At 42.9% G+C, this 72089-nt stretch overlaps 2 protein-coding genes across 2 annotated transcripts in view; both read left to right on the forward strand.

The window, feature by feature from the left end:
• Positions 1–6045, forward strand: part of tbata (thymus, brain and testes associated) — a gene marked incomplete at both ends in the record, with an annotated part of 10814 nt that extends 4769 nt beyond the window's left edge. Inside the window, 5 exons of the mRNA XM_083787470.1 lie at positions 1–2; positions 499–654; positions 4241–4322; positions 4665–4830; positions 5982–6045. The exon at positions 1–2 is cut by the window's left edge and continues 84 nt beyond it. Coding sequence (XP_083643596.1) covers positions 1–2; positions 499–654; positions 4241–4322; positions 4665–4830; positions 5982–6045 — 470 coding nt within the window. The remainder of the gene's footprint in view (positions 3–498; positions 655–4240; positions 4323–4664; positions 4831–5981) is intronic.
• Positions 6046–23256: 17211 nt separating this feature from the next.
• star2 (steroidogenic acute regulatory protein 2) lies at positions 23257–36236 on the forward strand (the record flags this gene model as incomplete). The annotated part of the gene is made up of 7 exons (XM_083787471.1): positions 23257–23320; positions 25107–25250; positions 25737–25873; positions 26534–26704; positions 28748–28932; positions 33946–34039; positions 36129–36236. The coding sequence occupies 7 exons, from the start codon at positions 23257–23259 to the stop codon at positions 36234–36236; spliced, it is 903 nt and encodes a 300-aa protein (XP_083643597.1).
• Between the last annotated feature and the right edge of the window lie 35853 nt (positions 36237–72089).

Consider the following 72089-nt stretch of genomic DNA (forward strand, 5'->3'; position numbering starts at 1 on the left):
AATGTGTAAGTGAAGTCAAGATTCTCTAGGCACCCTTTTCTATTCTTTATTTAGATATATTTAGACAAAAACTAAGTTTGGAGGGAAGCTGACATAAATCGTACCGGAATGAACATAATGACACAACATAACTCTCCTACGAGAATTGAACCTGTGTCCTGTGATTACAGTGGTTGACACACAGCTCCATTTAAAAAAATCTTCACTTATTTATCCGTTTTCCAAAAACTGCACAAAATAATGTGCGTTTAGCAAAAGATCCACATATGTGTTGCCTGGGCCTTTATAGTCTTAATACCGGTAGTCTCAATATGTTGAGAGTACTTTCATATTTTTCCATCACACAGTAGAATTGAAGTTCTGTTTTCAACAAATAATTATTCTTTCATTTCCCACAAACTCACTTTGTGCACTGAGTGAGCATGCACTGTTACTATAGGCCATATACGGTAATATGAGTTGTGAAGTGTGTACATCTCTGTGCGTGCTGTTGCCCAGGAGGAGCAGCCAGAGGAAGGACTTGGTGGTCAGAGAAAGACCCAGTACTCTACTCAGACTGGACGGATCCTCCCTCCGTCTACCAAGGCTTACCAGAGACGCTCTCATTCTCAGCGCCTGGGTTACCCACAGCCCCTCTACGACCAAGAACTCATGGTAAAATATACTCAATGGCTCTTTACCACAACTTAAAGTTGCTATAAGCAATAATATGTCAAAATTGTAATGAACTTTTTTTTTTTTTGGTATTCAGACAGCCAACAATGGGTAAAACGCTTCCCAAAATGTTTTGTCTCTGTGACACATCTAGTGGCCGCAATTTGATTTTCCTAGAAGCTTTGTCATTGGTCAATTTGCCTGTCTATTTCCTGATTGGTTAGTCATTTCCACCGGGTTTTTTTAGGGATGTGCCGAAAGGGAAATTATTGGCCGAAACCAAATACCGAATATAGGAAACAGTGGGCCGAAAACCGAATACCGAATATCCGAACATGATTAATATTATATATCACTATTATGGGTCCATAAGACATTTATTCAGCTCTTTTGAATACATTAATTGCATACACTATTCGGTGATATATTTTCTGCCTATTCGGGCCGAAACGAATAGGCTGAAAATGCATTTTTAGCCATTTTCTGCCGAATATTTTCTGGCCGAATATTCAGTGCATCACTAGTTTTTTTCAACCAATGACAAAGCTGCTATACTAGGAACATCTTTGAATGCAGATTGTGGATCCTAGATTTGTCACAGAGACTACATTTATTTGGGAGAGTTTTACTCATTGCTGGCTGTCTGAATACCAAAAAATTTTTAAAGTCATAATTTTTTTGACATATTATTGCTTATAGCAGCTAAGTGAACCTTGATGTGCCATCTAACGTATTGTAAAAGTTCTGGATTTATTTCCATATACGCTATGGCTACGCTTCAAATAGAGGGGGTTCTTGGAACCCAGAATTCAGACCTTTTACTTTCTAACAGTTTCAAAAATAGGGCAACAAAATAGCTGATCTACAAGGTCATGAGAGATTGTAGATCAGCAATTTTTTCACTTGTTTCATATACATCCCTGTTTCTGGTTGTAATGTAAACATAAACGACAACAAAACAAATGGGAAAAGTGTCAGGTTATGGAAGGTGTCAAAAATATCTATTAGATTCCCTTTCCTCTTCAGTCCTTTTTGAAAGATAGACAAGTCTATAATGTTTCCATGTTAATTCAGGGTTGAAACATTCCCAGGTGAAGTCAAGTACGTCTCTTGCAAATTATTCAAAATGCATTTTTCGGCCTGGGCTGTGGCTCAGCGGTCCAGGCACGGTAATCCAGTCTGGCAGTGTGTCGACTCCCAATCCCGACGGCCTTTACTGCATGTCACCCCCCATCTCTCTCCACTTTTCCTGTCAGCCTACTGTCTATCCCTCTATAAAAAATATAAAATAAAGGCGAAAGCCACAGAAAAACATAAAAAATAAATAAATGCTTTTCTCGAAATACATTTACCACATGGTGGAATATCAAATAGAGATCTCCAACGACTAGATGATTGAGTTAATTAAAGTAATGCAAGGCACTTTTGAACAAAGTAATGGATGTCTTTTTAATACATGGAGGTCCCTGAATACATCAATAGAAGCAGTCACCATGGCCAGCAGATTCTTTTGAAGCGGAGGAACAGCTCGAAAGATGGATAGAGCACTTCAAAGAGGTTTTGAACAGGCCACCACCACCAGCAGAACAGCCAGATATCCCTAAGGCCAGGATACCACTACAAATCAATTGTCACATACCAACAAAAACTGAAATAAAAGCTGCAATCAAGTAACAGAAAACCGGCAAGGCTGCTGGCCCTGACAATGTTCCACCTGAAGCCCTTAAAGTGGACATAAACACATCCACTGACATGCTCCACAGCCTCTTTAGGATAATTTGGGATGAGGAAAATACACCCACAGAATGGACGGAGGGTAACATAGTGAAACTGCCAAAGAAGGGTGACCTAAGGAAATGTAACAACTACAGAGGGATCACCTTACCCGTGCCCAGTAAGATCTTCAATCGGATCATCCTTAACCGTCTCCAGGAAGCTGTGGACAAGAGGCTCCGGGACCAGCAAGTAGGTTTCAGGAAAGATCGCTCATGCACAGACCAAATAGCAACACTACGCATCACCATCGTTCAAAGAACATCTCCATCAACACCAAAATGCGCATCTTCAACTCCAGTGTGAAACAGGTGCTGCTGTATGGAGCCGAGACAACAACACTTACAACACACAGGCTGCAGACATTTACAAACACATGCCTTAGGAGAATCGGCATGTAACGATATATCGTATATCGATATATATCGATATTATATTCCGACGATGTGTATTGATTTATTAAAAATGTATATTGATAAAAAAATTATAATAATAACTTTTATTTTTTTAGGGGGCTAGTGTGTGATATGAAATGTGAGCTAATCATATTCCATCATATTCATGTGCTTTTGGAGAGAAATGAGACAGACTCCATTCAGTAGTAGAGGCCTGCAGAGGGGAGCTGTATGTGTCTGTGACACAGGTGATGGTCGTTATTGATGCTCATTAATACATCAAGGAAGGCAATTATGTTTCTGCACTGTCAAATAGGTCTACATCTATCCTAAGATGCCATCAAAGAAAAGAAGAAATGTTAACTAGGTTTAAACATGAAAGCATGTTTACAGTTGTTGCACAGAAATTAAGTAATTTTACATGAAAAGTAATGCTACTTTTGCAATGTAGTTAAATAAAAATTGTGAAAAAAGCTTGGGGGGAAGATAAATCATTTGTCTGGAAAATAATTGTGTTGAAAATATCGTGGAAAATCGTATCGTGAACCTCATATCGTGATACATATCGTATCGTATCGTGAGTTGAGTGTATCGTTACATGCCTAAGCAATGTGGACCTGTGGAAAAGAACAAGCCAGGATCCCATTGACTTACAGATCCGAAAGAAAGTTGGAGTTGGATTGGCCACACCCTCAGAAAACCTGCGATAAACATCACCAGACAAGCCCTGAAATGCAACCCCCAAGGTAAAAGGAAACGAGGTCGCCCCAGGAACAGCTGGAGAAGAAGTATCGAGGCAGAAATGGCAGAGTGGGCTCAACTGGAGAGATCTCGAAAGAACGGCTAAAAGCAGAGTGAAATGGAGGACATTTGTCAACGGCCTACAGTATATGCACCCTAGAGGAGCAAAGGGCTTAAGTCAAGTATGTCGAAGCGGATAATTATGCAATATCTGAAATTGGAGAGCAATTCTCTTCAAGGATCCATAATGACATTGCATATAATTATCTGGCAGCCTTTCCTTACATTTGTGGAAAATATGGAAGCCGGTAATGTAATCCCATGGCTTAGTGAGGGTGTAACGATATATTGTATTAGCGATACGATATGCAGCAGCATCACAATACATGATGATACGATACATGGATGAAATTGGTTCATTCATGGTGGCACAATACAATTAAATGAATTAAAATCGATACAGTAACTATTTAGCAAATCAATTATATCTGTGTGAAAAATAATGCGGATGGTGCAGGTTTTTTAAGGGAAACATTTAAAGTATACATGGGTCCCTGGCATACCCGCTTCAAATGGGGGTCCACTGGCTGATAAGTGTCATTTTGGGGGTCCTTGACATGAAAATGTTACTTCATCACGGTTCACATTATGGTTCCACTCCTTTCCTCTCCCGTCAGGTCCTAGAGCTGCTGTGTCAGATCCTGCAGACAGACTCTTTGTCTTTGGTCCAGCGGTGGCTTCTACTTTCAGGTCCAAGAGGTAAAATAAATACTACACCCACCCCCCAAACAAATACATCAACCAAAGCATGTTTCAAAAACAAATGCAGTATACAGTACAACATGAAAATATTCTATATTTTACTAGTTTGGAAATGCCACTACAAGTCACGGTCACTCTCACATGTCTACACCATGCTACATGCCATGCTATATGTCATGCCCCATGCTATATGCCATGCTGTTATATGCCATGCCCCATGCTACATGCCATGACACATGCCATGCTACAATACATGCCATGCCATATAGACATGCTACATGACAGACTGAATTATAGAAACCTTCACAAGATGAATTCTCCTCACGATGTCGTCCGTAGAGAAAGAACTGGTGATGGGGATGATTCGACAGGCCTTGGAGGACATCAAGGCCTCTGGCGGCCACGATGAGGAGCGGGACTTCCACCATCTGCAGGTTCTTCAAGATCCATGCACATCATCTCTGCACGCACAGGGACCGCCAGGGAGGAAACCACAGAGCACAAGGTTAGAGTGGACCAGCGGCACGGTTGTGATTTTTGACAGACGATTTTGATTTAGTTTAATAGTCACCGTTTTTTTAATGTAATTCCGTTTAGTTTTAGTCTAAATATCATAAGATTAGAGGTGACTAAAATGTATTTTGGCCGACAGTGATGGCGTTGAAAACTTGAAATGCCTGACAGCTGTGTGCTGAAAAATAGCACCACTACAAGCTCTGCGCTCTGACTCATTGTGAGCTTGTAGATCACAATCATGACACCTGCACACAACCAAACATAAAATGACTTCTCTTTTAGTTCTACTGAATCTCTTACTTCTCCACTAGTCCCTCCCTAACATTGGTCTACCAGTAGTTTTTTTTTTTTGGTAAACTTTATTTTTACATTTCTTCGTTATTAAATTTTTACATTAGTCATTTTTACATTACACATGTATGTAAGAAAAGACACAAAACACACAAACATATACGACCCCCCCCTCCCCCTCCCCCCTAGGCTAAAACAAAAAAACAAAGTGGTGGGACAAAGCAGCGGACAATCATAGATAAAAAAGGGGTCAAGACAGGGACATAGTCGGGCACAGTCGGACACAGTACGGATTACAGTTCACTGAAATGAAAAGTCTTCAACAAACTCCACAAAGGCACTCCAAGCTAGGACAAAGTTTTTTTGGGCTCTGTCTACGTTTTTCCAGAGGCAGGAATGATAGAACTTCTTTCAGCCATTGTTGAAAGGAAGGTGCCTTATCGGACTTCCAATTAAGGAGGATTAGTCTACGGGCTAATAGGGATGCAAATGCCAAAGCATTTGCTTGTGGAGATGTGAGTGTACAGTTTGGGGGAATTATGCCAAAAATGGCGGTGTGAAAAGAAGGGGTCACCACTGTTCCACACATATGAGAGAATACGTCAAATATTCACTTCCAGTCGGTAGTGAGGGAAGGACACGCCCAAAACATGTGGCCTAACGAGGCTGGGGTCTGGCCACATCTTGGGCATCCGCAGGGTCCGGCATGTTAAAGAGCCTGGCCAGCTTATCCCCTGAATAGTGGAGTCGATGTACGTACATGTAGTATCTTAAATTGAATTAAACCATGGCGTATGCACATTGAAGAGGTGTGAATACGTAGTAGACTGTCCTCCCACATCTCCTCAGGGAGCTCCACACCCAGATCTCTCTCCCAGGCAGCTTTTGTCTTATCCCAGGTTACTGGTTTTAGGTCCCGTATCAAATCGTAAATCACAGACAAACGTTTTTTTCGCAGCGGGGCTAAATTCCAATATAATGTCCAATTGATTTTTGGGTGGTAAGTAGGGGTATGAAGGAAGCTTTTTCTGAGTAAAACTGCGAATTTGAAGAAACCTAAAGAAATGAGATCTGGGTATATTATGATCTGCAGTAAGTGTCTACCAGTAGTTTTTATTTGTTGATGAAATTGTCAGTATATTTAGCCATAGTTTTAGTCTTAAGGCCTATTCATACTCCAGTTTTAGGTAAAAACTACAACATGACATCAACAGCGGGGTGGCAGCAACTCACCGCTCACAAAAACACATCGCTCTGTTTCGCTAATAGCTCCTCCTATGTCCAGCTTTGAGGGTTTGTGTAAAGACAAACATTGAAGACGCAAATTGGGATTGGCCGGAATGAGATGATGTATGGTGCATTTATATAGCGCCTTTATCCAAGGCGCTTTATAGAGATTGTGCATTACATTCACCCATTCACACATGGCGGTGGAAACCATGCAAGGCACCAACCAGCACATCAGGAGCAATTAGGGGTTCAGTGTCTTGCTCAAGGACACTTCGACACTAACTCTGGGGGAGCCCGGGTTCGAGCTGGCGACCTTGCGGTTACCATCCGGCCACTCTACCCCTGAGCCACCGCCGCTGCTTATCATCATATGTATGATGATAAGAGCGCCCCTCACTTCACACGGGTGTGATTTTTACTAACCACCAGGTGGTCACTGGTCACCTTATCACCTAAAACTGGAATATGAATAGGCCTTTCTTCTGTGAAAAAAAAAAGTAGCCGACGACCGTTTTTCGTCATAGTAGTCGACGAAATTGACATTGACCAGCGGTTGCCTCTTCTGGATCACGGCCCTCTTGAACATCTGGAAAGCGCTTGCCGCCCACCCATCATCTACCCATCATCTGACCTCTTAACACGATTACATTTCCCCCTGAACAAGTAGTCAGCTCAATGGTGAAAGTTTCAGTAATTGTGCAGGAAACCGGGTTCAAAGCCGGGCTAGAAGAAAAAAGTTACATAATGCAGCTTTAGTGTTATATTATCATTGTGTTTTGACAATTATTTGGGGGCCCAGGCCACTTGCAACACCCTCACGGCCCACCAGTGGGCCCACAGATTGCAGGGAATTGTGGGAGTACAAATTTCTTCTAAATCATGACAGTTTTCAGAAAAACCTATGATTCTATATCAGTGGTTCCCAAACTATATTTCATGTCAAGGACCCCCAGAATAATATGTAATTGGCCACAGACGCCAATGTCAAAATATGTTGTTCCAGGGACACCCCAGAAGCAAAGATTTGAGTTAATAGCGTTCACTGGGAAAGAATATAATATTGAAAGATTTGCACACGTTTTCACGATTCTTCAAAAATAGCAGATCTACAAGCTCGTAGCGTGGTGAGTGCCACACTACGAGCTTGTAGCTTGTAAAACTGCTATTTTTCAACAGCAAATGTTTAAAATAATGGTTAAAAGTGGTTAATTGTTCACAATCAAATTCCTAACCACGCTTTGCTTGCCTTGTTATTACAGCTCTGGCAGAACGCTCAAGTCAAGTTCCTGTCTAGACAAACCAGGTAATGAAATTATCTATGCTTGTTGCACACGTTAATTAAATTTTAGTTTTGTTTATATAAGTTATTTTGTTCAAGTTCCATTCGGCTTTCGATGTATGCTCATTAGTCTTTAATTAAGCCCAGGCAGGCAGGCAGGTGGCGCTATTGGACATCAAAGACTCCCCCTGTTTTCTTTCAACTCTCTATTAAATGCAGTGGTTCTCAAACGTTTTAATTCTAACGACCCACAGAGCTGAGAATGTCCAAATGGACCCTTACAGATCCATTACAGTTACATTTTGGTCCTAGATCTTTACTGTACATAATGGGCCTTGAAATGAAAGGGTTGAAAACCACTGCTATAGACAAATCCATGGGGCGGTACCCTGTAGGCCAGCTGTAGGCAATCAATGCTGAGGTGTCATGCTGCACCCCCACCTATGACTGCGCCCAGGGCACCCCTCCATGGATTCGTCTGTAGCATTTCTTATTTTATTTATGGTGGTTTGTTCCATTTCAGCTTTTACAGGAAAATCTGCATAATGTCGTCATGAGTTTCTGCTTCTGATCTGACCCGGCACGAATCTGAAACTGTGCCTGCCTGTCTAAATAAAAGCATTTACCTGGAACACAAAAAACATTAAAATAATATAGCTGTAATCAAAATAATTTGTCCCTGCATGGACCCTGCACTTCGAGAGGCACCAGTGAGGTAATCGTTCTTTGTCTGGTCATTGTGTCCTCACTCTCGTCTCAGTCTCACAAGAGCCTTTTGTTAAACGATAAAGGACACTCAGATCAAATCGTCTTGCTCTTGAGAATCAGACTGGGGATGTTCTCTGAAAGGAAGGAACGTCATAGTTCATGTTTTGAGAACAAGAAAACGATACATGTCCTCTCTTTCACCTCACTTAGAAAAGCGATCTTTATTTTTTTTTCTGCTGCTTTTCTGGGTGAGGCAAATAAATCAATGAAAGGATCGACATTATTAACTCACGTTTTCCCTCTTGACTGTTGGTGCATGATGCGTGCCTGACGGGTTCATAGTGTTTTACTATGAAGACTGACAGAAAAAGACTGTCTGTTGAGTTGTACACAGGATGAGTGGTTCATTTTCAACCTTTTTCATGCCAAGGTCCATTATTACTTGCGCAAGCAGAGCGCGCAAGTAATGTTTTCGCCCGGTCTCTTCCGCCGTGACAGCTGTCCCGCCATTCGATGTTTATGCAGAAAAACATCAAATCTGTGCCTGTTTTGCTGGGACCAAATGACCACAAATGACCATATTTCTTACGTCATCATTTAGAGCTAGTCATACGTATACTACTGTATATACATAATCAGTAAAAATAAAATAGCAAATTGTGCCTGATCTGCTTGGACCAGAGTACGTGGTGTGTATATGTATGACTAGCTCTTAATGATGACGTAAGAAATATGGTCATTTGTGGTCATTTGGTCCCAGCAAACCAGGCACAGATTTGCTGTTTTCTTGCATAAACATCAAATGGCGGGACAGCTGTCACGGTTTTTGGCGCAAAGTAACCACAGTATACCGCTAATCAACTTACAACTACACACTTTATACAGTATAGAGTATAGAGTATATATGTATACGTATATAGTATATGCCTATATACTATATATATACTATATATATTTCTTACGTCATCATTTAGAGCTAGTCATACGTATACTATACATAATCAGTAAAAATAAAATAGCAAATTGTGCCTGATCTGCTGGGACCAGAGTACGTGGTGTGTATATGTATGACTAGCTCTTAATGATGACGTAAGAAATATGGTCATTTGTGGTCGTTTGGTCCCAGCAAACCAGGCACAGATTTGCTGTTTTCTTGCATAAACATCAAATGGCGGGACAGCTGTCACGGTTTTTGGCGCAAAGTAACCACAGTATACCGCTAATCAACTTACAACTACACACTCTATATAGTATATATGTATACGTATATAGTATATGCCTATATACTATATATATATACTATATATAGTATATGCCTATATAGTATATGCCTGCTTTGCTGGGACCAAACAACCACAAATTACCATATCTCTTACGTCATCATTTAGAGCTAGTCATACGTATACTATATACATAATCAGTAAAAATAAAATAGCAAGTTGTGCCTGATCTGCTGGGACAAGAGTACGTGGTGTGTATATGTATGACTAGCTCTTCACCCAAACTTATATAGATAGAAACTTGAATCATACTTAATAATACTAGGTGTTTATATGCATAAAGTAGGTAGGTAGCAAATAGTTACATCTAAAAATTATACATTTCAAACGTTCCTTCACAGAGATACTGAGATTCGACAGTTTACAGCGGTCGAAAGGACTTGTGCGCTCTGCTTGCGCACTAGTTGGCCATTTATGGCCTACTAGTGTGCAACAAGCAAGTATGCACTCGACAGAGTGCAGTTCTAGTTTATCCTGCATTTGAGCCACGGACCACTTTGGTGACATTTAGCCTCTCCGACCCAAAACTTTTAATATTTTGTAATCGTTGGATAAGATTTTGTCCACAATTCCATGCTGTATTGATTGATGTGGTACCATGGTAGGAGAGATGACAGGCAAACACTGATCAAAATAACATTTCTTCTATATTCTATATTATATAAGGGTCCATTTGGTTAACAACTCTCCATCATTTAGCTGTGGGCCACCTGGAACCCCCCCCCCCCCCCCCCCAATGACCATTGGTTGAAAACCACTGCTGTAGATGGTTAGATGGATAGCCATGTATTGATCCGGAGGGAAATTCACTACCACCACCGCACTATATGCATTTCTTTTCCGTTCACCCAACTACCCTATAACTACTCTACTCTAGGGGGACAAATAATAGGAAGAGTTGTTATCAGAACTCTTTGCGTGAGTGTGTTAGCCGGAGCACTCTTGGTGTTCTGCGTACTATGCTATCTATGCACTTCTTCTGACGCCAGCGTTCTCTTGCAGAGAGGATTGGAGAGGCTGAAGTCCTCAGAGTCCATCACCGAGCTCCTCAAGAAGTTACACTCCAGCGGGATGAGAATTCTTAGGCCTCCTTATCGCCATGCTGCTGCAGTGTTGCCCCTAGTGTACGTGCACACTTCAGCTGGTGGAATCCCACACGTGCACGCTTTTACTTCAAACGTTTGTTTTTGTATAGCTGTTGATCGACATAACAGATCTGGCATCAGGTAATCTACAAGGTTTTTGTCATTATTTGTACTTAAAGGAACACTTCACCCCTTTTGCAAAAAATATCTTATTTTAATGATGTTTGGGAGACAAGAAAGACTTTCTTGGGGTTGTTATGTGGGTACTGTTTTTAGATATTTTAGTTAGTGTATAGTATAGTGTCCCAGTGTGTCCATGATGTCATAGACACTACTTACTTCCTGGACTACATGTTGTCTCAGTAAGACAGCCCTCCCCCTATCCACAAGGAGGAGCAGTGCACCAAAGCATTATTGGAATTGTAGTCCAGGAAGGAAGTGAGCCCAGTGTTCATGACATCATGGACACTCTCTGAAATACTAATATATCTAAAAACACATATTACTTATTATCTTGTCTCCCAAACATGATTAATATAAGATCTGGTTGCAAAAGGGGTGAGGTGTCCCTTTAATGTAGAGTGTACATGTATATATTTAGTGTGTCACTACAAGAGAGCAGAGGTACTCATTGTTTTGAAACCAAGACAAGCAAAGCAGCAATATGCCAGCCAAGGTCAAAAGTAGTGTTGATTAAACTCAGAGGAAACATGAATACCAGACTTTTACTTGTAGTATTGATACGTTTACTCCAGTAAAAATGTGAGTAGCTTACTTCTTCCTAACCTTGCATCACAACTATTATTATACATTTATTGTTATAGTTACTGAACTCTGCTGTGCAATGTACTGAAAACATCCGTTTTGTGGTTTCCAGTTGTTTTTTTTTGGCGTCGCTTTGTTTTAGCCCCCCCCCCCCATGTTTGGGGGGGCTCGTTGCCAGTCGCTACGATTTGGAATAAAGATGGATATACCAAACAAACCATTACTTGAAGAAACGGATGTACACCAAGGCTTTTATTTATTGGGTAGGCCCTAAAATTATGATGGAATGGAATTTTGTGTAATTCAGATTCCGGTTTGGGAGTTCGCCTGATGACTACAAACCGAAACCGACAACATGAAGTAAGTTACAATCCGCTCACGACCAGATCACAAACCCAAAAATGGTATACATCCCAGACTACTTTTTAAGATTTGTTTTTGGCTTTATTGATAGTCATTAGTGAAGACAGACAGGAAAGTGGGAGAGAGAGAAGGGGAGAGACACGCAGTAAAGTTTGTGATGAACGGGACTTGAACATGCAACACGCTGTCAGGCCAGAGCCCATATGTGGCATACGCCTGGACCACTAGGCCAGCGGGCGCCCCCATCCCAGACTACTTCTTCCATCACTGGCTGTCATCATAACCCTGGATGTCACCCAGATGATTGGGGACACCTGGAGAAACTGTGCCAGAACCGTGATGCCTGGAGAGCTGACCTTGATTCCTGTGTGAGACAAACCAGGTACTGAAATTCTCTATGGTGGTTTATTTCATTCAAGTTATATTCTACTTTGATGCACGCTTATTTATTATACACTCTCTTGTGTAGTGCCTTTCAAACGTTTAAGGACCCCCCAGAAGTGTTTGAGAGTGTAATGCAGGGGTGCCCACACTTTTTTGACCTGCGAGCTACTTTCAAAATGACCAGCTCAACAAGATCTATACCCACAAAAAAAAGGTATTATCGCTTTGCTGAAAATAGTAAAAAAATGTACCTAGAAGGCACACTTGGGATGGGAAATAGAGAGGAGGAAATGGAATTGGTATGGTCTTTTATATAACTTTAAAATGCTACTTCTGCTACTTAAAACGTCTTGTCAGCACTCTTTTTCTTTTTTTTTACTCTTTATTTTAGGATTTTCGAATATGCAAGACAGACAAAAAAGACAAACAAGACATACAATAGGACAGAAACATCAACAGTAAAAAAAAAAAAAAAAGAGTAAAAACAAAAAGACAAAAAAAACCAAGAGGTCATGGGATGCACAACAGCAGCAATACATATTACAGGTTTTTGGGTTCGTTACATTCAATGACAACCGGAAGGACACCACCCATATTCACTCCACATCCACCCCCCCAGCTAAGTACTCTGTCCATTTCTCCCATCTTCTTTCACCCAGCTCTTTTTGCAGTCTTAACGAATAGGTCATCTGTTCTAGGTGATGCAGTTGTTTCACAATGTTGATAAATAGGCAGTAGGACAGTTCTTTTGTAACCAATTTCTTGTAATAGCTTTTTTGCTTGCTACAAGTAGAATCTTAAGTAAGTAGGAGTCATCCCGATTTAACCCGTCTGGGAGTTGTCCTAGGTACAAAGATGTGAATGTATCATCTATTCTAAAACCCATAATGTTTGAGATAAGTGTTGTCACTTCCTTCCAAAATGGTTGAATTACAGGACAAGACCAGAAGACATGTGCATGATCAACCACTGTATCTCCACATTCTCGCCAACAGTCCATATGGTCTGTTTGGACTTCTGTTTTGGAGTAATAAAGAAGCGAATCTGGTTTTTCCAACAAAAGTCTCTCCAAGTCAAGGAATTAGTGGTCGTTGATTGCGTTTCCCATATATTCATCCATACTTCATCACTTATATCAATGCCCAACTCTTTTTCCCATCGCTCTTTCACATATATTGTAGAGTCCTTTTTCAACGACATAAGTCCATTATATAGTTTACTTACAAGACCCCTGTTGCTTCCTGAGCCATAAGCATTTGTAAATACAGTGATTGGGCTTGTTTTAATACCTGGAGTAGACCCTTTTACTAAAATAATCCCTTACCTGCAAGTATCTGAAAAAGTCCTGGTTAGCCAACCCATATTTCTGCTTTAGGTTTTCAAAACTGTCAATATTTCCATTTTTAATCATAGTACATATAGAAGTGATGCCATTGTGGTGCCATTGCTTATACCTATTGTCTAATACTGCTGGTATGAAGTCAGGGTCATATGCTGGCCAACTTAAAAGTTTTGCCTCCCTCTGAAGCTGGAAGCGTTTAACAACTTCTAGCCATATTTTGAACGATAAATTTACCCACTGACTCCTTGTCTGAAACATTCCTTTCTCTCTGTCAGTGCAACCTTTGTCAGCACTCTTGAAAACAAAGTATTGCATTGTGGGTTTGAGCTGACAGGTCCTTTTTTATGTCAATCAATCAATCAATCAATCAAGGAGGAAAGAATAGAGTCCGCAACACTGGTAAGGATACTCAACTGGTTTATTAAGTGGATTCAAGAATCTTAATAAACTAGTGGAGCTGAGCATCCTTACCAGATCGCTATCTACCTTTTGGGCACCCCTGCTGTATGCAAAGTAAAGTAAGTATTGATATATACGTCGTTGTGGTGGTTGAGCAAAGCAGCGCTTGCACAGTTTTGTCTTACAGCACATGTCGCAAGCAACAGCTAGATATTCCAGGGTCCGAGGACCACCAGTGGTCCTTGAGGGGTTCCAGGTGCATGGTCCTCAGCTAAATGATGGAGAGTTGGTGACCGAATGGACACTTATTAGATCTTTAACTGTCGAGAGCGTAAAATGAAACCTAATGGACCCATAAGGGTCCATTTGGTTTCATTTTACGCTCAATAGTTAAATTATTCTTAAACATCTGTATTACTCAATTTACAAGAAGTACACCACTAGAGAATGTAATCAGGGCGTAATCAGGGCGTTATTTGGAAAAGAGTGGCCTTCCCTGAATAAAGAAAAAGAAAAAGGCATGGTCAACAGCAGGTGAAGATGCCCTTAACCTCTGGATCCTTCCGAGGCCACCTGTTGCTTCATGTTGATAAGAGGCTAGTTGTTGGCCTGTACTCAGCCGGCGGGCTGCTAGCTGAGCAGTGCGCTGGGAGGCGGAGGAGGCACGGACTGCTGTCAGATCTATAAAATAAATAAATGATGTGGTGAGCCTGCATGTGGCATGCTGCCCCCCTACGCTATGGAATGGCTTTCCCCTTATTTTGTTATATAAATCATTTATTAAGACTCCTTGGTCTGTCTGTGTGCATATCTGTGGCTCTTAGTAACTTTTTTTTTTTTTTTTTTTCACTTTTAATAGCACGTACTTGGGTCGACCAGGGTCGTTTTAAACGTGCTCTACAAATAAAAGTTTGGGAGTTGAGTCTGATTCACAGACACGACTGCCTACGCTCCTATAATTCTCTCTCACTGTACTGTTAGCTTCACCGCGGCGATTGGTAAAGCTGATTGATCATTATGATGATGACTGTACTGTACCTCAAATCAAATAGAAAAGAGATATGGGGTGGCTTATCTAATCATGCAGTATATCTGTAGTCGACGTATTTCAATGAGATTGTAAAGTGGAATTCCATACTGTGTAATGTACTGCAGCAGGACGTACTGTAGTACTCGTTCATTTTTGTTGTAAAACTTCTGAAAGAAATATTTCCACTGGAAACTTCCGCCAAAATCCTGCTACTTCCGCCAGCGTGGTTATCGCCAATGTCACAGGGCAGCGGATTGGCCCCCAAGATTGCATAATGTACACTTATCATTTCCTTGACCAGGGTCCCTCTAGGCTCTGTACTTGGCCCCTCATTTCTTCCCTCTACACCAGTGGTTCTCCAAAACCTGTGGGGTGTTTACTATTACAATTTAGGCTCTTAATCCAGAGAGACTTAAGCAGTGTTGGAAAAAGTACTCAAAGTTTTTAAGATTCAATTTAGCCTATCTCTTTGAGGTTAGGGTTAGGCATAGTGTTTGTAAGGGAATTATGATTCATTTTAGGCATGTTTATGAGGTTAATGTTAGGTTTAGGCATAGTTCTTAAGTTAAAAGTTAGGTTTTAAGCACAAACTGGGCAACACGCCAGTGAAAGAGAGTCCCGAACATGCACATGGAGGGAAAGCTTGAAAACCACTCACTGCTCTACACGTCAATTTGCCCAAAAAATACTAGATCTACAAGCTCACAACAATGTATCTAAGATATGCATTGTGAGCTTTGTAGATCTGCTATAGAAAAATTCATCACAAATGCCATGGCCAGACTAAGGGACACCTGGGTAGTTAAGTACAGAATCGAGCAAGAGGATACCTAGCTGTAGTAGCTGACATTCATTATGATTGACCTTTAAAGATATTGACGGCTAATTATGGCTTCGCTTACCTACTGTGGGGTTGTGAAAAGAACGTCGATTTTGTCTTCTAAACTCTGCAGTGGTGGAAAAGGTACGCAGTTTCTTTCTTTTCCTTTTATTTTTATTGTGGGTAGAGTGAGTAGCTAGAGTCGATGATATAATTCATAATTTTTTAATTGGGAGAGCTCATTATGGCTTCGCTTAGCCTACTGTGGGGTTGTGAAAAGAACGTCGATTTTGTCTTCTAAACTCTGCAGTGGTGGAAAAAGTATGCAATTCCTTTTCAATTCTTTTCCTAGCACAGGTCGGAGAAACACTAGTTGTAGGCCTAATGACCCAAGGCACTGTATTTTGTCTTTGTAATTATTTGCATGCAAAATGTGGGTTTTTTTGGTTTTGAGTTCAGTGTGTGGCTGAGAGCCTGGGGGTTTCCTTGATTGGTTATTGCACTCACCTGCAGGCTGCTCAGAATCAGATGGAAATGTTTGAGGCAAGCAGCAGCAACAGTTTTATCTTAGCACCCAGCTAGAACAAGGTAATGTGTTTGATGTGTTTTATGTTTCTGTGCAATTATTTTGGATATGTTTATATTAACACAGAGGTGTTGCTGTCATGTAAATGTTGTGAATCGATTATTCATAATTATGTTTTGTGTGTTTTAAAGGCCAATTCTGTATGTTATTGTTTATATGACCTGGTTTGTAATGTTTGTATGTTGTAAGAGCTCATTTTATCTGTTTATCTGTCCTATAGTTCTTACAGTGTCTGTCCAGAAAAAAGGCTATAAGGCTGAGCATAAATAAAACCTTCTGGAAACATCAGTACGCTTCACCATTCTCTGGCTTGGGTTCGCTACACTAGTAAACCATCTAATGTATGCAGATGACCTGGTGGTCCGGGGAACTACCCATAGATCCGAAGTCCCGTTAGTCCGAACATGCACTGCTCCCGTGCTTGCGGTTAGGTTTAGGTTTGCTCCCGTGCTTGCGGTTAGGTTTAGGTTAGGGTTAAAGATAGGGATAGTAATTTTGGAACAACAACCTTCTGACTAATGACACGGCACCGGTGGTCCTCAGTCCCAGTAGTGCTGGTCTACAACAGCTCCTTGATATTTGTTCTAAATATGGTGTACAACATGATATAAAATGTAATGCCAGCAAAAGCGCTGTTCTAAATGTAGAACTAAAGAGGACAAACGCCTTAACTTTCCTATGTTTAAACTATCAGACAATAGTCTTGAGGTTTGGAATAAGTTAATTAAATATCTTGGCCATTTTATTATGGATCAAATGACTGATGATGATATATACAGACCATGTCGGAAGCTGTATGCTCAAGCAAACACTATTGCCCGAAAGTTCTGTCATTGTTCCACCAAAGTGAAAGTGTCCTTGTTCAAGGCATATTGCACACCGCTTTATACTGCACACCTGTGGTCATGTTAAAGTCTAGCATGCACAGGTTGCAAGTTGCATAATGATGCCATGAGAATACTCCTTAAACAACCCAGAGGGGGCAGTGCTAGCCAGATGTTTGTCACTGCTGGAGTGAGGACTTTTAAAGCACTAAGAAATCTAATGTTTAAGTTTATGAAAAGGCTGGATGTGTCAACAAACTGTATCGGTGTAGCGCTTTCAAGCCACTCAGTGAGCTGTTCACGTTATAGAGGACAACGCAAGAGGACAACACAAGGTAATACATCAAATGCATAGAATATAGTTATCTAGGATCATAAGTAAACCAAGAACCTATCAGTCTAACGGCAGAATATCCAAAGAAAATCAATAAACACATTTACACATTGAAGGATGCCGGGTCAATTAATGATCTGGCATCTGTCTACATAACGTTCAAGATGTGCATTCGTTCCATTATGCTCTGCTGGCAGAAGTCGTTGAGGTGCACTTGGCACGTGAGTGGCATGATAATTCACCATGTGATGAATCCGTGCTACACACCCACATGCTTCTCCAATATAATAACTGTACATTATCTCCACATGGCTTATCTCTATCTGTGCTCTAGAGAGAACCTGCGTAAATATTTTGCTGCCTTGTGGTGTACAGTATATAGCAGAGTGGCTCACAGCCTGCAGTCTGATGGCCTCAAAAATCTTAATATCTCCCCCGAGTCATAGGGCAATACCTTTGGCTTAGTGGTTAAGATGTAGGCTCTCCATGCTTCTTCTTCTTTCGTATAACATGGTTATCTCTGGTCCCAGGGTGAAGAGGCTGGCCCTCCGTCCGAGGGTGGTCTGTACTAAGGGTCTGGTGTTGATGATATGGTCAGTGGGCGGCTCTCCACGCGGGAGATCCGGTTTCGGCCAGAGGCAGCACAGCATGCAGTCAAGGATCAGGTACAGAAGGATAGAGGGGGAGAGAAATATGTCATAGGAAGAGTAAACAACACGTTACACAATTGGCACCATAGGCAGTATTGTGTGCAGACAATACCGCGTGCACACACACAGCAATAAGGACATTATACGTATAGAGGCGGTAGTAATAATCTTAATGGATGTGGTTATAAAGATGTAATTTCTCTTGGAAAAGTGTATTGTATGGATACCTGAATGATCGACACCCGATGTTCTAAGCTGTATGTGCATGCCCATCAGTCCATACAGCTGATGAGCTACATATAGACATCATGCGGTGTGTGATGTGCGTGCTTGTGAAAGAGAGGGCTTTTCATTTCATATTTTTATTTCATTTCATTTATGGTTTTACATGATTATATACATTTTTCCTTATACTTTTTAACATTCCATAAAAAAAGGAGCAGGAAGGAGATAAATCATATTAATACCTACCTGCTCCTCGATCTCTATAATTAAAAATCTAATAATTGATGCTCTGCTACCAGCCATTATTTTACTTCACCATGATTACATCAATCATATATAATAGGCATGTAGCTTTTTCCAAGGATTTGGAAAGTATAGAGCTGATTACTATGAAGATGCCATTTTTCTTTGTGCTGAAACCTTTAACGTGAATGATTACATTACACTGACATGCATAATATTATTATAATGAGCTGCTATATTTAGCTGGTATCTTTATTCCAGCTCAGTGGCCTTGTGGTTAGACTAGTGTCCACTCTGAGACTGGGAGGTTGGGGTTCGATCCCCAAAGAGACTCATGCAGTGTGCAATGTATGTGCTTATTCTAAACTTTTGTGTCGTGTTTCTTTTCCCCGTAAATGAATGTGCGCCACTTGATCATTCCACAGCGACACACAAAAGCTTAGAAAGTAGCAGCGTAGCTTGTATGTAGATGTACTACTTTTGAATTGGAATCCTAAAAAGTAATAGTTTTGGACATACAGGGTTTCCATCCGACAGAGACGATATTATGCAAGTGCATGGAAAGTCACTTTGTTGCTTTTGTTCCATGTTCTCCCACAGAGAGGATTAGATTGGCAGAAGACCTTGAAGTCCACTTGGCAAAGAAGTCGTCTGACAATTCACTTGTTTGACGAATCCATGCAATATTGTGCTCAATTTAATGATCTTCCAGTCTGTGCATGGGTCAGTATTATAAAACATTCTGTGAATTAAAGAAAAAGATTGGTGATGCAAACTATGCAATCGCTCCAGGCTGACTGTACATTATCTCCAGTGGTGTAAAGTAAGCACATGTACTGTACTCAAGTGCTGCACAAGTTTACAACTTTGAGGTATTTATTTTTATGTATTTTACATTTTATGTACTTTACAGAGGCAATATTGTACTTTTTTTTACTCCACTATAAGTATTTGAAAACTTTAGTCACTAAAGTTTGACATATTATTGCTTATAGCAGCTTTAACTACATTTTGATACCAATACTTTTGTACTTTTAATCAAGTAAACTCTTTATTACAGACTTTTATTTGTAACAGTATGTGAGTATGGTTTCCACCACTGATTTATCTCCACTTGGCTTATCTCTGTCAGGGTGAGGGAGAAAACTGGCGTCGTCTTTCGCTGCGCCTCATGGTCACATTTCAGGGTTCTGTCGACCAATCAGGTTAGAAATGGCCAGAAATTTGAGGAATGCCCTCGTGTGTGCGCGTGTGTGTGTGAGAGAGAGAATGCGAGGCGGGCAGTGAGGCCGGACGAACTATGATAAAAAGCATGTTGATTGTTAATATGGCTTGCGTCAATTATGTTTGTTATCAAGGCCAGACAAACACAAATCAGGCAGAGGAATGTAGGCTAAATGACAATGTCACAAAGTCATACGTGTCTAGCCAAATAAACAATAATTTAAAAATGATAATATTAAAGTAGTTGGAGGCAGTGCAGACAAAGCATAGCAAATATCTGATCAGGCCTGCATCTTTGTACCAAATAAAAATAATAATACATAATAATAATATTAAAGTAGTTGGAGCAGTCAGACAAAGCATAGCAACCTATCTGATCAGGCCTGCATCTCTGTACCAAATAATAATAATAATAATAAATAATAATAATATAGTATAGTTGGAGCAGTCAATATGCAATGCGGTCCTATGGAGTGAGTGTGGAAATATAGTGGCTCTCTCTCTCAATTGTCAAAGTTTCCCACCCTGATCTAATACCTGTTAGATAAGACCTGTTATGGTAGCCTACGGGGGTGCCAAAGGGATCCTCACAGGTTCGCACCCTCAGTTGCAAATTCTGCCCCCTAAGCTTTTATATGTACATGATTGTTTTACTAGGCTATATAAAATTAATGTGTGCTCCTCCCCTCGCCATTTTCAAACTCAGTCATTTCATCCTGGAGCCGAGTCTGCATCCAGAGGGTTGTCAGCCTTGAAGAGGGAAGAAACGTACGCTTCATGCTTCCACTCAACAGGTATGTTCTGAGAGGTTAAGGAAAGGATGGAAACGGGGCCGTGCAGAGAGCACTGGGGGGGCAGGGGCTCAAACTCCAGAAAATGGCACATGTGTCCTTCCCTTGTGCTATTTCATGTCATTGGACAGTCAAATAAGCAATGTTCTCATTATTCTGAAACTAAAACTGACTGATGGCAGATTAAAAGATAATTGATTATGATAAGTGGAATTTATCATTACTTGTTCGTCTTGAAGGGCCAATGGCACTTATTGGCCCCCCACACAAGCCCTTATTGGTCCCCCACACAAGCCCTTATTGCCCCCCACATAAGCCCTTATTGTCCCCCCCACACAAGCCCTTATTTGCCCCCCCACACAAGTCCTTATTGGTCCCCCACACAAGCCCTTATTGCCCCCCACATAAGCCCTTATTTGCCCCCACATAAGCCCTTATTTGCCCCCCTCACACAAGCCCTTATTTGCCCCCCACATAAGCCCTTATTTGCCCCCACAAGCCCTTATTTGCCCCCCCCCCCCCCCCCACACACACAAGCCCTTATTGGCCCCCCCACATAAGCCCTTATTGTCCCTTTTGGAGAAAGGGCACTTTCTGCAAAAGGGCAGGTGCTCAAGCCCCCCCCAAGCAACTCCCCTCTGCTGGAGAGATTTAACTGCTTTTCAAAAATTGATTTATTGAATGATTACTGGAAGTATCAGAGGATGAGAGATACATACTACTCTGCTTTTTTGTGAGAACACTTATTTCTGAGGATACGAAAAAGAAGCCAATCATCACTTTTCCACCGGGACACGCCCCCCCCCCCTACCTTCCTCCCTCATCTAGACTGAGTGGCAAAACATTGCGCAGCTTTGGAGTTTGAAATCACTCAATCAATCACTTCTTACCCTAACCCATGTACCACCTGTTTCTAAATTGCACGTAACGCAGGAGGCAGCAGGACATTGCGTTATTGAAAAAGAGCACTTCCAAACTCTGACACAATGAAAAATAATCACCTGCACAGATTTTCTTGACAGAAAGTACCGGTGGACATTCTGAATTGAAGCTGTCCGTACAGCTGCAATGTTGGTGAGTTTAACGTTGTTTAATACAATCAGATAGGACTTTTCTGTTTGGATGTATGGTCTGCCAAGGCCAAAAAGTAGTTTTTTGGTACTCAGTAAAGTCAGTATAGGCGTGAATGAGAATTATAGGCCTACCTATTGTTTTTAGTTGCAGGGGCCTCTAAACCGTTGGCCAGAAGGCAAGAATTGATATTCCAGTTTTAGGAGGTGAAAGCTGTGTGCTCTAATAGAGTACACTTTCTTGAGCACCTGCTCATAACACAGACAGCTGAATCATACCCCCACAATGTACAATCTTGCTAGCCCCCTTAACAACACCATTAAGGGCATTTTTCTGTTTACGCCAAGGTTTCCATACCAACAAATGGACACAGTGCAGAACATACTCTCCCCATGCCTTCGGCTGGTGGAGACAATGAACAGACTCTATGGAAGCCCTGTAGGGTTGTGTAAGCCATTACACAGGCTGGTGTACATGCTCGGCTTCACAGTAGAATGCCCTGGCCCTATACATGTCCCCTGTGTATACATGTTCACTTCAGCTATTGTTTATGACCATAATGTATACAGTGAAGAGGATGATTGCCTGGAAACCAGACGGAGATTGAGATTTAGATGGTAAAACCTGCTACCTCGCTTTCAGAGTATAAAGACATCAATACTTGTCTATGGCAACAGTTTTGAACATGAGACGGAATGGTCCGCAGCGGGGAGACACAGGGCGCCTCGCCTTGCAGTCTCTGCTCAGTCAAATGTTGCCGTTGGCTTTGCTGTTGTGCCCATAGGAGGCAACCTCTGGCATTAGTCCGTGGAAGCTGGTGCTCTGTTAGTCTGTTCCACACACAGTCATAGTTGCTCTGACAGAAATAATGGGGTCAGATATAAAGTCATAAGAATACAAGAACTGTCCTACTTAGCGGTCGGCAGAAAACCATTAGGGCGAGCATGTTATAAGGCAGGCCTTCTGTTTACCAACCAAATGGACTCTTGCAGGACTGTAACTCTGAGAGTGTACAAATGGAACCAAATGGACCCTTACATGACCGTAAATCTGAGTGTACAAAAGGAACCAAATGGACCCTTACAGGACTTTAACTCTGCAAGACTGTCACCTTTTATACACTCATGTGTGTAAAAGGATCCAAGTGCTGAGAGTTTACAAAAGGAACCAAGTGGATCCTAAGTTACAGGACTGTAACACTGAAAGCACACAAAAGGAACCAAACAGTCCATTTGTAAACGGTAACGTCCTTGGGGGGGGCGGGGGGGGGGGGGGTGGGGGGGGGAGGTTTGACAACCACTGTTTTATGTGATGCTTTACAAGCGTGCGTGCGTGCATGGCCCTGAGGGGTAAAAGAATTCAGAATAGATGGTATCTTTTCCGCAGGCTCTTATCTTTAAGGACGTCCTTCACACAGGCTTTATAAAGCCCAGCGCTGCGCTCTGAGAGGCTGCTGCTGCTGTCGTGTGTGTGCCAAGACGGACAATAACCATGCTGCCTGCTGTCGTGAAGCTCTGCTGTGGAATAGCCTACCCACACCTGAGGACCATGACAGGTAAATGAAGAGCACTGTAGAGCCCTGGTTCCAAAACACTGGGTCGGGACTCCATTTGTGTCGCGGACACATTTTTATGGGTCCTCTTATACTTTGTTTCCTACATTTGGATTTTAAATTATTATTTCAAAACACCCCCCCCCCCCCCCCAAAAAAAAAGTCTGAAAAATGCTAAACTTTTCATGAATTAAAAACAAAATTCAATGACGTTTTTATTCAGTAACTTCAATAACAATCTAAGAAATTTCATAAATTGGAAAATATTTAAGAAGTAGCAGATCTACAAGCTCACAACGCGTCGGCTTCGCACCGCGTTGTGAGCTTGCAGATCTGCTATATTTTCACTAGTTTGGGTCCCGGGAGAATGTCTAATTTCTGTTTTGGGACACGTACAGTCTAAAAGGTTTGGGAACCATTGCTATAGAGGAGGGAATGGCTCTGTTGTCCCACATTGTGCTGCTATGCACTGCCGGGGTTATTGGAAGCGGTTGAAAGAAACTTTAGTACATTTACTCAGGTACTTTGCAAGTACAATTTAGCGTTTACTGGGGGGGGGGGGGGGGGGGGGGGTTTAGGCAAATATTGCACTTTTTACTACACTATTATTTGGCAGTTACTTTGCAGATATATGGGTTACTAATACAAAACATGTATTATTATTGTTGTTGTTATTATTGTTATTTTTAATAATAATTCGGGTATTCGGCTATTCGAAAATAGCTGATGTACAAGTTCACATCACAATGAGACACATCGTGAACTTGTAGACCATTTCTTTTGAAAGAGCTGGACCAATTATGACTTTTCTATTTTGATGCCAATACTTGTGTACTTTACTTAAGTCAGACTTTAAATGCTATGTATTATATTGTACTATTGCTACTTTAACTTACGTAACTTTCCTCCTGCGCAAGTGCTGTCATTTTTACCTCTGAGTCTCTGCATGCCAGCTGGCTCTGGGGAGGAATACAAGTTTGACCATCAGGTCCAAATGTGTGTCTAAACCAGAAAAAGGATTGTGTCAAAGGTTGTATCTAACCTAGTGGCTAGTAGGATCTAAAAGGTCTCAATAAAAGAACAGGGATACCAAATATAAACATGCACGCACACGCACACGTGCGAGCACACATGCGCGCACACATGTCGGCAGATATGTGTGACAATTTCATTTACCTGGGGGCAATCTCTAATTGTGATGTTAATATAATGGAATTATCCATGCATTGCTATAGACATGCATTTCTGTTATGACAGCAGTTCTGTTATCCTCGCTGTGAAACTGTAATGAAGTAGACCACCTCCACACTTTTAACATGACATACAGACACTTACATGATACGGTTTACTTTTAATTAAAAACAAAAGTACTTTTTGGTTCTTTACACTACCAATGAGCGATGATTAACCTCTACTTTGGAGGCGGACATGATCTCTCGTCCCATTTTAGATTGCACTGTAGGAGTTATCTTAGGACATCGTGGCTGTTGGGCTAGAAACCTCAGATCTCCATGTTTCAAATTCTCGTATGTTCTTTTTAATAACCCCACAATTTCATCTTACAAGAGCGTCGCACAAAAAGGAGTGCGTTGTGAGCTTGTAGATCGGCTATTTTCACTTTTTTATAATATATTTTAAAAAGGAATGGTTTTGGACATACAGTACAAGGTTTCCACCCGACTGTGACGGCATGTTATCAGGTTTGGGTAAAGATATGGGGACTCATTAAAAGGTGACTCATGGGGCGGATCGTCATTTGAAGTTCTTTGTGTTTCGTTCCCACACACAGGACTGCAGCGCACAGCCGTGGTTGTGATTGGCCAGAAGATATCGTCGCGCCGCAGGCATCACCCCGCATGGTCTCGCATCCAGCTTTCAGCGGAGTGGATACAGAGCTATATGGGACTGGTTCAGCCTGCTTCAAATTCTACTGGTAAAACAAATATTTTCTATATTCTCACACGGTATTCATTTCAAGGATGGACCCCCAGTTTGGCATGCAAAAAGGCCACGGACCCTCCATAACTCAGAGGTCCCTTTTTCTACCAAAATAACTTTGATTCTAGAACTGGTTCTGTTCATGATTCTTGGAACCTTTTGGTGCTTTCACGGAACCGGCACAGTCTGGCAGCCATGTTTTGGTTACAGTTCCGAACCAAGTTTCAGGGTTCTGAACCAATTCACTCTAGACTGGTTCAGCATTGGCAGGAAAAATAGAACCGAACTGGTTGAAGTTGAACACTGGTAGAAAAGGGGCCTGTGAGTGTGCAAATGGACCTGTAAGGGTCCACTGGGGATTACCGGGAACCCTGCGACTTGACTTTGAAAACCACTGTCTTTTAATATACATTTTATTGAGAGTTTGATTATTGAACGATTCAAATATAAAATAAATTTGTATGTATAATTGCTGATGCAGAAGCCAGAAAGGAGGATTCAACGGCTGTTCCTCTGGAGGACAAAGACCTGTTCTACGTAAACCAAGGCCAGGAAGCGCTGAGGAGAGCACTGGATATCTTGAGCGACCAAAACGGATGGAAGACTGAAATTGTAGAGGTAACTGTCTTGTGATTAATCACAGCGCTTAAAGTAGTTGGCCTGCATGGCTCCAGCCCCTGAATTGCTATAGAGCGTCGCAGTCCCGCCCATTTCAACGAACGATGGATGCTGGGGTTCCATTCTCCATTCATTTTCTCCATAGGCTTTTCAAAAATCGTGACAAATCATGACAACAAACACAATATTTTGTGCCGATCAAATAATTTGAAAGAAGAAAATAAAGGCAGGATACAACACTATTTGTTTTGTTTTTCTTACTAATTATTTGATCGGCCCAAAACATTGTAATTATTGTCATGATTTGTCACGATCCGAGTTGGCTTTGTCCGCGGCATAACAGTCTTTAAATAAATACTTTTTGAAAAGCCTATGGAGAAAATTAATGGAGAATAATTTCCTGGGCCACTCGTCGTTCTGAAAGGGGGCGGGACTGCGACGCTCTATAGTCACGGCCATTAAAAAATATGTTATGGGCGGTTCAGGTTCTGGTGACTCTATGTAGCCTTCGTTGGCTACGGCCAATCAGCGCATTTTCAACTCGTCAAACAACAAACATGGCTGCCCCCACTGTGGTAACCTGCGACCATATTGATCTGTTTAAATTAGTTTTTTTGCTGCAAGCCCAACCTCTTGTTTTAATTCCATCCCGTCTTCCAGGACAACGGTGACGTGGTCCGTAGCAAAACCATGCCAGGAGGAGGAGGAAGCTCCAAGAAGGTCTTCCGGCTGGAGGGCGTGCTTGACGCCAGTCCGGAGGAGCTCTACGGCGCCCTCTTCCTCAGAGTGGAGGACATGCACACGTGGAACCCCAGCATCCATCGCATCAAAGTAAGACACACATCAGAGTGGTGTAGTGTGTAGGACAGTGGTTCCCAAACCTTTTCATGTCAAGGACCCCCACATTGACACTAATTAGCCCCGCATACCCAAAAGATATGCCAGGGACCCCCATAAGAGAAGATGTGTATGGTTCTAGCAGTGATTCTCGACACGTTTAATTTCAAGGACCCCCCAGTTTGACATGTATTAGTCTACGGCCCCTCATTTAATGGCATTTCATGGGACCCCCAATTTATATTGTAAAATCAATGTTAATTTAACAGAGTGTACAAATGGACAAGTTAGAGTCCATTTGTACACTCTGAGTTACAGACCCATAATGCTCCATTTGGTTCCTAACTATCATTTAGCTGGGGATCCCCTGGAACTCCCTCAAGGACCCCTGGGGGTCCCCGGACCCCATTTTGGGAAAAGTTCAGAATCACATTTTATTGTTCGATCAGTGACAAAAAGAAAAAAAAAGAAAAGTGCAAGAAGCTCCATCTTGCTGCAGGGCACATGGTGGATGAACTCCAATGCATTCACACTTTTTGATTGATTTTTATTGATGAAGTTAAGTCAGAAATGTAAACGGCACAGTCGGATATTAATGTACAGTAGGCTATAAAACGATAACACAAAACAAGACCTCAGGACTATTGTTTCCATTGTGGTCCTATGTATTCAATGCATCAACACATGGCATACAAATAACACAAAAATACATATCATCGACAAATGAGTACTGTAGATCTGCTGCTGTTTTTGAAGAAAATATTAGAATCTGCCTCGCGTCTTATAATATAATGAACGCTGCTTGCATTACTTTTACACACTCGAAGAGAGATGAGGAGGCATCTCAAAGGGCTTATCCTTTAAATAAATGTCAAATAAATGTAAAGCAGCGCTATGCCTCTATAGGCCTGGATGCTGCTGGTTGGTTGGGCTTTTCCACATCTTGCTATATCAATATTGTGTGTTCAAGTTATTGATCTTGCTCGTTGCAGTCAGCCGTATAATAAGTATAGTACCACTCCAGGGCTTTTGTTTCAGTCCTGCTTTAACCTGGGCTTACCCAGGGTTTATCTCCCAATAATGACCTCACGGTGTGTTATCTATCCCCATGTGGCATAAGTCCCACATGAGGAGAGCCATGACCAAAACGATGAATTATATATTTTTTTAAACAAATGTGTAAGTGGGCCTGCTCTCTCTAATCCATTAAGACCTGAGGCAGATTCTACAAACATTGAGAACTGCTGTTGGCCTCCGAGTGGAGTCATTTGCGGAAAGGAGGATTATGGACATTATGCTGGCAAATCCCTCTCTCTACGTTGTCCTCAGACGAACCCTCCATCGGCGTAACCCTCGCACCCTTTTTATGTTTTACTGCAGGATAGAGTGAGCACCTTCAGTCGAAGGCTGTACCTTCCCTCCCGAGAATGCATACGGAGCGGTACAGACTCTCTTTCATGCCAACTGCCATCAGACTCTATAGAGTGCCACAGTCCCGCCCCCGAAATAATTCCCTGTTCATTATCCCCATAGACTTTTCTAAAAGTATTTTTTTACAGATGTGTATGCCGCGGACAAAGCCAAATCCTGTTATGACAATATACAGAGAAGGAGAAGTCCGCACACAGTCTTTGCTCCAACAGTGTTTATTTTTGTTAAAACGCTGACATTATTCAGGCCGTGAGCGGCCTTTATCAGATGACAGGTGTCACCTGATGAAGGCCGCTCAACTTAGCTTCAATATATTTTTGACCAGCTCCTGTAGAATGTCTGGAGATGTGCGTGCTTCCTGTTGGATCCTATGTTGCTATGTATAATATATAATATATATTATATAATATCACATACCCGTAACCTGTATCAGAATCCACTCTACAGTACCTGAACAGAATACAACTAACGCTGCAAATCCCAACACGTGCAGATGCATTAAACATATTATGCCATATGCGCCAACATTGCTGCAGCTCCAATGATACATGCCTCAGACTCTCAGCGGCACTAAATGGGACGTTGCCTTTGGTGTTTTCCTCGCAGGTCCTCAAGCACGTCGGGCCCGAGACCGTCGTCACGCACGAGGTGTCCGCGGAGACGGCGGGCAATCTGATTGGCCAGCGGGACTTCTTGAGCGTCCGGCACAGCTGGAGGCACGAGTCCTGCATCTACCTCGGAGGAGCGCCGACGCAGCTGGAATCCTTCCCACTTCAGAAAGGCTTTGTTAGGTGAGGAAGGACCTCCCTCATGATGTATGATATGATATGATATGATATGATATAGGGATGCACCGAATGGGAAGTTCTTGGCCGAAACTGAAAATACAGTAGGAAACAGTTGGCCGAAAACCGAATACCGCATAGCCGAATGATTACTATTACGGTATATAATATATTTAATTATTTATATATATTTTTTTATTACCATTAGTATACTAATTAGTAATAAGTAGTGCCATTGCTATCATAGCCATACGAAAGGTAACCGAGGTTCTTTGACTATTCCGTTTCAGCTCTAAAATCATCCGAACCGAATACCGGATATGCATTATTTTTGCCACTATTCGGCCGAATTGTTTCGGTGGCCAAATATTCGGTGCATCCCTGATATGATATGATATGACAGTGGTTCTCAACCAGTGGTCCGGGGACCACCAGTGGTCCTTGAGGGGGTTCCAGGTGGTCCCCAGCTGAATGATGGAGAGTTGGTAACCAAACGGACCCTTTAGACAAAAGGTATCCTTCCTCCAAGTAGTACTGCTTGTCAAAATGTTTTGTGAAAAATTAAATAGTTTATTTGAAGATGAGCAAGGCAAATAAATAACAGGACCAACGCGTTTCGACCAAAAGGTCTTCGTCAGGGTCTATCTGCCAGCTTGGCTGATTAGTCACCCTTAAATACAGCCAGGTGGTGGGTGTGATCCAATCATATCATTACATCGTTATTATTTCATTGTCATATAAATTATTTCATTTTAGTTACATTATTGTGTTGTGTATATATATATCATGTTGATTATACATCAAAAGATGTTCAATAAATCAAAAAATAACAAAACACCCAAAGTGACCAGCACCAAGTGAAAAGAGGAAAGGCAGGAAATCAACTTGATCATTAAGGCCAGGAAACGTTGTGGCTTTTAGAGTAACTATCCAATATGTTTCTCTTTGGAGCAGTTTAAGTCTGTCACCACCTCTGATGTCTCTTTGAATAGCTTCTATTGCTGTAGCTTTCAGAGAGGAGGGGCTCCCGTGCCCTTTTTCGTGATAGTGGACAGCCATCGGGTAGTTTGGGTTGTTTGTGCGAATAGCCGTTTTATGTTCTCCCAGCCTGTCTTTGAATCTGCGTTTGGTTCTGCCTATATAGAAACGACCACAGGGACATTCGAGGCGATAAACAATGAAGGTTGTGTTACAATTTGCAAAATGATTGATTTTGTATATATGGTTAGTGTACACATCAATGAATGTATTTGTTTTGGGAATATTGTCACAGTGGGTACAGTGACCACATGGAAAATTGCCGACAGGTTTCTGAAGCCAACTAGATTTAGAGTTTGTGCTTGAAATGTACTGTAATTCTACAAACTGTTAATAAATATTTCAATCAATCAATCAAAAGGTGGTAAATGACTGCGCATTAGCTTATTCTGTAGCGTGGGCGCCCTCTTGTTGATGAAGGTGGGTGGTGCAGAGAAGATCTCCTTCATACCTGGGTCCAAACGGACCCTTATTAGATCTTTTAGCTCTTGAGAGCGTAAAATGAAACCAAATGAACCCTTATGGTTTCATTTAAAATTATTGTTAAACATCTACATTACAAGAAGTCTACACATTTAGAGATTGTAGAATGATTGTTATTTTGATCAGTGTTTGCCTGTCTCTCCTATGGTGTCAACATCAGTACAGCATGGAAATGTGGACAAAAACCAAGAGAGGCTAAATCTCATCATGGTTCGTGGCTCAAATGCTGAATAATGTATGGCTCATTAAGGTATCAAAAGGGTTGAAAACCACTGTGATATATGATATACTGTATGTGACTATGTGCTATGATATGATAATGATATAATATAGTACTTTATTGTCAGTTCGCACTGAAATTTGTTTTGCAACCCAGCGGCCTTGTATGCAACACTCACATACTCACATTTGACACAATACAGAGGACAGAAAAGCGAACAAATTGACACACCTGTGTATATAAAAAAATCACACCCGTGTGAACTGAGTGGTGCAATCCCCCCTCCCCCCCACACACCTCTCTCTCTCTCTCTCTCTGTCATTAGCAGGCAGCAGGCACATCACTATCTCTCTCTCTCTCTGTGTTTCTGGCGCCCCCTACTGGTACTAATAACTCACATACTCGTGCTCATGACTGATACATAGATGCATACGCACGGACATTGCTGGTTGTAGGAGTGGTTGCACTCAAAAATAAAGACAAGAGCAATTAATGTCCACAGCTCAGTCTAGTCCTGGCCAAAACTCCTGATTGAGCCTCAAAGTCGACGGATGGACAAATAAGGACCTTCAGTCTGACCTTATTGTATGCTGCAACACCACATCTCAGGCAGCAACCTATGGCAGATTGAAAGACGTTTACGCCGCGGACAAAGCCAACTCTTGTCGTGACAAATCATGACAATAAACACAATGTTTTGGGCCAAACAAAGAATTAGAAAGTAGAAATAAACGGCAGGTTACAACACTTTTGTTGTTGTTTTTCTTCGTTGTAATTATTTGTTTGGTCCAAAATATTGTGTTTGTTGTCATGATTTGTCACGACAAGAGTTGGCTTTGTACGACGCTTATAAGGTCTTTAAATACATATGTTTCGAAATGTCTATGGGAAAAATGCATTGGGAACTATTTCCTGGGCCTGGCGTCGTCATGAAAGGGGGCGGGACTGCGACGCTCTATAGTGTTTGAGGTGATATTCCTTGTTAACCATAGGATGCTATTATCATACGTGGATTTTTAGGGTGGTTAAGTGGTTCAGGTGAGGTTAAAAACAATGTAATCTTTGTGGGTCTTGAGGAATTGACATGCATTTAAACTATCACATTATGACACACGGCGAGTGTGATATCAGTCATACAAAGCACGTCTCTGGATATTCTCTTCAGGGAGCTCCACATGAAAGGGCTTATACTGGCCGCCTCCTGAAGCTATCTGATATTCATTCTCTTTTGTGCCATTTGCATACATATAAACTACACTATAAAATCCTAACTCTGAGAGTGTACGAATGGAACCAATGGTTCCATTCGTACGCTCTCAGAGTTACTGCTGCTACTAATGAAGGGTCTGTTCCATTCTGGTCAAACAGAGTCAGGGTGCTGCTATTGTGCATGTTGGCTAGATTGTGCATTACATTCACCCATTCATACACCGATAGCAGCGGAAACCATGCAAGGCACCAACCAGCACATTGTGCATGTTGGCTCACTGGAAATACCCTGCTACACCAGAGGGGCTCAAAGTGTCCTTGAGTGGTAAATGGTGCATTTATATAGGGCCTTTATCCAAGGCGCTTTACATTTTCCCGGTGGGCCGCGACCGTAGGGGGCCGCCATGATTTTTTTTTTGACAGGCAGGCAGGCCAATAGGCGGCAGGCCACCAGGAAAGGTCCGGGCGTGCTGCCATTCTGCCAGTGCCTGAGTGCCATCATAATAATTTCACTGTACCTGTATCAGTGAGTGACAAATAAACCCTCTACAAAGGGTTGTGTAGTTGTCTTTTGGTTTGTATCATTTAGGCCTATGTTGTTCTGTAAAAGTGGTGGTATTAGGGCCGCGACGGAGTGGGCGGTAGAGTTTCTGCTATCTGCGCGCTGGTTGTGGTGGGCCGGTCTGGGCCAAATTCACGCGAAAATGCCCGGGCCGAATTTTAGTGACAAAAAAAAAAAAAAGTGCAAGAAGCTCCATCTTGCTGCAGGGCACTTGCTGCACATGGTGCATCAACTCCAATGCATTCACACTTTTTGATTGATTTTTTTGATTAAGTTACGGCACAGTCGGATATAATGTAGTCTATAAAAGGATACCCGTAACTCAAAACAAGACCTCAGGACTATTGTTTCCATTGTGGTCATGTATTCAATGCATCAACACATGGCATACAAATAACACAAAAATACATATCATCGACAAATGAGTACTGTAGATCTGCTGCTGTTTTGAAGAAAATCGGCCTCGCGTCTTATAATGGACTCACATGAGGACACAAATGTGAGTGAGTTCAAAGCACTTGAACGCTGCTTGCATTACTTTTAAACCCTCGAACAGAGATGAGGAGGCATCTCAAAGGGCTTATCCTTTAAATAAATGTAAAGCAGTGCTATGCCTCTTAGGCCTGGACGCTGCTGGTTGGTTGGGCTTTTCCACATCTTGCTATATCTAATATTGTGTGTTCAAGTTATTGATCTTGCTCGTTGCAGTCAGCCGTATAATAAGTATTGTACCACTCCAGGGCTTTTGTTTCAGTCCTGCTTTAACCTGGGCTTACCCAGGGTTTATCTCCCAATAATGACCTCCTCACGGTGTGTTATGTATCCCCCATGTGGCATAGGTCCCACATGAGGAGAGCCATGACCAAAACGATGAATTATATATATATTTTTTTTAAATGTGTAAAAAACTAATAATAAAAAAGTGTTTGGAAAGAAAATCTGCCTAATGATGATACGGTTTTCTGAGGTGACGAGAGTCAAACTGGCGAGAGCTGCCTCCAGGGGTCGACGGCTTGATTGCCGGCCATTGTAGTCGCAGATCTACTATTTTTTTGTAAATCGTGAAAATGTGTGCAAATCTTTGAATATATTCTTTCATAGCAAACATTTTTTAACTCTTATCTTTGCTTCTGGGGGTCCCTGCCACAACATATTTCCAGATGGGGGTCGGAGGCCAAATACATATAATATGATGCCATGGCTCAGAGCCCAGGTAGAGCAGGCTTCATTACCCTCTCCCCCCTACTTTTGTAAACCCCGTTACGGACGCACACTGATGCCATCCCGTATGTAGGAAGGACCCCACAGCCCTCCTACTACAGACCAAGTAGTTAAAAAGAATCTACCATATTATCATCATAATATGCATTAGTGAGGTACCGGACCAGTGCTGTGTTCTGTGTGATTGTCCGTTTTGATCATTTTAAGAACTCCGTTTCACTTTGGTTATTGATTTGACTTGTTGTGTGCATGACGGACAATGTGCTTGTTGTGTGCTTGTTAACAGAGCGGAGGACGGGCCCACGTGCATCGTTATACAGCCAGTTGCAGAGGATTCTGGGAGGAGTCGCATCACGTGGCTTCTCAACATGGATGTGAAGGTGAGATCTTTCTTCACACAGTGTATATTTTTATTTCCTGAACCTGAGTATAACACTCAAACAATTTTGAAATTGCTCATAACTTCTTCACAATAATATTCGAAAATAGCAGATCACAATGTGTGTTGTGAGCATATAAAAAGTATAAAAAAGGGCTAAATCTTGTGAAGGTCTTACTTAATACTTAAAACCCTACTTAAGCTGCAGCATCGGTATAGGGCACAGCAGTGGCGGACGTTTTGTTGGGCCACAGATCGAAAGTACATTCCACAAATATTTGATTATTTAATTATATTAAATACTATATTTAACAAATACCCTTTTTATGCTGTTTTCAAATATGTTTAACACAAAAAACATAAAATGTGTTATGGTCATGATTCACCAGGAGCCTGCCAGCCTAAAATAATGAATAGGCCTATACTGTACATATTTTTCTACATTTCTATGGGGTACAAATGAATGGACTTTCAGTCTGTGGTACCTGACAACATGGCCACCACTATAGGCTCTATAGTGGGGGAATGCTTTCGGTCTGTGGTACCAACATGGCCACCACTAGGCTCTATATAATAGTGGAGGAATGCTTTTGCGGAAAATAGCAGATCGACAAGCTCACAACGTGTCGTGCTGCAAATTGTCTATTGGCTGTTTTCAGCTAAAGATTTCTACACAATAACTGAAAACAGAAGTCAAACACACAAACTTCATTATTCTTCTGGCCATAGGGTGCAAATTTCAAATTGTGCTACTGTTATCTACTACAAATACTGTTAACATTGAGTGACTGGAGTTTCTCCCAGCGGTGAAATGTCCCTTTAATATGGGTTAAACTAGGCTATCACATTATGACAGTATGACACGTACACAGCGAGTAAAGCTGTTGTCAAATTCATACAAAGCACGTCTCTGGATATTATTCTCTTTAGGGTCTACCACATAAAGGGTTTAACTGGGCCTGAAGCCATCACATTTGCATAACATAAATGATGTTCCCGGTGTCTTCTTTTTCTCCCCCTGCATTTATATTTGATTACATTCCTCTTTGAAGCACAGCTCAGTTAGAATGACATAGACATGCCGGATGCTGACAGTGACAGACAGGCAAGGAAAAGCGAAACACAATTCCATCCATCACAGTAGGAGCTAATGAAGTTGATGGACAGAAGTAGTATTGGAGAATAACAGAAAGCTAGTTGTGGGAAAAAAGTACTCAATTTCTTAATCAGTATCAATACTGCAATATAGTAATACTAACGTAAAGTTAAGTAAAAGTCCGGAATTCATGTACTGTACTTGAGTATAAGTATTGGCCAAAGTATTGTCATAAAAATGTACTTAAAGTAACAAAAGTAGAAAGTGCTCATTATACAGAAATAGCAGTATGTCCCATTTCAAGTTTTCAAATGCATACAAATATTTAGAAAATAGCAGATATACAATACAAGCTCGAAATGTGACTCATCATGACGCATTATCAATTAGCCAAAATATATATAGGGCCAAGTGGCCAAGTGGTCAATGTATGTTTTCGTAAGCAGCAGGGGATCTTGTAGATCTGCTATTTTCAAATTATTTTAATAGGGTCATTAAATGTAGTGGAGTAAAAAGTACAATATTTGCCTCTGAGATGCAGTGTGGAGTAGAAGTAAAAGTATTGTAAATTGGTAATACTCAAGTAAAGTAAAAATAGCTCAAACTTGTCCAGGTACAGTACAGCACTGTTCTGCAGAAAACACAATTCATTTTCACTTCTATCCACCTTCCTTCCCATCTTGTAGTATTATTTATTGTCACCCATGTCAGAATTAAAATCTTATTCTTTTCGGTTTGCTATTAAATTATCATGGACATTTTGTAGAAATCGTTGAATGTAAAATATTCTTTAAAAACAAAGGGTCCAAGGGTCCCTGGAACAACATGTTTTGAGCTGGGTGTCCGCAGCCAAATACATAAAATGTGGGGCTCCTTGCCATGAAAAGGTTACTGATATAGTAACACAAGTTTAATGGTTTCTGTTTTTTTGGGTTCAAATCCAATAAAGGAGGACAAATTTGGTGTGCAATAAAGAAATGCTTTCTCTTTTCAGGGTTGGCTTCCTAAATCCATCGTGAATCAGGCCTTGCCCCGAGCACAGCTGGAATTCACCAGGCACCTACGAAGACACTTGACGGCACGAGCCGCTCTGGGCCGATAAGAGTCACACACACACTCACAAGGGAATACCAGTAGTCAGGGGATATTAATACAATCTGGGAATACATTTCTTACCCATACATTTCTTTACCAATGTGATTGTAAAGGTGTCTAGTAACACATCTCACATTGGTTGAAATTGTGAGCTGCTGAAAGCTGGGGTACCAATAGTTGGGGTACCTACCTATATAAGGCTTTAAGTGAACTTGCCATAGCCACTTAATTGCCCAAATGTGATGACCTCATCACATTTGTTATGACGGCTATGGCTATTTGACCCGTCACATGTTACTTAAAGCAGAATGAAAATTAGAATTTTTGAAATGTAGTTCCAGATTGGACATTCTTCTGATAATATTCCCTGACTACAGGAGAGACGCTAAGGATTTCTACATGGTTTATACTTTGCTGCGCACCAAAAATAGCCGATATATATAAGTACAAATCAGCCTCAAATCTAGCTGGCTGATTCACGACAACGGTGGCCTTTCAGCGAGAGAGAGTGGCCGGTTTAGTGTCGTTTTCCCTGCAGAGAGGACGAGCCGGGGTCTGGGTGCATGGTCAGAGACTACCTCTCCTCTGCCTGTCTAGATACTGTACACACACAACCTGCCTCATAATAGGAATTATTATACTACTGAGCCAACCCAAACCTCATTACCAAGCACTGTAAGACCTTGTCCTGTCAGTGGTGTTATTTCAAAAAGCTTTATACAATGTTGTATATAGAACATGTGATGTAGCTCTGTTTAACACAATGCTGTACGTACCCCCTCCAACTGTATATATACTGTACTGTTTTTTTTATTATATTTTAACACTTGCTTTGGTAATGTTTTCTCATGCCAATAAAGCTCCTTTGAATTGAAATTCAATCGGAAAATCGGTATGGCATTGCTTGTTATAGTTGTTTTTTGGAATATTATTAAAGACATGAAGTGTTAAATTTGAAGATAAAAAAAATAAACAACAGAAACGTTGCATTTTGTGTTGCCATCAGTGTTTTTGGCCACTGTGACGATAAGTCATGGATTGATTTAATATTTTATTGACACATTATTTAAACATACAGCAGTACAATGAGTCAAAAAGACCAAAAATGGATAAGACAAAATAAAGCCTACTTGTGGTTTTAACATTGTGGTTTTAACATTCAACGCTCAAACAACTGGACAAAACAACCGAGCAGCGGTGGGTGGTGGTGGCTCAGGGGTAGAGTGGCTGGATGGTAACTGCAATGTTACCATCTCCTGATGTGCTGGTTGGTGACTTGCATGGTTTCTGCTGCCATCGGTGTATGAATGTATTTGTGAATGGGTGATGCACAATCTATGTAAAGCGTCTTGGATGAAGGTGCTATATAAAATTATCCATCTGTCCATCACTGAAGAATCTTGTGCCACCCCTTATCCCTATACTTATTCGCCTTTTTTTTTTTTTTCAGCACAGAGTTCATGTTCAAATCCCACTCTTCCTAAAGTTTAATGCTAGTTATTGAGCTTCATTTACTGCTATTCTAGCAGTGGCTCACAGCCTCAGCCTGACTACCTCAAAACTCTAATTGTCTTAGTGTTTAAGATGTTGGCTTTCCACGTGGGAGACCAGTGTTCGATTCCCGGTGGTTACACTATCATACAAAAGAAGACCTCAACAGCGCTAAGAAACATCTGATTAATATCATTCTGTGTTATTTAAACTTTACTAACTGAAGGCTAACGCACAAAAGATCACTTCAAAATGGTTGGAAAGTCCCTCTTTTATGTCTGGCTTCCAGGCCAGTTGGAAAAGGGCAAACTGAGAGGTGGTAAGAGTATGTTAAATTGGACATTTTCATGGTAAAAGGTTAGCTGGACAGGGTTCTTTCAGACATAAGCCCCAACCGTTGCATCTCAGGAAACAGGGGGAGAGAGCACCCTCTCCCGATGGTCCTCCAGCACCTTGATGTCATGACATGGGACTTGAACCTGCCAACTGCCTGTAGCAGAGGCAACAGGTCAAGCGCTCCACACCATTACGCCAAGGCACCTTTGGGCATTCAGCAGATGTCTCCTGGTGCTTTTGAGTTTTTATTTTTCATTCAAGCCTTGAAAAGTTCAAATTACTGCAGCATTGAGCTGTAGGAGGAACAGGACTTGAACATGGAATGTCTGTACTGAAAGCCTGATGATTAGACCATTGCACCATCAGTCAGACACTCTCAGGCAAAGTCTCAGGCAAAGTCTCCTGGTCATTTTGAAGTGATCTTTTGTTCGTTAGCCTTCAGTTCGTAAAGTTTAAATAACACAGCATCATATTAATCAGATGTTTCTTAGCGCTGTTGAGGTCTTCTTTTGTATGATAGTGTAACAGCCGGGAATCGAACCCTGGTCTCCCACGTGGAAAGCCAACATCTTAACCACTACGACAATTGGAGTTTTGAGGTTGTCAGGCTGAGGCTGAGGCTGAGGCTGAGGCTGAGGCTGTGAGCCACTGCTAGAATAGCAGTAAATGAAGCTCAATAACTCTAGCATTAAACTTTAGGAAGAGTGGGATTTGAACATGAACTCTCTGTGCTGAATAACCCCTACTACACCATCACTCAGTAACATCTGCCTCTTTGTACTGTTGAAGCGATCTTTTGTATGTTAGCCTTCAGATAGTAAAGCCCCTGGGACTCCGAATCCATATTCAATACACACACTTTTGCTTCAACACCCAACAGCCTTGTGTGGCGCTGTGGACTAGTGCGCTTGGCTGTAAACCAAGAGGTTGTTGGTTTGAATCCACCTCGGGGACCATGGTGCTTTTAACATGATCCGCAGCAGTACTGTTTAAACATTCTAGCTCTGTTTAACTCAAAAGCACCAGGAGAAATCTCCTGAATGCCCCAAGGTGCCTTGGCTCAATGGTGTGGAGCGCTTGACCCGTTGCCTCTGCTACAGACAGTTGGCCGGTTCAAGTCCCATGTCATGACGTCAAGGTGCTGGGAAGGACCATCGGGAGACGGTGCTCTCTCCCCCTGTTTCCTGAGATGTAACGGTCGGGGGTTATGTTTGAAAGAACCCTGTCCACGTAAAGTTTTACAGATGAGAATTAGGTCAAACGTTTAAAAATAAAATAGCAATGCATTTTGGCACATCATCTGACAGAATAGTCTGTGTATTTGCATACTGGAGCCCGATTATAATCCTGGACAATGGCAATGTCATTCTCTTGACTTTTGACAATGAAAAAACTACACACTATAGTAATATTTGTTTAATCATTTTCATCTTTTTTTTAATCGACATTTTCATGGTAAAATGTTAGCTGGACAGGGTTCTTTCAGACATAAGCCCCAACCGTTACATCTCAGGAAACAGGGGGAGAGAGCACCGTCTCCCGATGGTCCTTCCCAGCACCTTGACGTCATGACATGGGACTTGAACCGGCCAACTGTCTGTAGCAGAGGCAACGGGTCAAGCGCTCCACACCATTGCGCCAAGGCACCTTGGGGCATTCAGGAGATTTCTCCTGGTGCTTTTGAGTTTTTATTTTTTAGTCAAGCCTTGAAAAGTTCAAATTACTGCAGCATTGAGCTGTGGGAGGAACAGGCCTTGAACATGGAATGTCTGTACTGAAAGCCTGATGATTAGACCACTGCACCATCAGTCAGACACTCTCAGGCAAAGTCTCCTGGTAATTTTGAAGTGATCTTTTGTTCGTTAGCCTTCAGTTCGTAAAGTTTAAATAACACAGCATCATATTAATCAGGTGTTTCTTAGCGCTGTTGAGGTCTTCTTTTGTATGATAGTGTAACAGCCGGGAATCGAACCCTGGTCTCCCACGTGGAAAGCCAACATCTTAACCACTACGACAATTAGATTTTTGAGGTTGTCAGGCTGAGGCTGTGAGCCACTGCTAGAATAGCAGTAAATGAAGCTCAATAACTCTAGCATTAAACTTTAGGAAGAGTGGGATTTGAACATGAACTCTCTGTGCTGAATAACCCCTACTACACCATCACTCAGTAACATCTGCCTCTTTGTACTGTTGAAGCGATCTTTTGTATGTTAGCCTTCAGATAGTAAAGCCCCTGGGACTCCGAATCCATATTCAATACACACACTTTTGCTTCAACACTCAACAGCCTTGTGTGGTGCTGTGGACTAGTGCGCTTGGCTGTAAACCAAGAGGTTGTTGGTTCGAATCCACCTCGGGCACCATGGTGCTTTTAACATGATCCGAAGCAGTACTGTTTAAACATTCTAGCTCTGTTTAACTCAAAAGCACCAGGAGAAATCTCCTGAATGCCCCAAGGTGCCTTGGCTCAATGGTGTGGAGCGCTTGACCCGTTGCCTCTGCTACAGACAGTTGGCCGGTTCAAGTCCCATGTCATGACGTCAAGGTGCTGGGAAGGACCATCGGGAGACGGTGCTCTCTCCCCCTGTTTCCTGAGATGTAACGGTCGGGGGTTATGTTTGAAAGAACCCTGTCCACGTAAAGTTTTACAGATGAGAATTAGGTCAAACGTTTAAAAATAAAATAGCAATGCATTTTGGCACATCATCTGACAGAATAGTCTGTGTATTTGCATACTGGAGCCCGATTATAATCCTGGACAATGGCAATGTCATTCTCTTGACATTTGACAATGAAAAAACTACACACTATAGTAATATTTGTTTAATCATTTTCATCTTTTTTTTAATCGACATTTTCATGGTAAAAGGTTAGCTGGACAGGGTTCTTTCAGACATAAGCCCCAACCGTTACATCTCAGGAAACAGGGGGAGAGAGCACCGTCTCCCGATGGTCCTTCCCAGCACCTTGACGTCATGACATGGGACTTGAACCGGCCAACTGTCTGTAGCAGAGGCAACGGGTCAAGCGCTCCACACCATTGCGCCAAGGCACCTTGGGGCATTCAGGAGATTTCTCCTGGTGCTTTTGAGTTTTTATTTTTTAGTCAAGCCTTGAAAAGTTCAAATTACTGCAGCATTGAGCTGTGGGAGGAACAGGCCTTGAACATGGAATGTCTGTACTGAAAGCCTGATGATTAGACCACTGCACCATCAGTCAGACACTCTCAGGCAAAGTCTCCTGGTAATTTTGAAGTGATCTTTTGTTCGTTAGCCTTCAGTTCGTAAAGTTTAAATAACACAGCATCATATTAATCAGGTGTTTCTTAGCGCTGTTGAGGTCTTCTTTTGTATGATAGTGTAACAGCCGGGAATCGAACCCTGGTCTCCCACGTGGAAAGCGAACATCTTAACTACTACGACAATTAGATTTTTGAGGTTGTCAGGCTGAGGCTGTGAGCCACTGCTAGAATAGCAGTAAATGAAGCTCAATAACTCTAGCATTAAACTTTAGGAAGAGTGGGATTTGAACATGAACTCTCTGTGCTGAATAACCCCTACTACACCATCACTCAGTAACATCTGCCTCTTTGTACTGTTGAAGCGATCTTTTGTATGTTAGCCTTCAGATAGTAAAGCCCCTGGGACTCCGAATCCATATTCAATACACACACTTTTGCTTCAACACTCAACAGCCTTGTGTGGTGCTGTGGACTAGTGCGCTTGGCTGTAAACCAAGAGGTTGTTGGTTCGAATCCACCTCGGGCACCATGGTGCTTTTAACATGATCCGAAGCAGTACTGTTTAAACATTCTAGCTCTGTTTAACTCAAAAGCACCAGGAGAAATCTCCTGAATGCCCCAAGGTGCCTTGGCTCAATGGTGTGGAGCGCTTGACCCGTTGCCTCTGCTACAGACAGTTGGCCGGTTCAAGTCCCATGTCATGACGTCAAGGTGCTGGGAAGGACCATCGGGAGACGGTGCTCTCTCCCCCTGTTTCCTGAGATGTAACGGTCGGGGGTTATGTTTGAAAGAACCCTGTCCACGTAAAGTTTTACAGATGAGAATTAGGTCAAACGTTTAAAAATAAAATAGCAATGCATTTTGGCACATCATCTGACAGAATAGTCTGTGTATTTGCATACTGGAGCCCGATTATAATCCTGGACAATGGCAATGTCATTCTCTTGACATTTGACAATGAAAAAACTACACACTATAGTAATATTTGTTTAATCATTTTCATCTTTTTTTTAATCGACATTTTCATGGTAAAAGGTTAGCTGGACAGGGTTCTTTCAGACATAAGCCCCAACCGTTACATCTCAGGAAACAGGGGGAGAGAGCACCGTCTCCCGATGGTCCTTCCCAGCACCTTGACGTCATGACATGGGACTTGAACCGGCCAACTGTCTGTAGCAGAGGCAACGGGTCAAGCGCTCCACACCATTGCGCCAAGGCACCTTGGGGCATTCAGGAGATTTCTCCTGGTGCTTTTGAGTTTTTATTTTTTAGTCAAGCCTTGAAAAGTTCAAATTACTGCAGCATTGAGCTGTGGGAGGAACAGGCCTTGAACATGGAATGTCTGTACTGAAAGCCTGATGATTAGACCACTGCACCATCAGTCAGACACTCTCAGGCAAAGTCTCCTGGTAATTTTGAAGTGATCTTTTGTTCGTTAGCCTTCAGTTCGTAAAGTTTAAATAACACAGCATCATATTAATCAGGTGTTTCTTAGCGCTGTTGAGGTCTTCTTTTGTATGATAGTGTAACAGCCGGGAATCGAACCCTGGTCTCCCACGTGGAAAGCCAACATCTTAACCACTACGACAATTAGATTTTTGAGGTTGTCAGGCTGAGGCTGTGAGCCACTGCTAGAATAGCAGTAAATGAAGCTCAATAACTCTAGCATTAAACTTTAGGAAGAGTGGGATTTGAACATGAACTCTCTGTGCTGAATAACCCCTACTACACCATCACTCAGTAACATCTGCCTCTTTGTACTGTTGAAGCGATCTTTTGTATGTTAGCCTTCAGATAGTAAAGCCCCTGGGACTCCGAATCCATATTCAATACACACACTTTTGCTTCAACACTCAACAGCCTTGTGTGGTGCTGTGGACTAGTGCGCTTGGCTGTAAACCAAGAGGTTGTTGGTTCGAATCCACCTCGGGCACCATGGTGCTTTTAACATGATCCGAAGCAGTACTGTTTAAACATTCTAGCTCTGTTTAACTCAAAAGCACCAGGAGAAATCTCCTGAATGCCCCAAGGTGCCTTGGCTCAATGGTGTGGAGCGCTTGACCCGTTGCCTCTGCTACAGACAGTTGGCCGGTTCAAGTCCCATGTCATGACGTCAAGGTGCTGGGAAGGACCATCGGGAGACGGTGCTCTCTCCCCCTGTTTCCTGAGATGTAACGGTCGGGGGTTATGTTTGAAAGAACCCTGTCCACGTAAAGTTTTACAGATGAGAATTAGGTCAAACGTTTAAAAATAAAATAGCAATGCATTTTGGCACATCATCTGACAGAATAGTCTGTGTATTTGCATACTGGAGCCCGATTATAATCCTGGACAATGGCAATGTCATTCTCTTGACTTTTGACAATGAAAAAACTAAACACTATAGTAATATTTGTTTAATAATTTTCATCTTTTTTTTAATCGACATTTTCATGGTAAAAGGTTAGCTGGACAGGGTTCTTTCAGACATAAGCCCCAACCGTTACATCTCATGAAACAGGGGGAGAGAGCACCGTCTCCCGATGGTCCTTCCCAGCACCTTGACGTCATGACATGGGACTTGAACCGGCCAACTGTCTGTAACAGAGGCAACGGGTCAAGCGCTCCACACCATTGAGCCAAGGCACCTTGGGGCATTCAGGAGATTTCTCCTGGTGCTTTTGAGTTTTTATTTTTTAGTCAAGCCTTGAAAAGTTCAAATTACTGCAGCATTGAGCTGTGGGAGGAACAGGCCTTGAACATGGAATGTCTGTACTGAAAGCCTGATGATTAGACCACTGCACCATCAGTCAGTCACTCTCAGGCAAAGTCTCCTGGTAATTTTGAAGTGATCTTTTGTTCGTTAGCCTTCAGTTCGTAAAGTTTAAATAACACAGCATCATATTAATCAGATGTTTCTTAGCGCTGTTGAGGTCTTCTTTTGTATGATAGTGTAACAGCCGGGAATCGAACCCTGGTCTCCCACGTGGAAAGCCAACATCTTAACCACTACGACAATTAGAGTTTTGAGGTTGTCAGGCTGAGGCTGAGGCTGTGAGCCACTGCTAGAATAGCAGTAAATGAAGCTCAATAACTCTAGCATTAAACTTTAGGAAGAGTGGGATTTGAACATGAACTCTCTGTGCTGAATAACCCCTACTACACCATCACTCAGTAACATCTGCCTCTTTGTACTGTTGAAGCAATCTTTTGTATGTTAGCCTTCAGATAGTAAAGCCCCTGGGACTCCGAATCCATATTCAATACACACACTTTTGCTTCAACACCCAACAGCCTTGTGTGGCGCTGTGGACTAGTGCGCTTGGCTGTAAACCAAGAGGTTGTTGGTTTGAATCCACCTCGGGGACCATGGTGCTTTTAACATGATCCGAAGCAGTACTGTTTAAACATTCTAGCTCTGTTTAACTCAAAAGCACCAGGAGAAATCTCCTGAATGCCCCAAGGTGCCTTGGCTCAATGGTGTGGAGCGCTTGACCCGTTGCCTCTGCTACAGACAGTTGGCCGGTTCAAGTCCCATGTCATGACGTCAAGGTGCTGGGAAGGACCATCGGGAGACGGTGCTCTCTCCCCCTGTTTCCTGAGATGTAACGGTCGGGGGTTATGTTTGAAAGAACCCTGTCCACGTAAAGTTTTACAGATGAGAATTAGGTCAAACGTTTAAAAATAAAATAGCAATGCATTTTGGCACATCATCTGACAGAATAGTCTGTGTATTTGCATACTGGAGCCCGATTATAATCCTGGACAATGGCAATGTCATTCTCTTGACTTTTGACAATGAAAAAACTAAACACTATAGTAATATTTGTTTAATCATTTTCATCTTTTTTTTAATCGACATTTTCATGGTAAAATGTTAGCTGGACAGGGTTCTTTCAGACATAAGCCCCAACCGTTACATCTCAGGAAACAGGGGGAGAGAGCACCGTCTCCCGATGGTCCTTCCCAGCACCTTGACGTCATGACATGGGACTTGAACCGGCCAACTGTCTGTAGCAGAGGCAACGGGTCAAGCGCTCCACACCATTGCGCCAAGGCACCTTGGGGCATTCAGGAGATTTCTCCTGGTGCTTTTGAGTTTTTATTTTTTAGTCAAGCCTTGAAAAGTTCAAATTACTGCAGCATTGAGCTGTGGGAGGAACAGGCCTTGAACATGGAATGTCTGTACTGAAAGCCTGATGATTAGACCACTGCACCATCAGTCAGACACTCTCAGGCAAAGTCTCCTGGTAATTTTGAAGTGATCTTTTGTTCGTTAGCCTTCAGTTCGTAAAGTTTAAATAACACAGCATCATATTAATCAGGTGTTTCTTAGCGCTGTTGAGGTCTTCTTTTGTATGATAGTGTAACAGCCGGGAATCGAACCCTGGTCTCCCACGTGGAAAGCCAACATCTTAACCACTACGACAATTAGATTTTTGAGGTTGTCAGGCTGAGGCTGTGAGCCACTGCTAGAATAGCAGTAAATGAAGCTCAATAACTCTAGCATTAAACTTTAGGAAGAGTGGGATTTGAACATGAACTCTCTGTGCTGAATAACCCCTACTACACCATCACTCAGTAACATCTGCCTCTTTGTACTGTTGAAGCGATCTTTTGTATGTTAGCCTTCAGATAGTAAAGCCCCTGGGACTCCGAATCCATATTCAATACACACACTTTTGCTTCAACACTCAACAGCCTTGTGTGGTGCTGTGGACTAGTGCGCTTGGCTGTAAACCAAGAGGTTGTTGGTTCGAATCCACCTCGGGCACCATGGTGCTTTTAACATGATCCGAAGCAGTACTGTTTAAACATTCTAGCTCTGTTTAACTCAAAAGCACCAGGAGAAATCTCCTGAATGCCCCAAGGTGCCTTGGCTCAATGGTGTGGAGCGCTTGACCCGTTGCCTCTGCTACAGACAGTTGGCCGGTTCAAGTCCCATGTCATGACGTCAAGGTGCTGGGAAGGACCATCGGGAGACGGTGCTCTCTCCCCCTGTTTCCTGAGATGTAACGGTCGGGGGTTATGTTTGAAAGAACCCTGTCCACGTAAAGTTTTACAGATGAGAATTAGGTCAAACGTTTAAAAATAAAATAGCAATGCATTTTGGCACATCATCTGACAGAATAGTCTGTGTATTTGCATACTGGAGCCCGATTATAATCCTGGACAATGGCAATGTCATTCTCTTGACATTTGACAATGAAAAAACTACACACTATAGTAATATTTGTTTAATCATTTTCATCTTTTTTTTAATCGACATTTTCATGGTAAAAGGTTAGCTGGACAGGGTTCTTTCAGACATAAGACCCAACCGTTACATCTCAGGAAACAGGGGGAGAGAGCACCGTCTCCCGATGGTCCTTCCCAGCACCTTGACGTCATGACATGGGACTTGAACCGGCCAACTGTCTGTAGCAGAGGCAACGGGTCAAGCGCTCCACACCATTGCGCCAAGGCACCTTGGGGCATTCAGGAGATTTCTCCTGGTGCTTTTGAGTTTTTATTTTTTAGTCAAGCCTTGAAAAGTTCAAATTACTGCAGCATTGAGCTGTGGGAGGAACAGGCCTTGAACATGGAATGTCTGTACTGAAAGCCTGATGATTAGACCACTGCACCATCAGTCAGACACTCTCAGGCAAAGTCTCCTGGTAATTTTGAAGTGATCTTTTGTTCGTTAGCCTTCAGTTCGTAAAGTTTAAATAACACAGCATCATATTAATCAGGTGTTTCTTAGGGCTGTTGAGGTCTTCTTTTGTATGATAGTGTAACAGCCGGGAATCGAACCCTGGTCTCCCACGTGGAAAGCCAACATCTTAACTACTACGACAATTAGATTTTTGAGGTTGTCAGGCTGAGGCTGTGAGCCACTGCTAGAATAGCAGTAAATGAAGCTCAATAACTCTAGCATTAAACTTTAGGAAGAGTGGGATTTGAACATGAACTCTCTGTGCTGAATAACCCCTACTACACCATCACTCAGTAACATCTGCCTCTTTGTACTGTTGAAGCGATCTTTTGTATGTTAGCCTTCAGATAGTAAAGCCCCTGGGACTCCGAATCCATATTCAATACACACACTTTTGCTTCAACACTCAACAGCCTTGTGTGGTGCTGTGGACTAGTGCGCTTGGCTGTAAACCAAGAGGTTGTTGGTTCGAATCCACCTCGGGCACCATGGTGCTTTTAACATGATCCGAAGCAGTACTGTTTAAACATTCTAGCTCTGTTTAACTCAAAAGCACCAGGAGAAATCTCCTGAATGCCCCAAGGTGCCTTGGCTCAATGGTGTGGAGCGCTTGACCCGTTGCCTCTGCTACAGACAGTTGGCCGGTTCAAGTCCCATGTCATGACGTCAAGGTGCTGGGAAGGACCATCGGGAGACGGTGCTCTCTCCCCCTGTTTCCTGAGATGTAACGGTCGGGGGTTATGTTTGAAAGAACCCTGTCCACGTAAAGTTTTACAGATGAGAATTAGGTCAAACGTTTAAAAATAAAATAGCAATGCATTTTGGCACATCATCTGACAGAATAGTCTGTGTATTTGCATACTGGAGCCCGATTATAATCCTGGACAATGGCAATGTCATTCTCTTGACATTTGACAATGAAAAAACTACACACTATAGTAATATTTGTTTAATCATTTTCATCTTTTTTTTAATCGACATTTTCATGGTAAAAGGTTAGCTGGACAGGGTTCTTTCAGACATAAGACCCAACCGTTACATCTCAGGAAACAGGGGGAGAGAGCACCGTCTCCCGATGGTCCTTCCCAGCACCTTGACGTCATGACATGGGACTTGAACCGGCCAACTGTCTGTAGCAGAGGCAACGGGTCAAGCGCTCCACACCATTGCGCCAAGGCACCTTGGGGCATTCAGGAGATTTCTCCTGGTGCTTTTGAGTTTTTATTTTTTAGTCAAGCCTTGAAAAGTTCAAATTACTGCAGCATTGAGCTGTGGGAGGAACAGGCCTTGAACATGGAATGTCTGTACTGAAAGCCTGATGATTAGACCACTGCACCATCAGTCAGACACTCTCAGGCAAAGTCTCCTGGTAATTTTGAAGTGATCTTTTGTTCGTTAGCCTTCAGTTCGTAAAGTTTAAATAACACAGCATCATATTAATCAGGTGTTTCTTAGGGCTGTTGAGGTCTTCTTTTGTATGATAGTGTAACAGCCGGGAATCGAACCCTGGTCTCCCACGTGGAAAGCCAACATCTTAACTACTACGACAATTAGATTTTTGAGGTTGTCAGGCTGAGGCTGTGAGCCACTGCTAGAATAGCAGTAAATGAAGCTCAATAACTCTAGCATTAAACTTTAGGAAGAGTGGGATTTGAACATGAACTCTCTGTGCTGAATAACCCCTACTACACCATCACTCAGTAACATCTGCCTCTTTGTACTGTTGAAGCGATCTTTTGTATGTTAGCCTTCAGATAGTAAAGCCCCTGGGACTCCGAATCCATATTCAATACACACACTTTTGCTTCAACACTCAACAGCCTTGTGTGGTGCTGTGGACTAGTGCGCTTGGCTGTAAACCAAGAGGTTGTTGGTTCGAATCCACCTCGGGCACCATGGTGCTTTTAACATGATCCGAAGCAGTACTGTTTAAACATTCTAGCTCTGTTTAACTCAAAAGCACCAGGAGAAATCTCCTGAATGCCCCAAGGTGCCTTGGCTCAATGGTGTGGAGCGCTTGACCCGTTGCCTCTGCTACAGACAGTTGGCCGGTTCAAGTCCCATGTCATGACGTCAAGGTGCTGGGAAGGACCATCGGGAGACGGTGCTCTCTCCCCCTGTTTCCTGAGATGTAACGGTCGGGGGTTATGTTTGAAAGAACCCTGTCCACGTAAAGTTTTACAGATGAGAATTAGGTCAAACGTTTAAAAATAAAATAGCAATGCATTTTGGCACATCATCTGACAGAATAGTCTGTGTATTTGCATACTGGAGCCCGATTATAATCCTGGACAATGGCAATGTCATTCTCTTGACATTTGACAATGAAAAAACTACACACTATAGTAATATTTGTTTAATCATTTTCATCTTTTTTTTAATCGACATTTTCATGGTAAAAGGTTAGCTGGACAGGGTTCTTTCAGACATAAGCCCCAACCGTTACATCTCAGGAAACAGGGGGAGAGAGCACCGTCTCCCGATGGTCCTTCCCAGCACCTTGACGTCATGACATGGGACTTGAACCGGCCAACTGTCTGTAGCAGAGGCAACGGGTCAAGCGCTCCACACCATTGCGCCAAGGCACCTTGGGGCATTCAGGAGATTTCTCCTGGTGCTTTTGAGTTTTTATTTTTTAGTCAAGCCTTGAAAAGTTCAAATTACTGCAGCATTGAGCTGTGGGAGGAACAGGCCTTGAACATGGAATGTCTGTACTGAAAGCCTGATGATTAGACCACTGCACCATCAGTCAGACACTCTCAGGCAAAGTCTCCTGGTAATTTTGAAGTGATCTTTTGTTCGTTAGCCTTCAGTTCGTAAAGTTTAAATAACACAGCATCATATTAATCAGGTGTTTCTTAGCGCTGTTGAGGTCTTCTTTTGTATGATAGTGTAACAGCCGGGAATCGAACCCTGGTCTCCCACGTGGAAAGCCAACATCTTAACTACTACGACAATTAGATTTTTGAGGTTGTCAGGCTGAGGCTGTGAGCCACTGCTAGAATAGCAGTAAATGAAGCTCAATAACTCTAGCATTAAACTTTAGGAAGAGTGGGATTTGAACATGAACTCTCTGTGCTGAATAACCCCTACTACACCATCACTCAGTAACATCTGCCTCTTTGTACTGTTGAAGCGATCTTTTGTATGTTAGCCTTCAGATAGTAAAGCCCCTGGGACTCCGAATCCATATTCAATACACACACTTTTGCTTCAACACTCAACAGCCTTGTGTGGTGCTGTGGACTAGTGCGCTTGGCTGTAAACCAAGAGGTTGTTGGTTCGAATCCACCTCGGGCACCATGGTGCTTTTAACATGATCCGAAGCAGTACTGTTTAAACATTCTAGCTCTGTTTAACTCAAAAGCACCAGGAGAAATCTCCTGAATGCCCCAAGGTGCCTTGGCTCAATGGTGTGGAGCGCTTGACCCGTTGCCTCTGCTACAGACAGTTGGCCGGTTCAAGTCCCATGTCATGACGTCAAGGTGCTGGGAAGGACCATCGGGAGACGGTGCTCTCTCCCCCTGTTTCCTGAGATGTAACGGTCGGGGGTTATGTTTGAAAGAACCCTGTCCACGTAAAGTTTTACAGATGAGAATTAGGTCAAACGTTTAAAAATAAAATAGCAATGCATTTTGGCACATCATCTGACAGAATAGTCTGTGTATTTGCATACTGGAGCCCGATTATAATCCTGGACAATGGCAATGTCATTCTCTTGACATTTGACAATGAAAAAACTACACACAATAGTAATATTTGTTTAATCATTTTCATCTTTTTTTTAATCGACATTTTCATGGTAAAAGGTTAGCTGGACAGGGTTCTTTCAGACATAAGCCCCAACCGTTACATCTCAGGAAACAGGGGGAGAGAGCACCGTCTCCCGATGGTCCTTCCCAGCACCTTGACGTCATGACATGGGACTTGAACCGGCCAACTGTCTGTAGCAGAGGCAACGGGTCAAGCGCTCCACACCATTGCGCCAAGGCACCTTGGGGCATTCAGGAGATTTCTCCTGGTGCTTTTGAGTTTTTATTTTTTAGTCAAGCCTTGAAAAGTTCAAATTACTGCAGCATTGAGCTGTGGGAGGAACAGGCCTTGAACATGGAATGTCTGTACTGAAAGCCTGATGATTAGACCACTGCACCAGCAGTCAGACACTCTCAGGCAAAGTCTCCTGGTAATTTTGAAGTGATCTTTTGTTCGTTAGCCTTCAGTTCGTAAAGTTTAAATAACACAGCATCATATTAATCAGGTGTTTCTTAGCGCTGTTGAGGTCTTCTTTTGTATGATAGTGTAACAGCCGGGAATCGAACCCTGGTCTCCCACGTGGAAAGCCAACATCTTAACCACTACGACAATTAGATTTTTGAGGTTGTCAGGCTGAGGCTGTGAGCCACTGCTAGAATAGCAGTAAATGAAGCTCAATAACTCTAGCATTAAACTTTAGGAAGAGTGGGATTTGAACATGAACTCTCTGTGCTGAATAACCCCTACTACACCATCACTCAGTAACATCTGCCTCTTTGTACTGTTGAAGCGATCTTTTGTATGTTAGCCTTCAGATAGTAAAGCCCCTGGGACTCCGAATCCATATTCAATACACACACTTTTGCTTCAACACTCAACAGCCTTGTGTGGTGCTGTGGACTAGTGCGCTTGGCTGTAAACCAAGAGGTTGTTGGTTCGAATCCACCTCGGGCACCATGGTGCTTTTAACATGATCCGAAGCAGTACTGTTTAAACATTCTAGCTCTGTTTAACTCAAAAGCACCAGGAGAAATCTCCTGAATGCCCCAAGGTGCCTTGGCTCAATGGTGTGGAGCGCTTGACCCGTTGCCTCTGCTACAGACAGTTGGCCGGTTCAAGTCCCATGTCATGACGTCAAGGTGCTGGGAAGGACCATCGGGAGACGGTGCTCTCTCCCCCTGTTTCCTGAGATGTAACGGTCGGGGGTTATGTTTGAAAGAACCCTGTCCACGTAAAGTTTTACAGATGAGAATTAGGTCAAACGTTTAAAAATAAAATAGCAATGCATTTTGGCACATCATCTGACAGAATAGTCTGTGTATTTGCATACTGGAGCCCGATTATAATCCTGGACAATGGCAATGTCATTCTCTTGACTTTTGACAATGAAAAAACTAAACACTATAGTAATATTTGTTTAATCATTTTCATCTTTTTTTTAATCGACATTTTCATGGTAAAAGGTTAGCTGGACAGGGTTCTTTCAGACATAAGCCCCAACCGTTACATCTCATGAAACAGGGGGAGAGAGCACCGTCTCCCGATGGTCCTTCCCAGCACCTTGACGTCATGACATGGGACTTGAACCGGCCAACTGTCTGTAACAGAGGCAACGGGTCAAGCGCTCCACACCATTGAGCCAAGGCACCTTGGGGCATTCAGGAGATTTCTCCTGGTGCTTTTGAGTTTTTATTTTTTAGTCAAGCCTTGAAAAGTTCAAATTACTGCAGCATTGAGCTGTGGGAGGAACAGGCCTTGAACATGGAATGTCTGTACTGAAAGCCTGATGATTAGACCACTGCACCATCAGTCAGTCACTCTCAGGCAAAGTCTCCTGGTAATTTTGAAGTGATCTTTTGTTCGTTAGCCTTCAGTTCGTAAAGTTTAAATAACACAGCATCATATTAATCAGATGTTTCTTAGCGCTGTTGAGGTCTTCTTTTGTATGATAGTGTAACAGCCGGGAATCGAACCCTGGTCTCCCACGTGGAAAGCCAACATCTTAACCACTACGACAATTAGAGTTTTGAGGTTGTCAGGCTGAGGCTGAGGCTGTGAGCCACTGCTAGAATAGCAGTAAATGAAGCTCAATAACTCTAGCATTAAACTTTAGGAAGAGTGGGATTTGAACATGAACTCTCTGTGCTGAATAACCCCTACTACACCATCACTCAGTAACATCTGCCTCTTTGTACTGTTGAAGCAATCTTTTGTATGTTAGCCTTCAGATAGTAAAGCCCCTGGGACTCCGAATCCATATTCAATACACACACTTTTGCTTCAACACCCAACAGCCTTGTGTGGCGCTGTGGACTAGTGCGCTTGGCTGTAAACCAAGAGGTTGTTGGTTTGAATCCACCTCGGGGACCATGGTGCTTTTAACATGATCCGAAGCAGTACTGTTAAAACATTCTAGCTCTGTTTAACTCAAAAGCACCAGGAGAAATCTCCTGAATGCCCCAAGGTGCCTTGGCTCAATGGTGTGGAGCGCTTGACCCGTTGCCTCTGCTACAGACAGTTGGCCGGTTCAAGTCCCATGTCATGACGTCAAGGTGCTGGGAAGGACCATCGGGAGACGGTGCTCTCTCCCCCTGTTTCCTGAGATGTAACGGTCGGGGGTTATGTTTGAAAGAACCCTGTCCACGTAAAGTTTTACAGATGAGAATTAGGTCAAACGTTTAAAAATAAAATAGCAATGCATTTTGGCACATCATCTGACAGAATAGTCTGTGTATTTGCATACTGGAGCCCGATTATAATCCTGGACAATGGCAATGTCATTCTCTTGACTTTTGACAATGAAAAAACTAAACACTATAGTAATATTTGTTTAATCATTTTCATCTTTTTTTTAATCGACATTTTCATGGTAAAATGTTAGCTGGACAGGGTTCTTTCAGACATAAGCCCCAACCGTTACATCTCAGGAAACAGGGGGAGAGAGCACCGTCTCCCGATGGTCCTTCCCAGCACCTTGACGTCATGACATGGGACTTGAACCGGCCAACTGTCTGTAGCAGAGGCAACGGGTCAAGCGCTCCACACCATTGCGCCAAGGCACCTTGGGGCATTCAGGAGATTTCTCCTGGTGCTTTTGAGTTTTTATTTTTTAGTCAAGCCTTGAAAAGTTCAAATTACTGCAGCATTGAGCTGTGGGAGGAACAGGCCTTGAACATGGAATGTCTGTACTGAAAGCCTGATGATTAGACCACTGCACCATCAGTCAGACACTCTCAGGCAAAGTCTCCTGGTAATTTTGAAGTGATCTTTTGTTCGTTAGCCTTCAGTTCGTAAAGTTTAAATAACACAGCATCATATTAATCAGGTGTTTCTTAGCGCTGTTGAGGTCTTCTTTTGTATGATAGTGTAACAGCCGGGAATCGAACCCTGGTCTCCCACGTGGAAAGCCAACATCTTAACCACTACGACAATTAGATTTTTGAGGTTGTCAGGCTGAGGCTGTGAGCCACTGCTAGAATAGCAGTAAATGAAGCTCAATAACTCTAGCATTAAACTTTAGGAAGAGTGGGATTTGAACATGAACTCTCTGTGCTGAATAACCCCTACTACACCATCACTCAGTAACATCTGCCTCTTTGTACTGTTGAAGCGATCTTTTGTATGTTAGCCTTCAGATAGTAAAGCCCCTGGGACTCCGAATCCATATTCAATACACACACTTTTGCTTCAACACTCAACAGCCTTGTGTGGTGCTGTGGACTAGTGCGCTTGGCTGTAAACCAAGAGGTTGTTGGTTCGAATCCACCTCGGGCACCATGGTGCTTTTAACATGATCCGAAGCAGTACTGTTTAAACATTCTAGCTCTGTTTAACTCAAAAGCACCAGGAGAAATCTCCTGAATGCCCCAAGGTGCCTTGGCTCAATGGTGTGGAGCGCTTGACCCGTTGCCTCTGCTACAGACAGTTGGCCGGTTCAAGTCCCATGTCATGACGTCAAGGTGCTGGGAAGGACCATCGGGAGACGGTGCTCTCTCCCCCTGTTTCCTGAGATGTAACGGTCGGGGGTTATGTTTGAAAGAACCCTGTCCACGTAAAGTTTTACAGATGAGAATTAGGTCAAACGTTTAAAAATAAAATAGCAATGCATTTTGGCACATCATCTGACAGAATAGTCTGTGTATTTGCATACTGGAGCCCGATTATAATCCTGGACAATGGCAATGTCATTCTCTTGACATTTGACAATGAAAAAACTACACACTATAGTAATATTTGTTTAATCATTTTCATCTTTTTTTTAATCGACATTTTCATGGTAAAAGGTTAGCTGGACAGGGTTCTTTCAGACATAAGACCCAACCGTTACATCTCAGGAAACAGGGGGAGAGAGCACCGTCTCCCGATGGTCCTTCCCAGCACCTTGACGTCATGACATGGGACTTGAACCGGCCAACTGTCTGTAGCAGAGGCAACGGGTCAAGCGCTCCACACCATTGCGCCAAGGCACCTTGGGGCATTCAGGAGATTTCTCCTGGTGCTTTTGAGTTTTTATTTTTTAGTCAAGCCTTGAAAAGTTCAAATTACTGCAGCATTGAGCTGTGGGAGGAACAGGCCTTGAACATGGAATGTCTGTACTGAAAGCCTGATGATTAGACCACTGCACCATCAGTCAGACACTCTCAGGCAAAGTCTCCTGGTAATTTTGAAGTGATCTTTTGTTCGTTAGCCTTCAGTTCGTAAAGTTTAAATAACACAGCATCATATTAATCAGGTGTTTCTTAGCGCTGTTGAGGTCTTCTTTTGTATGATAGTGTAACAGCCGGGAATCGAACCCTGGTCTCCCACGTGGAAAGCCAACATCTTAACTACTACGACAATTAGATTTTTGAGGTTGTCAGGCTGAGGCTGTGAGCCACTGCTAGAATAGCAGTAAATGAAGCTCAATAACTCTAGCATTAAACTTTAGGAAGAGTGGGATTTGAACATGAACTCTCTGTGCTGAATAACCCCTACTACACCATCACTCAGTAACATCTGCCTCTTTGTACTGTTGAAGCGATCTTTTGTATGTTAGCCTTCAGATAGTAAAGCCCCTGGGACTCCGAATCCATATTCAATACACACACTTTTGCTTCAACACTCAACAGCCTTGTGTGGTGCTGTGGACTAGTGCGCTTGGCTGTAAACCAAGAGGTTGTTGGTTCGAATCCACCTCGGGCACCATGGTGCTTTTAACATGATCCGAAGCAGTACTGTTTAAACATTCTAGCTCTGTTTAACTCAAAAGCACCAGGAGAAATCTCCTGAATGCCCCAAGGTGCCTTGGCTCAATGGTGTGGAGCGCTTGACCCGTTGCCTCTGCTACAGACAGTTGGCCGGTTCAAGTCCCATGTCATGACGTCAAGGTGCTGGGAAGGACCATCGGGAGACGGTGCTCTCTCCCCCTGTTTCCTGAGATGTAACGGTCGGGGGTTATGTTTGAAAGAACCCTGTCCACGTAAAGTTTTACAGATGAGAATTAGGTCAAACGTTTAAAAATAAAATAGCAATGCATTTTGGCACATCATCTGACAGAATAGTCTGTGTATTTGCATACTGGAGCCCGATTATAATCCTGGACAATGGCAATGTCATTCTCTTGACTTTTGACAATGAAAAAACTAAACACTATAGTAATATTTGTTTAATCATTTTCATCTTTTTTTTAATCGACATTTTCATGGTAAAAGGTTAGCTGGACAGGGTTCTTTCAGACATAAGCCCCAACCGTTACATCTCATGAAACAGGGGGAGAGAGCACCGTCTCCCGATGGTCCTTCCCAGCACCTTGACGTCATGACATGGGACTTGAACCGGCCAACTGTCTGTAACAGAGGCAACGGGTCAAGCGCTCCACACCATTGAGCCAAGGCACCTTGGGGCATTCAGGAGATTTCTCCTGGTGCTTTTGAGTTTTTATTTTTTAGTCAAGCCTTGAAAAGTTCAAATTACTGCAGCATTGAGCTGTGGGAGGAACAGGCCTTGAACATGGAATGTCTGTACTGAAAGCCTGATGATTAGACCACTGCACCATCAGTCAGTCACTCTCAGGCAAAGTCTCCTGGTAATTTTGAAGTGATCTTTTGTTCGTTAGCCTTCAGTTCGTAAAGTTTAAATAACACAGCATCATATTAATCAGATGTTTCTTAGCGCTGTTGAGGTCTTCTTTTGTATGATAGTGTAACAGCCGGGAATCGAACCCTGGTCTCCCACGTGGAAAGCCAACATCTTAACCACTACGACAATTAGAGTTTTGAGGTTGTCAGGCTGAGGCTGAGGCTGTGAGCCACTGCTAGAATAGCAGTAAATGAAGCTCAATAACTCTAGCATTAAACTTTAGGAAGAGTGGGATTTGAACATGAACTCTCTGTGCTGAATAACCCCTACTACACCATCACTCAGTAACATCTGCCTCTTTGTACTGTTGAAGCAATCTTTTGTATGTTAGCCTTCAGATAGTAAAGCCCCTGGGACTCCGAATCCATATTCAATACACACACTTTTGCTTCAACACCCAACAGCCTTGTGTGGCGCTGTGGACTAGTGCGCTTGGCTGTAAACCAAGAGGTTGTTGGTTTGAATCCACCTCGGGGACCATGGTGCTTTTAACATGATCCGAAGCAGTACTGTTTAAACATTCTAGCTCTGTTTAACTCAAAAGCACCAGGAGAAATCTCCTGAATGCCCCAAGGTGCCTTGGCTCAATGGTGTGGAGCGCTTGACCCGTTGCCTCTGCTACAGACAGTTGGCCGGTTCAAGTCCCATGTCATGACGTCAAGGTGCTGGGAAGGACCATCGGGAGACGGTGCTCTCTCCCCCTGTTTCCTGAGATGTAACGGTCGGGGGTTATGTTTGAAAGAACCCTGTCCACGTAAAGTTTTACAGATGAGAATTAGGTCAAACGTTTAAAAATAAAATAGCAATGCATTTTGGCACATCATCTGACAGAATAGTCTGTGTATTTGCATACTGGAGCCCGATTATAATCCTGGACAATGGCAATGTCATTCTCTTGACTTTTGACAATGAAAAAACTAAACACTATAGTAATATTTGTTTAATCATTTTCATCTTTTTTTTAATCGACATTTTCATGGTAAAATGTTAGCTGGACAGGGTTCTTTCAGACATAAGCCCCAACCGTTACATCTCAGGAAACAGGGGGAGAGAGCACCGTCTCCCGATGGTCCTTCCCAGCACCTTGACGTCATGACATGGGACTTGAACCGGCCAACTGTCTGTAGCAGAGGCAACGGGTCAAGCGCTCCACACCATTGCGCCAAGGCACCTTGGGGCATTCAGGAGATTTCTCCTGGTGCTTTTGAGTTTTTATTTTTTAGTCAAGCCTTGAAAAGTTCAAATTACTGCAGCATTGAGCTGTGGGAGGAACAGGCCTTGAACATGGAATGTCTGTACTGAAAGCCTGATGATTAGACCACTGCACCATCAGTCAGACACTCTCAGGCAAAGTCTCCTGGTAATTTTGAAGTGATCTTTTGTTCGTTAGCCTTCAGTTCGTAAAGTTTAAATAACACAGCATCATATTAATCAGGTGTTTCTTAGCGCTGTTGAGGTCTTCTTTTGTATGATAGTGTAACAGCCGGGAATCGAACCCTGGTCTCCCACGTGGAAAGCCAACATCTTAACCACTACGACAATTAGATTTTTGAGGTTGTCAGGCTGAGGCTGTGAGCCACTGCTAGAATAGCAGTAAATGAAGCTCAATAACTCTAGCATTAAACTTTAGGAAGAGTGGGATTTGAACATGAACTCTCTGTGCTGAATAACCCCTACTACACCATCACTCAGTAACATCTGCCTCTTTGTACTGTTGAAGCGATCTTTTGTATGTTAGCCTTCAGATAGTAAAGCCCCTGGGACTCCGAATCCATATTCAATACACACACTTTTGCTTCAACACTCAACAGCCTTGTGTGGTGCTGTGGACTAGTGCGCTTGGCTGTAAACCAAGAGGTTGTTGGTTCGAATCCACCTCGGGCACCATGGTGCTTTTAACATGATCCGAAGCAGTACTGTTTAAACATTCTAGCTCTGTTTAACTCAAAAGCACCAGGAGAAATCTCCTGAATGCCCCAAGGTGCCTTGGCTCAATGGTGTGGAGCGCTTGACCCGTTGCCTCTGCTACAGACAGTTGGCCGGTTCAAGTCCCATGTCATGACGTCAAGGTGCTGGGAAGGACCATCGGGAGACGGTGCTCTCTCCCCCTGTTTCCTGAGATGTAACGGTCGGGGGTTATGTTTGAAAGAACCCTGTCCACGTAAAGTTTTACAGATGAGAATTAGGTAAAACGTTTAAAAATAAAATAGCAATGCATTTTGGCACATCATCTGACAGAATAGTCTGTGTATTTGCATACTGGAGCCCGATTATAATCCTGGACAATGGCAATGTCATTCTCTTGACATTTGACAATGAAAAAACTACACACTATAGTAATATTTGTTTAATCATTTTCATCTTTTTTTTAATCGACATTTTCATGGTAAAAGGTTAGCTGGACAGGGTTCTTTCAGACATAAGACCCAACCGTTACATCTCAGGAAACAGGGGGAGAGAGCACCGTCTCCCGATGGTCCTTCCCAGCACCTTGACGTCATGACATGGGACTTGAACCGGCCAACTGTCTGTAGCAGAGGCAACGGGTCAAGCGCTCCACACCATTGCGCCAAGGCACCTTGGGGCATTCAGGAGATTTCTCCTGGTGCTTTTGAGTTTTTATTTTTTAGTCAAGCCTTGAAAAGTTCAAATTACTGCAGCATTGAGCTGTGGGAGGAACAGGCCTTGAACATGGAATGTCTGTACTGAAAGCCTGATGATTAGACCACTGCACCATCAGTCAGACACTCTCAGGCAAAGTCTCCTGGTAATTTTGAAGTGATCTTTTGTTCGTTAGCCTTCAGTTCGTAAAGTTTAAATAACACAGCATCATATTAATCAGGTGTTTCTTAGCGCTGTTGAGGTCTTCTTTTGTATGATAGTGTAACAGCCGGGAATCGAACCCTGGTCTCCCACGTGGAAAGCCAACATCTTAACTACTACGACAATTAGATTTTTGAGGTTGTCAGGCTGAGGCTGTGAGCCACTGCTAGAATAGCAGTAAATGAAGCTCAATAACTCTAGCATTAAACTTTAGGAAGAGTGGGATTTGAACATGAACTCTCTGTGCTGAATAACCCCTACTACACCATCACTCAGTAACATCTGCCTCTTTGTACTGTTGAAGCGATCTTTTGTATGTTAGCCTTCAGATAGTAAAGCCCCTGGGACTCCGAATCCATATTCAATACACACACTTTTGCTTCAACACTCAACAGCCTTGTGTGGTGCTGTGGACTAGTGCGCTTGGCTGTAAACCAAGAGGTTGTTGGTTCGAATCCACCTCGGGCACCATGGTGCTTTTAACATGATCCGAAGCAGTACTGTTTAAACATTCTAGCTCTGTTTAACTCAAAAGCACCAGGAGAAATCTCCTGAATGCCCCAAGGTGCCTTGGCTCAATGGTGTGGAGCGCTTGACCCGTTGCCTCTGCTACAGACAGTTGGCCGGTTCAAGTCCCATGTCATGACGTCAAGGTGCTGGGAAGGACCATCGGGAGACGGTGCTCTCTCCCCCTGTTTCCTGAGATGTAACGGTCGGGGGTTATGTTTGAAAGAACCCTGTCCACGTAAAGTTTTACAGATGAGAATTAGGTCAAACGTTTAAAAATAAAATAGCAATGCATTTTGGCACATCATCTGACAGAATAGTCTGTGTATTTGCATACTGGAGCCCGATTATAATCCTGGACAATGGCAATGTCATTCTCTTGACTTTTGACAATGAAAAAACTAAACACTATAGTAATATTTGTTTAATCATTTTCATCTTTTTTTTAATCGACATTTTCATGGTAAAAGGTTAGCTGGACAGGGTTCTTTCAGACATAAGCCCCAACCGTTACATCTCATGAAACAGGGGGAGAGAGCACCGTCTCCCGATGGTCCTTCCCAGCACCTTGACGTCATGACATGGGACTTGAACCGGCCAACTGTCTGTAACAGAGGCAACGGGTCAAGCGCTCCACACCATTGAGCCAAGGCACCTTGGGGCATTCAGGAGATTTCTCCTGGTGCTTTTGAGTTTTTATTTTTTAGTCAAGCCTTGAAAAGTTCAAATTACTGCAGCATTGAGCTGTGGGAGGAACAGGCCTTGAACATGGAATGTCTGTACTGAAAGCCTGATGATTAGACCACTGCACCATCAGTCAGTCACTCTCAGGCAAAGTCTCCTGGTAATTTTGAAGTGATCTTTTGTTCGTTAGCCTTCAGTTCGTAAAGTTTAAATAACACAGCATCATATTAATCAGATGTTTCTTAGCGCTGTTGAGGTCTTCTTTTGTATGATAGTGTAACAGCCGGGAATCGAACCCTGGTCTCCCACGTGGAAAGCCAACATCTTAACCACTACGACAATTAGAGTTTTGAGGTTGTCAGGCTGAGGCTGAGGCTGTGAGCCACTGCTAGAATAGCAGTAAATGAAGCTCAATAACTCTAGCATTAAACTTTAGGAAGAGTGGGATTTGAACATGAACTCTCTGTGCTGAATAACCCCTACTACACCATCACTCAGTAACATCTGCCTCTTTGTACTGTTGAAGCAATCTTTTGTATGTTAGCCTTCAGATAGTAAAGCCCCTGGGACTCCGAATCCATATTCAATACACACACTTTTGCTTCAACACCCAACAGCCTTGTGTGGCGCTGTGGACTAGTGCGCTTGGCTGTAAACCAAGAGGTTGTTGGTTTGAATCCACCTCGGGGACCATGGTGCTTTTAACATGATCCGAAGCAGTACTGTTTAAACATTCTAGCTCTGTTTAACTCAAAAGCACCAGGAGAAATCTCCTGAATGCCCCAAGGTGCCTTGGCTCAATGGTGTGGAGCGCTTGACCCGTTGCCTCTGCTACAGACAGTTGGCCGGTTCAAGTCCCATGTCATGACGTCAAGGTGCTGGGAAGGACCATCGGGAGACGGTGCTCTCTCCCCCTGTTTCCTGAGATGTAACGGTCGGGGGTTATGTTTGAAAGAACCCTGTCCACGTAAAGTTTTACAGATGAGAATTAGGTCAAACGTTTAAAAATAAAATAGCAATGCATTTTGGCACATCATCTGACAGAATAGTCTGTGTATTTGCATACTGGAGCCCGATTATAATCCTGGACAATGGCAATGTCATTCTCTTGACTTTTGACAATGAAAAAACTAAACACTATAGTAATATTTGTTTAATCATTTTCATCTTTTTTTTAATCGACATTTTCATGGTAAAATGTTAGCTGGACAGGGTTCTTTCAGACATAAGCCCCAACCGTTACATCTCAGGAAACAGGGGGAGAGAGCACCGTCTCCCGATGGTCCTTCCCAGCACCTTGACGTCATGACATGGGACTTGAACCGGCCAACTGTCTGTAGCAGAGGCAACGGGTCAAGCGCTCCACACCATTGCGCCAAGGCACCTTGGGGCATTCAGGAGATTTCTCCTGGTGCTTTTGAGTTTTTATTTTTTAGTCAAGCCTTGAAAAGTTCAAATTACTGCAGCATTGAGCTGTGGGAGGAACAGGCCTTGAACATGGAATGTCTGTACTGAAAGCCTGATGATTAGACCACTGCACCATCAGTCAGACACTCTCAGGCAAAGTCTCCTGGTAATTTTGAAGTGATCTTTTGTTCGTTAGCCTTCAGTTCGTAAAGTTTAAATAACACAGCATCATATTAATCAGGTGTTTCTTAGCGCTGTTGAGGTCTTCTTTTGTATGATAGTGTAACAGCCGGGAATCGAACCCTGGTCTCCCACGTGGAAAGCCAACATCTTAACCACTACGACAATTAGATTTTTGAGGTTGTCAGGCTGAGGCTGTGAGCCACTGCTAGAATAGCAGTAAATGAAGCTCAATAACTCTAGCATTAAACTTTAGGAAGAGTGGGATTTGAACATGAACTCTCTGTGCTGAATAACCCCTACTACACCATCACTCAGTAACATCTGCCTCTTTGTACTGTTGAAGCGATCTTTTGTATGTTAGCCTTCAGATAGTAAAGCCCCTGGGACTCCGAATCCATATTCAATACACACACTTTTGCTTCAACACTCAACAGCCTTGTGTGGTGCTGTGGACTAGTGCGCTTGGCTGTAAACCAAGAGGTTGTTGGTTCGAATCCACCTCGGGCACCATGGTGCTTTTAACATGATCCGAAGCAGTACTGTTTAAACATTCTAGCTCTGTTTAACTCAAAAGCACCAGGAGAAATCTCCTGAATGCCCCAAGGTGCCTTGGCTCAATGGTGTGGAGCGCTTGACCCGTTGCCTCTGCTACAGACAGTTGGCCGGTTCAAGTCCCATGTCATGACGTCAAGGTGCTGGGAAGGACCATCGGGAGACGGTGCTCTCTCCCCCTGTTTCCTGAGATGTAACGGTCGGGGGTTATGTTTGAAAGAACCCTGTCCACGTAAAGTTTTACAGATGAGAATTAGGTCAAACGTTTAAAAATAAAATAGCAATGCATTTTGGCACATCATCTGACAGAATAGTCTGTGTATTTGCATACTGGAGCCCGATTATAATCCTGGACAATGGCAATGTCATTCTCTTGACATTTGACAATGAAAAAACTACACACTATAGTAATATTTGTTTAATCATTTTCATCTTTTTTTTAATCGACATTTTCATGGTAAAAGGTTAGCTGGACAGGGTTCTTTCAGACATAAGACCCAACCGTTACATCTCAGGAAACAGGGGGAGAGAGCACCGTCTCCCGATGGTCCTTCCCAGCACCTTGACGTCATGACATGGGACTTGAACCGGCCAACTGTCTGTAGCAGAGGCAACGGGTCAAGCGCTCCACACCATTGCGCCAAGGCACCTTGGGGCATTCAGGAGATTTCTCCTGGTGCTTTTGAGTTTTTATTTTTTAGTCAAGCCTTGAAAAGTTCAAATTACTGCAGCATTGAGCTGTGGGAGGAACAGGCCTTGAACATGGAATGTCTGTACTGAAAGCCTGATGATTAGACCACTGCACCATCAGTCAGACACTCTCAGGCAAAGTCTCCTGGTAATTTTGAAGTGATCTTTTGTTCGTTAGCCTTCAGTTCGTAAAGTTTAAATAACACAGCATCATATTAATCAGGTGTTTCTTAGCGCTGTTGAGGTCTTCTTTTGTATGATAGTGTAACAGCCGGGAATCGAACCCTGGTCTCCCACGTGGAAAGCCAACATCTTAACCACTACGACAATTAGATTTTTGAGGTTGTCAGGCTGAGGCTGTGAGCCACTGCTAGAATAGCAGTAAATGAAGCTCAATAACTCTAGCATTAAACTTTAGGAAGAGTGGGATTTGAACATGAACTCTCTGTGCTGAATAACCCCTACTACACCATCACTCAGTAACATCTGCCTCTTTGTACTGTTGAAGCGATCTTTTGTATGTTAGCCTTCAGATAGTAAAGCCCCTGGGACTCCGAATCCATATTCAATACACACACTTTTGCTTCAACACTCAACAGCCTTGTGTGGTGCTGTGGACTAGTGCGCTTGGCTGTAAACCAAGAGGTTGTTGGTTCGAATCCACCTCGGGCACCATGGTGCTTTTAACATGATCCGAAGCAGTACTGTTTAAACATTCTAGCTCTGTTTAACTCAAAAGCACCAGGAGAAATCTCCTGAATGCCCCAAGGTGCCTTGGCTCAATGGTGTGGAGCGCTTGACCCGTTGCCTCTGCTACAGACAGTTGGCCGGTTCAAGTCCCATGTCATGACGTCAAGGTGCTGGGAAGGACCATCGGGAGACGGTGCTCTCTCCCCCTGTTTCCTGAGATGTAACGGTCGGGGGTTATGTTTGAAAGAACCCTGTCCACGTAAAGTTTTACAGATGAGAATTAGGTCAAACGTTTAAAAATAAAATAGCAATGCATTTTGGCACATCATCTGACAGAATAGTCTGTGTATTTGCATACTGGAGCCCGATTATAATCCTGGACAATGGCAATGTCATTCTCTTGACTTTTGACAATGAAAAAACTAAACACTATAGTAATATTTGTTTAATCATTTTCATCTTTTTTTTAATCGACATTTTCATGGTAAAAGGTTAGCTGGACAGGGTTCTTTCAGACATAAGCCCCAACCGTTACATCTCATGAAACAGGGGGAGAGAGCACCGTCTCCCGATGGTCCTTCCCAGCACCTTGACGTCATGACATGGGACTTGAACCGGCCAACTGTCTGTAACAGAGGCAACGGGTCAAGCGCTCCACACCATTGAGCCAAGGCACCTTGGGGCATTCAGGAGATTTCTCCTGGTGCTTTTGAGTTTTTATTTTTTAGTCAAGCCTTGAAAAGTTCAAATTACTGCAGCATTGAGCTGTGGGAGGAACAGGCCTTGAACATGGAATGTCTGTACTGAAAGCCTGATGAATAGACCACTGCACCATCAGTCAGTCACTCTCAGGCAAAGTCTCCTGGTAATTTTGAAGTGATCTTTTGTTCGTTAGCCTTCAGTTCGTAAAGTTTAAATAACACAGCATCATATTAATCAGATGTTTCTTAGCGCTGTTGAGGTCTTCTTTTGTATGATAGTGTAACAGCCGGGAATCGAACCCTGGTCTCCCACGTGGAAAGCCAACATCTTAACCACTACGACAATTAGAGTTTTGAGGTTGTCAGGCTGAGGCTGAGGCTGTGAGCCACTGCTAGAATAGCAGTAAATGAAGCTCAATAACTCTAGCATTAAACTTTAGGAAGAGTGGGATTTGAACATGAACTCTCTGTGCTGAATAACCCCTACTACACCATCACTCAGTAACATCTGCCTCTTTGTACTGTTGAAGCAATCTTTTGTATGTTAGCCTTCAGATAGTAAAGCCCCTGGGACTCCGAATCCATATTCAATACACACACTTTTGCTTCAACACCCAACAGCCTTGTGTGGCGCTGTGGACTAGTGCGCTTGGCTGTAAACCAAGAGGTTGTTGGTTTGAATCCACCTCGGGGACCATGGTGCTTTTAACATGATCCGAAGCAGTACTGTTTAAACATTCTAGCTCTGTTTAACTCAAAAGCACCAGGAGAAATCTCCTGAATGCCCCAAGGTGCCTTGGCTCAATGGTGTGGAGCGCTTGACCCGTTGCCTCTGCTACAGACAGTTGGCCGGTTCAAGTCCCATGTCATGACGTCAAGGTGCTGGGAAGGACCATCGGGAGACGGTGCTCTCTCCCCCTGTTTCCTGAGATGTAACGGTCGGGGGTTATGTTTGAAAGAACCCTGTCCACGTAAAGTTTTACAGATGAGAATTAGGTCAAACGTTTAAAAATAAAATAGCAATGCATTTTGGCACATCATCTGACAGAATAGTCTGTGTATTTGCATACTGGAGCCCGATTATAATCCTGGACAATGGCAATGTCATTCTCTTGACTTTTGACAATGAAAAAACTAAACACTATAGTAATATTTGTTTAATCATTTTCATCTTTTTTTTAATCGACATTTTCATGGTAAAATGTTAGCTGGACAGGGTTCTTTCAGACATAAGCCCCAACCGTTACATCTCAGGAAACAGGGGGAGAGAGCACCGTCTCCCGATGGTCCTTCCCAGCACCTTGACGTCATGACATGGGACTTGAACCGGCCAACTGTCTGTAGCAGAGGCAACGGGTCAAGCGCTCCACACCATTGCGCCAAGGCACCTTGGGGCATTCAGGAGATTTCTCCTGGTGCTTTTGAGTTTTTATTTTTTAGTCAAGCCTTGAAAAGTTCAAATTACTGCAGCATTGAGCTGTGGGAGGAACAGGCCTTGAACATGGAATGTCTGTACTGAAAGCCTGATGATTAGACCACTGCACCATCAGTCAGACACTCTCAGGCAAAGTCTCCTGGTAATTTTGAAGTGATCTTTTGTTCGTTAGCCTTCAGTTCGTAAAGTTTAAATAACACAGCATCATATTAATCAGGTGTTTCTTAGCGCTGTTGAGGTCTTCTTTTGTATGATAGTGTAACAGCCGGGAATCGAACCCTGGTCTCCCACGTGGAAAGCCAACATCTTAACCACTACGACAATTAGATTTTTGAGGTTGTCAGGCTGAGGCTGTGAGCCACTGCTAGAATAGCAGTAAATGAAGCTCAATAACTCTAGCATTAAACTTTAGGAAGAGTGGGATTTGAACATGAACTCTCTGTGCTGAATAACCCCTACTACACCATCACTCAGTAACATCTGCCTCTTTGTACTGTTGAAGCGATCTTTTGTATGTTAGCCTTCAGATAGTAAAGCCCCTGGGACTCCGAATCCATATTCAATACACACACTTTTGCTTCAACACTCAACAGCCTTGTGTGGTGCTGTGGACTAGTGCGCTTGGCTGTAAACCAAGAGGTTGTTGGTTCGAATCCACCTCGGGCACCATGGTGCTTTTAACATGATCCGAAGCAGTACTGTTTAAACATTCTAGCTCTGTTTAACTCAAAAGCACCAGGAGAAATCTCCTGAATGCCCCAAGGTGCCTTGGCTCAATGGTGTGGAGCGCTTGACCCGTTGCCTCTGCTACAGACAGTTGGCCGGTTCAAGTCCCATGTCATGACGTCAAGGTGCTGGGAAGGACCATCGGGAGACGGTGCTCTCTCCCCCTGTTTCCTGAGATGTAACGGTCGGGGGTTATGTTTGAAAGAACCCTGTCCACGTAAAGTTTTACAGATGAGAATTAGGTCAAACGTTTAAAAATAAAATAGCAATGCATTTTGGCACATCATCTGACAGAATAGTCTGTGTATTTGCATACTGGAGCCCGATTATAATCCTGGACAATGGCAATGTCATTCTCTTGACATTTGACAATGAAAAAACTACACACTATAGTAATATTTGTTTAATCATTTTCATCTTTTTTTTAATCGACATTTTCATGGTAAAAGGTTAGCTGGACAGGGTTCTTTCAGACATAAGACCCAACCGTTACATCTCAGGAAACAGGGGGAGAGAGCACCGTCTCCCGATGGTCCTTCCCAGCACCTTGACGTCATGACATGGGACTTGAACCGGCCAACTGTCTGTAGCAGAGGCAACGGGTCAAGCGCTCCACACCATTGCGCCAAGGCACCTTGGGGCAGTCAGGAGATTTCTCCTGGTGCTTTTGAGTTTTTATTTTTTAGTCAAGCCTTGAAAAGTTCAAATTACTGCAGCATTGAGCTGTGGGAGGAACAGGCCTTGAACATGGAATGTCTGTACTGAAAGCCTGATGATTAGACCACTGCACCATCAGTCAGACACTCTCAGGCAAAGTCTCCTGGTAATTTTGAAGTGATCTTTTGTTCGTTAGCCTTCAGTTCGTAAAGTTTAAATAACACAGCATCATATTAATCAGGTGTTTCTTAGCGCTGTTGAGGTCTTCTTTTGTATGATAGTGTAACAGCCGGGAATCGAACCCTGGTCTCCCACGTGGAAAGCCAACATCTTAACTACTACGACAATTAGATTTTTGAGGTTGTCAGGCTGAGGCTGTGAGCCACTGCTAGAATAGCAGTAAATGAAGCTCAATAACTCTAGCATTAAACTTTAGGAAGAGTGGGATTTGAACATGAACTCTCTGTGCTGAATAACCCCTACTACACCATCACTCAGTAACATCTGCCTCTTTGTACTGTTGAAGCGATCTTTTGTATGTTAGCCTTCAGATAGTAAAGCCCCTGGGACTCCGAATCCATATTCAATACACACACTTTTGCTTCAACACTCAACAGCCTTGTGTGGTGCTGTGGACTAGTGCGCTTGGCTGTAAACCAAGAGGTTGTTGGTTCGAATCCACCTCGGGCACCATGGTGCTTTTAACATGATCCGAAGCAGTACTGTTTAAACATTCTAGCTCTGTTTAACTCAAAAGCACCAGGAGAAATCTCCTGAATGCCCCAAGGTGCCTTGGCTCAATGGTGTGGAGCGCTTGACCCGTTGCCTCTGCTACAGACAGTTGGCCGGTTCAAGTCCCATGTCATGACGTCAAGGTGCTGGGAAGGACCATCGGGAGACGGTGCTCTCTCCCCCTGTTTCCTGAGATGTAACGGTCGGGGGTTATGTTTGAAAGAACCCTGTCCACGTAAAGTTTTACAGATGAGAATTAGGTCAAACGTTTAAAAATAAAATAGCAATGCATTTTGGCACATCATCTGACAGAATAGTCTGTGTATTTGCATACTGGAGCCCGATTATAATCCTGGACAATGGCAATGTCATTCTCTTGACATTTGACAATGAAAAAACTACACACTATAGTAATATTTGTTTAATCATTTTCATCTTTTTTTTAATCGACATTTTCATGGTAAAAGGTTAGCTGGACAGGGTTCTTTCAGACATAAGCCCCAACCGTTACATCTCAGGAAACAGGGGGAGAGAGCACCGTCTCCCGATGGTCCTTCCCAGCACCTTGACGTCATGACATGGGACTTGAACCGGCCAACTGTCTGTAGCAGAGGCAACGGGTCAAGCGCTCCACACCATTGCGCCAAGGCACCTTGGGGCATTCAGGAGATTTCTCCTGGTGCTTTTGAGTTTTTATTTTTTAGTCAAGCCTTGAAAAGTTCAAATTACTGCAGCATTGAGCTGTGGGAGGAACAGGCCTTGAACATGGAATGTCTGTACTGAAAGCCTGATGATTAGACCACTGCACCATCAGTCAGACACTCTCAGGCAAAGTCTCCTGGTAATTTTGAAGTGATCTTTTGTTCGTTAGCCTTCAGTTCGTAAAGTTTAAATAACACAGCATCATATTAATCAGGTGTTTCTTAGCGCTGTTGAGGTCTTCTTTTGTATGATAGTGTAACAGCCGGGAATCGAACCCTGGTCTCCCACGTGGAAAGCCAACATCTTAACCACTACGACAATTAGATTTTTGAGGTTGTCAGGCTGAGGCTGTGAGCCACTGCTAGAATAGCAGTAAATGAAGCTCAATAACTCTAGCATTAAACTTTAGGAAGAGTGGGATTTGAACATGAACTCTCTGTGCTGAATAACCCCTACTACACCATCACTCAGTAACATCTGCCTCTTTGTACTGTTGAAGCGATCTTTTGTATGTTAGCCTTCAGATAGTAAAGCCCCTGGGACTCCGAATCCATATTCAATACACACACTTTTGCTTCAACACTCAACAGCCTTGTGTGGTGCTGTGGACTAGTGCGCTTGGCTGTAAACCAAGAGGTTGTTGGTTCGAATCCACCTCGGGCACCATGGTGCTTTTAACATGATCCGAAGCAGTACTGTTTAAACATTCTAGCTCTGTTTAACTCAAAAGCACCAGGAGAAATCTCCTGAATGCCCCAAGGTGCCTTGGCTCAATGGTGTGGAGCGCTTGACCCGTTGCCTCTGCTACAGACAGTTGGCCGGTTCAAGTCCCATGTCATGACGTCAAGGTGCTGGGAAGGACCATCGGGAGACGGTGCTCTCTCCCCCTGTTTCCTGAGATGTAACGGTCGGGGGTTATGTTTGAAAGAACCCTGTCCACGTAAAGTTTTACAGATGAGAATTAGGTCAAACGTTTAAAAATAAAATAGCAATGCATTTTGGCACATCATCTGACAGAATAGTCTGTGTATTTGCATACTGGAGCCCGATTATAATCCTGGACAATGGCAATGTCATTCTCTTGACTTTTGACAATGAAAAAACTAAACACTATAGTAATATTTGTTTAATCATTTTCATCTTTTTTTTAATCGACATTTTCATGGTAAAAGGTTAGCTGGACAGGGTTCTTTCAGACATAAGCCCCAACCGTTACATCTCATGAAACAGGGGGAGAGAGCACCGTCTCCCGATGGTCCTTCCCAGCACCTTGACGTCATGACATGGGACTTGAACCGGCCAACTGTCTGTAACAGAGGCAACGGGTCAAGCGCTCCACACCATTGAGCCAAGGCACCTTGGGGCATTCAGGAGATTTCTCCTGGTGCTTTTGAGTTTTTATTTTTTAGTCAAGCCTTGAAAAGTTCAAATTACTGCAGCATTGAGCTGTGGGAGGAACAGGCCTTGAACATGGAATGTCTGTACTGAAAGCCTGATGATTAGACCACTGCACCATCAGTCAGTCACTCTCAGGCAAAGTCTCCTGGTAATTTTGAAGTGATCTTTTGTTCGTTAGCCTTCAGTTCGTAAAGTTTAAATAACACAGCATCATATTAATCAGATGTTTCTTAGCGCTGTTGAGGTCTTCTTTTGTATGATAGTGTAACAGCCGGGAATCGAACCCTGGTCTCCCACGTGGAAAGCCAACATCTTAACCACTACGACAATTAGAGTTTTGAGGTTGTCAGGCTGAGGCTGAGGCTGTGAGCCACTGCTAGAATAGCAGTAAATGAAGCTCAATAACTCTAGCATTAAACTTTAGGAAGAGTGGGATTTGAACATGAACTCTCTGTGCTGAATAACCCCTACTACACCATCACTCAGTAACATCTGCCTCTTTGTACTGTTGAAGCAATCTTTTGTATGTTAGCCTTCAGATAGTAAAGCCCCTGGGACTCCGAATCCATATTCAATACACACACTTTTGCTTCAACACCCAACAGCCTTGTGTGGCGCTGTGGACTAGTGCGCTTGGCTGTAAACCAAGAGGTTGTTGGTTTGAATCCACCTCGGGGACCATGGTGCTTTTAACATGATCCGAAGCAGTACTGTTTAAACATTCTAGCTCTGTTTAACTCAAAAGCACCAGGAGAAATCTCCTGAATGCCCCAAGGTGCCTTGGCTCAATGGTGTGGAGCGCTTGACCCGTTGCCTCTGCTACAGACAGTTGGCCGGTTCAAGTCCCATGTCATGACGTCAAGGTGCTGGGAAGGACCATCGGGAGACGGTGCTCTCTCCCCCTGTTTCCTGAGATGTAACGGTCGGGGGTTATGTTTGAAAGAACCCTGTCCACGTAAAGTTTTACAGATGAGAATTAGGTCAAACGTTTAAAAATAAAATAGCAATGCATTTTGGCACATCATCTGACAGAATAGTCTGTGTATTTGCATACTGGAGCCCGATTATAATCCTGGACAATGGCAATGTCATTCTCTTGACTTTTGACAATGAAAAAACTAAACACTATAGTAATATTTGTTTAATCATTTTCATCTTTTTTTTAATCGACATTTTCATGGTAAAAGGTTATCTGGACAGGGTTCTTTCAGACATAAGCCCCAACCGTTACATCTCATGAAACAGGGGGAGAGAGCACCGTCTCCCGATGGTCCTTCCCAGCACCTTGACGTCATGACATGGGACTTGAACCGGCCAACTGTCTGTAACAGAGGCAACGGGTCAAGCGCTCCACACCATTG

The sequence above is a fragment of the Protomyctophum parallelum genome, assembly GCF_964188405.1.
Source record: "Protomyctophum parallelum genome assembly, chromosome: 17".
Classification (NCBI taxonomy): domain Eukaryota; kingdom Metazoa; phylum Chordata; class Actinopteri; order Myctophiformes; family Myctophidae; genus Protomyctophum; species Protomyctophum parallelum.